Source organism: Accipiter gentilis, chromosome 13 (assembly GCF_929443795.1).
Source record: "Accipiter gentilis chromosome 13, bAccGen1.1, whole genome shotgun sequence".
NCBI lineage: Eukaryota > Metazoa > Chordata > Aves > Accipitriformes > Accipitridae > Astur > Astur gentilis.
In genome coordinates, this window is record NC_064892.1 from 12,266,498 (window position 1) to 12,338,586 (window position 72,089).

Below are 72,089 nucleotides of genomic sequence, written 5' to 3' on the forward strand. Positions count from 1 at the left end.
TTCACGTGACAGATTGCAAGCTTGAGGATATTGTAAATATTCAGTGATATGACTGACAAGGAATGTACTAAAAAGGGCATTATCAGCTGTAGAAAATGCCAACTGCTGGAGAAGAGGCAACCACACAAATCGGATGATGTCCTGACACATGACCCTTTCCAGCACAGTTTTTGTGCAATATGGAAAGTGTTCTCCAAACAGCTGGAGCTGAAAGCAGGCTTAGCAGAATGCACGTCCTAAAGAAACTGAGGAATGGAATATAGTCTTTGTTGCAGCAAGAGAACAATGTTTTTCCCTGTTCCTCAACTTTCATAATGTACTACATCTGTGGGGTTCTAAATTCATTTAGGAGTCAGTCTAGGAATTTGTGGAGATGTAACAGTAATTACAGAGAATTATTTTTTTTCTGGGTACATAACTTTTGGTATAGAATTTGGTTGCCCAGATGGATTAAATAATGGTCTAGTTATAAAAAATCATTTCTATCTCATCTGGTATGATATAACTGAGACAAAAGAATAAGATTGCATTATTCTACTGTTAAGTAGTTTTATTTTCTACTTTTAGTAATAAAATTGTGCTGTAAGACTATCTTAATCATGTGACTTAAACAGAGATTGTTTGGCACAAGAAAAAATAAAGGGAGTTTTATTAACAAAGAGAAAGGGGCAACGTGGGAGGGAGAAAACTAACACTGTAAATGTCATTCACTAAGGTCTGTCAAAGAGAAAAAGAAAAAAATCCTGGAAGATGAATGATGTCTGGAAAACTCAAAAAGCATTTTTCAAGCACAAGAGCAGCAATGTACAACTTCAGAAAGTTCTTTTTTTAGAAAATAAACAGAAAATTATTTCCCTTTCTTATGATTAACTACAGAAAACAGAATCTTTTTTTTGTATGGATGAAATATTCATAATGCATTTTTCCTGCAGTGAGTGAAACTGAATTCAAACCTCATTACAACACATACCATCCATACACATTAGTGATGTCATTTACATATAAGAATTCCAAGAAATATGATTTCTGGAAGTAAGATGGTGGTGATGTGTACAACTGTGCTTTGATATAGCCTGATACACACTGGACTGTATCTTGCAATGGCAAGTAATAAAATTGGCAGTCCTTGAGGAAAAATGCAATGTGTCAGTCTCAAGATGTCTGTCAGCCAATGAGCAATACGGAACTGTAGGTCTCACTTTCATTAGTCTGTTAACTCTTTGTCATGGTGCTTGTCGTGACCTTTCTGCTAAGGCTGGTAAAACTATAACACATTAGGACACATTCTCCTCAGATATCACAAACACTTTTTTGTTGTTTCTATTTATTTCCAATCCAGTTTTTAGACCCACACATGACATTGGAATAAAGCAGAAAGCTTTCATTTCTGGCCAGTGGAAATTAAAAATAAAATACATGTACATCAGGCTGTAGGCAAATGTGTTTGAATATCTTCACCTTGATCAATCCCTTTACAGAGGATTTTAATAAACTGTGTAATTCAGAATAATACATAATAATATATTTTTTTAATTAGGAGTAAATAATTATAAAATTCAAACTTCCTCCATAGGAAATGTAACCCATTACAATTGACAAACTTTAAAGAAGAGTCCAAGATAAGAAGAAAAGTCCAAAAATATACTAGTAACAACTTTAAATAAAAACATACTGATAAAAGTAACTAAAAGATTTGTTATTTTTTAAGGTTTAAACTGTAATTCTAGTGATCTTAATAACCAGATATGCTGTTCCTCCTGTTTGTGCTGCCAGCAGTAATAAGTGACCAAGGATTGTTTCTCCAAAGTAAAACATCCAGACCTCCAGCTTGTGTATGTCTATCATTATTTTGAAAGCTGTCTGAAACAGAAAGAGAAGTCTGTGAAAAGCAGAGAAAAGAATAGATTTTCCAACTTTGTATTTATATGAATACTAGGGTGGTTTGACTGGGTTATATTGAGACCATATTTTCTGAGGTATAATGGATGTAGGCTTGTTTTTTTTCAGAGATATGAGCCTCAAAATGTGCTTCAGGAGGTATATATTAGTTCATGCCTGTTCTGCACTGGAGGAGGTGCAGGATTCTTTCTGGATCTCAATAAGAAATGTACAAGAGCAAATAGCACAGTAAAATGGCTTTAATAATGAAATAGAAATAGGAAGAAAAATATAGATAGCAAGTAAATTTTACCTTACTTCAGATACTGGGAACTTGCTTTTGTGAAGCATTAGCTGGACCCCAGATGAATCCTCTCATAGCACACTGTGCCTATGCTATTTGTGGAGAGGTTCACCCTTGCCCTTATACCATGGCTCCTTACACCTGATGCAACAAACAAAATTATACATCTTGTTTTGACAGGTAGGTATGCTATCTCTTTCATAATTCCCACCAGAGCATATCTAGCTACACATAGCTAGAAACTGTATGAAGGAACAGCAATTATCTGGGGTATTCCAGCACATCCCCTTACATTGTTATATATAGGGGGTTACACTGTTGTCACTCACTATCATGCAGGCTTTTCAAGCCCTAAGTACAACCCCCAATAGAGCATACATGGCTTGTTCAAGATCACTTTACTCCTCAAATACAATCTCTTCCTCAAGACTTTCAATACAGTCTCATTGCTCACATTGATGGTTTTGCAATGAGATCAGGACTAGTAGGCTGATATTCAAAGTGTTAACTCCACTGTTTTTTTGAGATTTGTAGCTCTTTTTTCTCCAAGTAAAAAAAAGAATTCCATCTCTTAATTCTAGATTTAGAGAATGAACCAGTGGCCTAATGTAAATTTTTGGTTAGTGAAGTCAGCGATCCTATCAGAAACGTGGAACTGTCCTCCTTCATCTGTAAATCTGAAATGTCTGGGTGTCTGAAAGATTTACATTTCGAGCTTATTGGTCCTTTGCATACCCTGTCCACCCATACTACACAGCAACTTGGGAAATAAATTAAAAAAAAAAAAAAGAAAAAAAAAAAAAAAAAGAAGGTCTCAAATAAAGTAATCATTAATCCAATTAACAGGCCCACACACTAAGTTAAGCCATAATTGATTATCCATTAAAAAAGATTGGTTTTGTCCAAAAACCTTTCTTTTGTGCAGGAAAAAACTTAAGCTTTTGGAAAATCTTTTACTAAAAAAAAGGCACAGCTTTGATGCTCAGTTCTGTCCCCGTCTCTGTGCTTAATAGTTCAATAGCTATTCTTGTTCTTCTATGAACAATGAAATAATAAATGTGTCCCAATAATGAAATCCAGACTAACAAATTTCTCCTCACAAAAGTGTTAAGACTTCGTTAACTTCAGACAGCTTTGAAACATCTTCTTATTATTTGTGATTCTCTCTCTTATATAAGGAAAACTGGCTGAAGTTTGAGTCTCTCTTCTTTTTAAAAATTGTAGAAATGTTGGTAATCTAGCCCAACCTGCCACTCATATTGAAACTACTGTCCTCACAAGACCAGGTCAACTTTAACTTTGTCTATTTGTCTCCTGAAAAGCTTCAAGGATGAATATTCTGCAGCCTCTGTGGTCAACATCTTTAGATTTCGTCAACATCTTCAATTTTCATCAAATCTCCTAGTGCAAAAGTTTATACCTAATGTCCATACCTTCCAAGCTGAAATCTGTGGGTATTATCCATTGTTGCATCATCTGCTACTACCAAGAAGAGTTTGTTGACACTATCTTTTTCAAATAGTAGTAGGAAACTATTAGTTTATCCTGAGCCTCCAGTTCAACAAGTGAAAATGGTTCAACTTTCTCAAACCTGCTTCATATGTCAAGTATTCAAGGTCCCTGGTAATCTGCATGATCTGCTGATGTTATCCATCAAATGTAGTCCAATCTGCAGTTTGCCTTATTCCCAATTAGAGTGCCTTGCTGCTTTATAATAAGCGTGGCATTCAACGTAATCCTTGGTTCTTTCCAGCAGAGATGCTATTCAGCCAGTCACTATTTAGCCTGTAAAGATGCATAATAATAAATGAATAACTCTGCCATTGGTTTATATTCCTTCACTTGTCCTTACTGAACTTGTGAATTTTCTGCTGGCTCAGTCTTCAAGTTCATCAAGATCCTTCTGGATTTAATCTGTTAAAGTTGTTCATTGCTGCACTTGCACTGCTTCCTGTGAGGTTTGTCCTCCATTGGTTCAGGTGGTTCCTGCTATAGTACTTTCTATATCATGTGACTCAAATCATGAGTTACGACAGTTTAAAGGTATATACATTACAATCTCCACTCTTGCTCTCTTTGGACCAGGTTATAGGGTTTAATATTGCATTGAACTCCTCCCCTTGCCCCTGCTCCAGCATGGCCTTACCCATGAGCCACAGTCCCTTCAGGGGTGTACCTGCTTGCATCACAGACTTATCCACAGTCACAGATGTTTTGAGGCATACCAGCTGTGGCATGGGCTTATCCATGACCATAGTCTCTTCAGAGGTGCACCTCCTCCAGTGTGGACTTACCCATGGCCACAGATGCTTTGAGGTACACCTGCTCTGGCCTGGACTTATACACTCCCATAGATGCTTTAGGGTGTACCTGCTCCTATGTGGACTTATCTGCAGGTCATAGCCCTTTCAACCTGTGCTCACACTGGAGTTCCAGTCTGTCCAGTACACCAGCACAGGAAGAGCAGCAATGCCCTGGCCATCTGCTAGCCCATGCACCTGGCCATAGTTGTTATCAAAATGTTCACAGGCATAGCAGAGTAAGATAACGGGTGGTACAGCAAGCAACAAAAGCAAAATGCAGCCACTAACAAGCACTAGACTCTAATATAAAGTAAGGAAAGCAAGCCCCATGGCAAGTATAGGATTCTGCCAATGAGTAACTAAACAGCCATACAGCTATAAATTCCATCTAGCACACTCCAATCAAATCTGTCATTTTCTTGAACTCCTCAAAGCCCACGTTGGCCTCCAAAAAGGACTCTTGTGGGTTAACCTTGACAGGCAGCTAAAGCACCACACAGCAGCTTACGCACTTCCTCCAAAGCAGGATGGGGGAGAGAATTGGAAAGGTGAAAGCAAGAAAACTTATCAGCTTAGATAAAGACAATTTAATACATAAAGCAAAACTGCATGCACAAGCAAAGCAAAATAAGGTATTAATTGACTACTTCCCATTGGCAGGCAGGTGTTCAGCCACCTCCAGGAAAGCAGGGCTCCATCAAGCATAACAGTTACTTGAGAAGACAAATGCCATAACTTCCCTGCATTCCTCCTTCTTTCCCTAGATTTTATTGCTGAGCACAATGTCATATGGTCTGGAATATCCCTTTGGTCAGCTGGGGTCAGCTGTGCCAGCTGTGTCCCCTTCCAACTTCTTGTGCTCAGCCTGTTTTCTGGTGGTCCAGCATAAGAAACAGAGAAGACCTTGAGGCTGTTCAGCAGTAACCAAAACATGAGTGTGTTAACAACACTGTTTTCATCACAAATCCAAAACATAGCGCCATAAAAGTTACTGCAAAGAAAATTAACTCTGTCTCAACCAAAACCAGCGAAAGCATGTAAAACCTCCTTTTCCTGATGCCAGACTTTATTTGGTATATTTTCAAATTTACTAAAGGTTTATTCTGACTCTTACTATAGCCAGATTGTTATTAAGTGGTTGACTTTGATGTATCAGCCCACTTAAATGTCCATTCATCTGGTTCATACTTTCTCAGCTTAAATGACAATACTGTGGAAGCTTTACTGCACAATGTAGATTGAATCTGTCAGTGTCCCCAAATCCACATAGTCAATCATGTATCAGTTTAGTTAAGCACAGCTTGCCTTTGGTAAATCCTGCTTACCTTCTTTTGTGTGGTTGAAAATGGATTCCAAGAGCACATACCTTGTGACTTTGTAGATGAATCTAACTGTCTTATAGCTCCCCAGGTTCTCCTTCATGCCTTTCTTAAAGATAAACATAACGTTTGCCTTAAACTATTTGTCAGGGACCTCCCTACAGCATTTTTACAATCCTGTCAGCCAGCTCCTTAAGAACTTTTTTATTGCCTGTCATTCTTTCCACTTCTTCTATGTGCTGTTTTTGTCTTTTAATTGATGAAGAAGTTCCCTGCTTAGCTAAGAGGACCTTTGCAAAAACTTCTAGTTTTCCTTTACAACAGGATGATTTTATCCTGAGCTTTCAACAAATGTTCAAAATCAACCACCAATCAATTACTTGCCTTCCTAGGCACCTTTGGATCATGAATGCAATCACTTTTGCTTCAGTGTTGTCCTTTGTGCTTCGTTTACCACCACTTCTGCTTGTGAATAGCAGATCAAGAAGGCATTACCCCTGGCTGGTCCTTCTAGCAAACAAACGAGGATACTGCTACTAGCATGGTTTAGAAACCTCCTAGATACCCAACACTATGTTGCCCTCCAAGCAATTGTCAGACTATTTTTATTTGTTTGGGTTTTGTTTGTTTGTTTGTTTTTGTTTTTGTTTTTTTTTTTACAAGGCCTTGTCCACTATTTCCTCTTTGTCAGTCTGTCTGTAACAGACCCCGTCCATAATGTGTAGAATATAGCTTGACAGAATACTCTTAACAGACATACCCTCATTTTCATTTTGGAGTCAGTGAGAGAGGTCCCAAATAGAGAGGAATATTCTCTCTCCACTTCTTCCTTGCTTGTCCTTCTTACATGCCTGGGATATACTTTGTCTATAGTGAGCTCTAATCCTATGTATTATCCCACCATTCTCCAAGATTTTCAACCACAGTTGCACTAGAGGTACCCGTGTTTATTTTCTGCTGCATAGAGAATCAGTGTTTCTATTGCAAAAAAAAAACCCAAACCACACGCTTGTTGTATTCCATTACTTAAAAGAAAGTTGTTTTCATTATATTACAGTTACTATTGCTTACAGGAAAATCCAGTGACCCTCTCAGTGAATAGACAGGACACCATGATGAAAGAAAATCAGTCTATTTGCTACCCTTTAATAAAGACTGTGCAGGGATCCTCTGCGTATTCCTATGAAATAAATTTTGAGAGGCAAAGATGGACTGTATTGGGTTTCACGTATCTAATACTTAGTGAATTCATACATTTTCTTGTATGAGAACTGCAGTATAGGTTGTAACATAGCAAGCAAAGTATCCATTCTAAGATTTGGACACAAGGTGCATCTACATACAATATTCTGATTTGAAGGGGTGACGCTTAGCTTGCATTTTGAGGCAAACCATACCTTAGAATAAATATAGAAAATGAGTATTTCTAACATTGCTTTATAAACAAAACAATACTTGCATGCAATATCCTAAGCATCATACAAGATTTTCTGGGTTTTTTTCAAATTCTTTTAAACCTACTCAGGATCAGAATTAATTTACTTAAGTATTTAGCTATCTAGTATTTAATTGTTTAATCATAATCATTCACATTTTAAGAAAATAGTTCTACAAACATCTAATATTGAATAGTTAATATTTTTTCAGAGAAAATTTGCAATCATTTCAATGAAAGAAAGAAAGAAAAAAGATATTTCCATAGAAATAAATTCTAGTGGGTGAATGATTCACTGGAAACAAATAGAAAAAATGTATGCATACCCACAAAATAGAAATCATTATTTTGGTATTACTAATGTCTAAAACCAAAATTAAACTAAATTTTATCTAACAGTATTTGATAGCCATTTCTGTGGCTATTTATGTCAACAAGAGCAAGTCTATAAGAATGATTTTTTCTGTCTGCTACAAGTTTTAATGTGTCTCTTCATGTAATAATGCATAGGATAGTAACACACTGGCATATGAAATGAGGTAAAGTTGAACAATTTGGCAGAATTTAATAACACAATTTAATTGCTTGAATTCAAATCATAAATGAACATTACATTTCTGGATCTTTTGCTATTGGACACATTCCATATGTAGAGAATTTGCAACTGAAAAGAATATATGGTTCTTTGCTCAGAAGAGAAAGCATTTCTTAACTGTTCAAAATATTTCACAAGACCTTTCAGCAGCATGTCCAAAAGTCAGGTTTAATGTCTGTTAAATTTCTCCCTATTATCCTGATAGCCAAATACTGAGGTGTGTATTCTGGAAAAGTTTGTGTTTCGATCATGCTTTCTCTCATTTAAAATGAAATAAGTGCAATCAAGGAAGCTCCCTGCACAAAAGGGATCTGGAAGATAGTAAAGTAAACAATTTTTTTATGAACATTTTTTAAACAAACAACATTTACTTGAACAAGTATTACCATGCCTGATATCAATGTGGTTGTTTTAATAAGTATGTATTTCTGATTTTTGTGTACATGTCTGATGACCCACAGACAGGGCAATGGAATGCAGAGTCTCAACTAGGAGTCCATCTCTCACTTCAGACACTGAACCCTGTCAGCCCACTTAGCATTTCTGCACATTAGTTTCCCATCTGTAAAAGAGAAATAATAGCACATCTTTAGCTCCTAGGTCATTGAGCACATTCATGTTAAAATAGCTGATAACAGGCTTTTATGATATAGAATACAGCAACATTAGAAATTTAGATGGAATATATAATGTATTTGAAATCTAAGAAGTTCTTGAGGTTTAGGATTGTTGGAGGGCTAGTGGCTTTTTTTTTTTTTTTTTTAAGAAGGGGTGCAGTACAGCTTCTGACACTGATGAATGATGTTGAATGAGGTGTAATGTCACTTCCAGATGGAAAACTGCAATACAGTGTGAAGAAACCCTCCGAGGACAGTAACATGGCTTAATTTAAGTGCTCTTTGAATCCCCACCTGAATGAAGGTCCATTAAGAGAAATACTTCTTAAAAGAGCCTACAAAGATTCACCATAAAGCTACCTCAAAATCTATTTGTGGGTGAAAAAGAACATACCATTTATAAGGAGCTAAGAATTTACTGACAGCCCAATTAATATTTTAACAGCATAATCAAAATGGAGCAATTATTATTAATCCTGTCACAATAGCACTATCATTCATAGTCCTAACTAGTGTAGAAAAGTCGCATTAATAATACCCTCATATTATTATAAATGCTAATATCAATCACCTTTCTCTGCTGTTGTGCACTAAGGCCAGTTAGGCCAAGGCAAGCTCAGGGAAGCCCTGAGTGCCTGCACTGCCAGGTCAATACAAAGCTCATGTTTTTTTACTAGTAATGGCAGAGATCATATTTACTTGTCTATAACAAAATCTATATGGACCTAGTTTTTATACCAGTCCTTGCAAGCTTGTTTACTTCCTCATGTGTCTGGGCAATTACCTATCCAATTTTAATGTTCAGATGCCCTTTTTTGCAGATTTATCCAGCTCTCTTTCACCAGAATTTGCATCTGATTTTTTTATTTATTAATATTAAAGTCAAACCTAGATGAAAAAAAAGAGAGAGAAATCTAATTAATTTGAAAGAAAAGAAACTCAAGGGGAAGTTGAAAGACAGTAAAATTTAAACAATGCAAAGGAATACAAATAATTTTGTTCCGTAGACAATGAATGTTGACAGACCACGTAGTCTGCTTTCCCTTGTGCAAGTCAATAATATTATATTCCTTTACAAGAAACTCTCTGCTAGACTTTTTGTGACACAGACCATAATGAAAAAAGGGCCCAATATTATTTGAGGAAAGTGATTTGACTTAGGGAGACATAGTCTCTACATACATTGCTCCAACTTGCAAAGAAGAATTATTAAACAGCACACAATTGACCCTGGAAAAGAGGTGTCTTTTCACAATAAAATCTCTCTCTTTGCTAATGGTAATCTCTTCTATTTTCACTGACTGTAATTCTAAGGTAGTTTTTTTATGGAAACAAAAAAAGGCATTTAGGGAACCTGTTTATTTTATTATAGGTGAGTGGTAAGCAACTATATTGTCCGGTTTAGCCCTGTATCTGTCCTGTTTTAGAATATGAAGTTGAACTCATCTTCACACATGCTGTGAGAATACATTGTCCAGGAACAGACTCATCTGTTTTCTGAAACAGGTCTCTCGCTATATATGTATTCTTGTTGAACTTGTTCTACAGTTTATCAACCGCTTGAGTACCAGCTGGACAAAGACACAAAACCTGTTTCCCAGGACATGAATGAGGGCTGTAACAAATAGCTATAGAATTGGTGCTTTTCTTAGGCTTTTTCCAATGTACTGAAAAATTAATTAAATCACTGGAGCAGATCCAAGGCCACAGCACCAGAGTATTTTGCACTGCAACCTTAAAAGGACATTTTACTGGTTTATGGGAAGCCTTAATTCATTACAAATTGAAAATTAAATGAGGGGTTCTTCTTTGGCCTATATTCAGAGTAGACAAATGTACAAATCTTTGTATATAATGGTGTCTGAGGTTGGTTAGATGGAATCATATAATGTCTGTTGCTTTGTCACGTTTAGGAACTATTCATTGAAAGGATTCATTCCTAACTGATGAAGCAAATATGTATTTATGGCAAAGAAGACAATATCAAAAGATTTACTTGTGCTGCCAAAGAACTTAGCTCTCCACACCCAGATCACCTTATCTTTCGTACCATATGAGTATTAGTTTATTCCCAGACTATATTTTTAAGTTAAAGAACAGGTTTCCAGTGGAGAAAAACCAGCCTTCAATATGGTTCTTATGTCTGGGACTGTATCGTGCGTATACTCTTTTAATCTACACAGTCCTCCAGTGCTCTTCTAGTAATCCCAGCACCCTTATACAACACTCTTTGTCATATAAGCTATGACCTTAGTTTTCTACTATAAAAACACTTAGATTTGCTCAGTTCTATTATTTTAGGCATTTTATAGTGAAAGAAACATGTAAAACACCATAATCACATTTTTGAGCTATAGAACACCACATGGGGCTTAGAAAAAGGTTTGTAGCATGGGTATGTCCTGTCTCCTCCAGAAGAAGCTACTGACCCCTGGCTTGGGGGTGAAGAAATAGCCAGTAGAGTTTATGCGCCTAGCAGAGTAATTTAAGTTTGTGTGTCTAGTGTTTCTGCAATGATGAAAAAAAAAGAAGGAAAGAAGCAGGACCTATCAGCAGGCATTCAACTGAGGAAAGAAGTGCAGACATCCTTAAATGCAAAAGAGTGTTAGTGACACTGATTTCAGTATCTAATCTAAAATGATTAAATATTTGCAGAAATGTTTGCAGAACAAGCATTCTTTGTTGGATGGTCTGTTTATGTTTAGAGTGATTCCTATGTGATGTGACTGCCATTGTTAGCAAATCTGATCCTTCTTGTCTTTCAGAAATGACATCAAAGACTTTGAGGCCCTCCTAAACTGGTTTGAAAATGCAGCTTCTTTGTTATTAATTTATTACTTGCTACTTTTTTCCTCACTTTTTAAGGTCTCATTGATTTGAATTAAACTGTCCTCAGGCTCAGCTTGGCAAACTTTTTCTTTTTTTCTGTCTTTCCTTTTTGTTCTCTTTTTTTTTTGGCAGCATGTTTGTTTCAGCTGTTTTTTCCTAAGGTCTCATAGTTCCATATACAGTCCATTTCTATTAGTGATGGTGAAATGCTAACAGCAATGAAAGGACTGCTCAGTCTTTAAACATCATGAGCTCCTAGTGATTGAAATGACATCTGAACTTTTTAAATCTAAAATGAGTTTTAATGTACTTAGAATTTGTTTCTTTCTTACCTTTTGCTCTAAACACCAACTGCTCCTTCAGACAAAATATCCTCTCTCATTTTAATATGTCAGAAAAGACCAGGAAAATGCTGGATGTTGCAAATTTCTGTATTGTACTTCTTCCAGTGACAGGATCTTAAAGTACTAGATGCCATGATTTACCTTCTCATATTTCTTGTTCTTTTTTAGTCTACCAGGTGTTAGAGAAGGTCACCAAAAAGGCAGAGACACTACATGTTTCTAAACTTTTGTTACATTCTGCTTCTTTTTATTTTCCTTTAACACTTTGTTTTATTAAGATGTAGCATAGAATTTTTGGTATGAAACTATTTCTTTGGTAAATGAAACCATTATGTTTTTATAGCCAGCTTCAGGGTCTGGGTTTTTTGTTTGTTTGTTTGTTTGCTTGTTTATTCTTACATTACACAAATAGACATGACAATATTGATCTGTGTCTTTATGTTTTATATTTTACTAAGAGTGTTTAGGAAGTTCACAAAATCAGAGCTTATTAATGCAAGAAAATGATATCACTTTTGTAGTTACACTTCTCTGCACTATGCCATTTTTTTAAGATTATCAGCAGCTTATAACTGTTGCCTTTGAATTTGTTAGGAGGATATGAAGTGACTTGGACCACATGTTGAAGACTGAACTCCATCAGTACCCCTGCTGTATCTTTTCTGTTGGTAGAGAGATTAATTTTCCAGTATTGTGATTCTAAAAACCTTCACAAGTATTGAATTAATCTTTAAAAGACAGCCAGCCATGCAACACAGAGCTACAACTCCATCACAGAAGTAGGGCTTGAGTTTGCATGCTTGATTGCCAGAAACCTAAAATAGATTTTTTTGTTTTAATTGCAATCTTTCACGTATGCTAATACTTTTATGTAAGGGCTATTCCATAAATCACACTATTCAATGCAATATACTTATTCTCTTTATCTAACACAATAGCATTGTTCGTATTATATAACTATTAATTAGAAGACATAAATAAAAAATATTACCAGATACCAAATGACACAATCTTGCTAAGAGCTATAGATGTAAGAACTCTGTTTACACCCATAAACATTTGAGAAAGGGAGGTTTCAGTAAAGCAGCTAGAGACAAACTTTTCAAAAATTATTAGTCATCTTTTTAGTCCTTCAGTTTTCTAGAAAAAAAGCAAAAAAAAAAATAAAATTAAAAAGTAATCAATTTGATTAAATTGATTTAGAAAGATGAATTTAAAAATATGCTAACCTAAGGTTTTTATGAAGAGCAGTGTGCTGTGGTGTAACTGAGATGTCTAAATTAAAAGTATAGTTTCCCCAGACATCTTTCTTTTTGGCATAGACTGCACTTTTGAAGTGTCTATTTCTACCTGTTTGTGAAGATAAGTATTTAAAATTTAAACATCTAATTTTTAGATGGTTACAGCTAGCTGAGATGAATACTTCCCACTCTCTGTCAGTATCAGTAACTTTCTGATTACGGACTATCATGATACAATCCTCAGACAAACCAGCCCTCCTTTTCAGCATACTTCATCTATTGTGGAAAGCATAAAAAAATGGGTGAACCAGTAATATATAGAATCATAGAATCATAGAACAGCCCAGGTTGGAAGGGACCTCAACAGATCACCTGGTCCAACCTTTCATGGAGAGGGAAGCCTAAATGAGACTATCTAGGACCTAGTCTAACTGCATCTTGAAAACCTCTTTATGAAAGAGCACAGAATCAGATTAGAAATCAATGATAACTTGAATTCATAAATGTCATCTCATTAATGTCATAAACTGACAGAGCATTCTAACATGGATATTCGTAGATAATGGTGTGGAGCAAAGACTTCCTCCGCTTTGTGGTTCTCCCAGTCTGTCCACCCAATGGTCTTACTGTAGCTATGGCAGATGTGTGGACTTCATGGAGTATATAGGAAAACTCATGTGTAAACATATCATTAAGTACAGTAAAAATGGAAAGAGATTGAAATCAGTGGTACAGATTTGCTCTCACTCCTGAATTCATACTGTTAATTTTCTTGTAGAACTACAATTGCTTGATTTTCCTGTTCTGAAAAACAGCGATATTGAAGAAACCTTAAGCAATGCTCAAGTGTTGAAAGCTGTCTAAAATCTAGACATGGACTGCACAGAGATATCCCCTGTGCTTCAGGAGCTTGTCTTTGAAATAGATTAAATGTTCCAGCTACAAAGCCTATATTCCTTAGCACTTAAAGTATGGATTATCAGCATCCTTCTAAGCAGCAGAAATGATGTTTTCTTTGTGCAAATAGAATAGAAACCTGAATTTCAGATTATGGTTATCTAAATTTGGATATGTGCAAAGTTGTATTGAATGATTAAAGCACCAGGGAAGTTAAACAGAAGTGTATAAAAACTACTGATAAATAAGTATCAGTTCAACAAAACAATAAAGCTTATGGTAATTTAATTATGTATTTGACAGTAATGAAAACTTATACTCAAGAGGAAAGCACACGCAATGCAAATGTTAAAAAGTGATGTGATCTTTAAAAAGTAATGCAGGACTTGAAATGCAGGTCTTTCCTTTCTATCCATAGGATGAATAGCCTTATTTTTGATATTCAACTTCACTACTTAATTCAAGACATAGGTCTATCCTGTCTACTGTAACTACTACACTAAGTCATATTTCACTGGTACTTCAAGAGCACTTTCAGTGTCTTCTTTTTCCTAATCTGATTTTTTAAGTATTTCACTAGTAGAACAAACGTGCACTGCATCAGTAATTCAACAGGATCAGTGCTGAGGTTTACAAGGTTTTCTATTTTTATTATTCCTAAATCTTCCAGATGATGTCACAGTAGAAACACTTAGATGCTGAGAATTTTACACTACGTCCCTATTCTGGAGCCTAGTAGGAATTGAATTTTTTGTAAAACCCATCCTCTGTACTGTTCTGAAAATCTGATTCTAAGCACTGAACAATATGCCCTTAATAAAAAAGGAAATAAGGAAATTCATACTTCATTTCCACCTATGCAGACTGCAGCAACAATTAATCCAAAACCACACCAATGTAACAAATTATTTTCCATCTGAATAATCAGAAAGCTCTGAAAAAAATCCAGACTATTGTGCCTTTGCACTGTAATGGGTTTTATCCCAGCCATTTATTCAGTACTATAGCAAAAGCATTTTTTCCTACCTGTCAAAAAAAATATTTTGTCTTATTGTTTTAAAAAAACAAGTCAGTTTGGCACCAGCTAGTTTCTTTTTCCCATTACATTATTCTCCCATTGCTAGTGTTAATTAATATTTTTCAAAATATTACATTATGTGTCATCCTTTAAAATATGCAAATTAATGGAACACATCCACTCTTTCTGTAGTATTGCCAGACTTGCATAACCACTACTAATCTGCCTCATTTATTAATAATCATAAGAAACAGATCAGTTCTACTTCATGTCTCAGCTGCATGTGAGAACTGAGAACATTAAGAACATTCACAATGGGCATGTGCTGTAATCCATCTGCCAGAAGCTTATGCTGTCAGTGCTAGATGAGAGGGATGTGACACATTATATTAGCTGCCAACATTTTCCCAGCCACTCTGATACTGGAAAAACCCCCAGTGGATTGAGTTACCTGTTCCAGATACATTCATGCATCATTCATTCATGCAGCATCAAGAATAAATACATTTTGTATGATTTTACTTCCAGAGCTAAAAAGTAACTGGAAAGAAATAGTGTAGAAGTATAATTTTGATTTTTTTCTGTTTTGGTTTTTTTAGGGTGAACAAATGAACAGTACTGTTCTGACTTTTCATGATTTCCAATTGCTTGATGTGCTCCCATAGTTGAAATGACAGAGTTGAAAACTCATGCTTCTCTGCATCACCCAAACTAATATTCATTATCATTACAATGGATTTTTAAGATTAAATTTACACACTATGGGGAAAAGTTTTCCAAAGTGTTTTTTCTGTGCATAACTTTATTCCAGTGAAGTTGAAACTTTTTAATGTACCTTTTAGGTAAAGAGCTTGCAAAAAAACCCTACAGTATTAATACCCCTTAGATTTTATTCAGGTGTAAGTACAATACACAAAACACATACAGCTGTGTGTGAGTTTGCATATGTTTGTGTGTACATGTAAGTATGTATGTATGGATACAGCAATAGTATCTGAAAAGTATTTTTTTGCTATGGTAGCAATTGTCAAATGGGTAGCATGGGGTTTTTTTTGCCATTTGAACTTGCCATTAGTGTTATATTCAAGTCCAAAAATATTTACTGCTAAATCATAATTAATTTAATTTATTGACTTGAAAATGGACTGAATGTCATTCGAATGAATTGGAAAGTCATACAGAATACTTTAACATGCACTAAGTACAACAAACAAATTAAGCATTGCATTACATGTATTTGTGGGCATATAAAAATTCACAGGAAAAGTGTGCTTAACTTTCACCTTCTGGAGCAAAAAAAGATAGATCACGTAACAAAAAGAATATAATTCTTATGTAAGAGGAAATAGTTAATTCACAAATGGAAGATTTTTTTTTATTTTTTTTAGATAAGTAGCACATAGCCACTTACTTGGATTTCACTCTCTTTTTTGAATTTTCACACTACAGATTCCTTTTCCTTTATTATTTTGATTCTTTTTAAAAATGCTAGAAAAGTCTTTAGAATCCACTTGGATTCTGATTCCAAGGAAAATCTATATAAAACTTTCTATGCAGCTTCATAATCCTTCTGCAATTTGTCAGTGCAGAATCGTAAAGCCTTATCAGCCTTAAAAGTAAAGAAAGATGTAATTACTAGTGACATTTGACTTTTTTATTGATCTTTTACTAAGTCATACTGTTTCATACTGTGTGAAAAATGTTCATGTAAGGGTCAAAAACATAGATAAGATTGAAGCTAATATTTGTTGTCTCTTATTTTTTGCCCCTTCAGAACACATTTGGGGAGTGTGATGGCAATGCTTGTAATGTGACATACCCTGGTAGAAGAGTTAGATAATACACATCCCCAGCTTCCTTTCAGTAATGATACTGACTTTATGTATTTTTTCACTGTGAAATTGTCTGGCAATTGTGAACAGTGTGACAGAGTTACTTGTTTAAACAATAACATATTCCATATTTCACAGTTTAGCTAATTCACCTGCATTTGCTTTTGACGTGCAATAGGAGATCTCTATTGTTTAGCTCATAAGAGTGCAAAAAAATGTACACGTATCCATAAAACAATCAATTTCTTAAAGCCTGTGCATATAAAAGGTCAGAGCTATCATGGGGTCACAAGTACAAATCAAATAAGCTGTATCCTTCTTGGCACACACATACACAAATGTGATTATGTTGTTGTTAGTACAGTACCTGACATGTCTGATATTTTTGGCATCATTAAAATAAAATTAATATTTTTATATAAATATTTTTATTCATCTTTTTGAGAGAGTATTTCATCACATTTCTTTTGGACTGCATTGTTCCCAGAAGAATTTTAGTTTTAAAGATTTTGTTGGGGGGGTGTGTGGCCATTGGCCTTTTTATCCTAGTCCCTAGCTATAAAATGACTTCTTGTTTTGAAAAGCTCCAAAGCAGTGTGTCAGCCACATTCATTAGTTTATTTTTAAAATTTTCTGCACTTATAAATAAGTATGCTACAACAGGGCCATTATGACCTGTGCTGAATAACTGAAATAATGAATCTCCTTTACTTCTTTTATCCCTCTTGTTCTTTCCCCCTCCCTCACCCCCCATAAATGTCTGAAAAGCAGTATCATTATCTCGTGGTTTTGTTCTTAATATTTGTATTGTTAAGTGTTAAAAAAATGAGCTTGTTCACCAAAACAAATAGCTAACATCATGACCAATAACATCTCACTGCTTCTTTGTATTCCAAATGAGACTTCTTGCATCAGGCTCTAGTATTTTTTTTCATACTTAGCTTGTGAAATGTCTGGGGTAAGTTTATCTTTTTTGTTCAGTGTTTGTACTGCTCAAGGGAGAGTTAGACTGTGACAAGGGCCCCTAGGCAGTACAGTTATATAAAAGGTAATTCAGGAAAGGGAGCATATTTCAATGTGACACATCTAAGAAAATGCAAATTCTACAAAATAATAAAGAAGACATCACTACATATAAATCATGAACTTTCCAGAGACAAATGCAATTCAGTGCAGGTCAAATATGAGTATTGCAAATTAAGGATGTAGACAGAACTTTGTGTTAGCATAAATGAGTCTCACACCTTTCTATTAGAAGAGTATATATATATGAATATTGGTGAAATTTTTATTTTGCCTAAATGATAATTGAGGGGGGTTGACCCCAGGTGGAAGACAAGTCCCCACCCAGTTGCTTGCTTACTCCCCCCACTTTTATTGCTGGGCATGACGTTATATGCTGTAGGATATCCCTTTGGTCAGTTGGGGTCAGCTGTCCCAGCTGTGTCCCCTCCCAAATTCTTGCCCACCCCCAGCCTACTTGTTGAGGGGCAGAGTGAGGCCTTAATGTAGTGCAAGTACTGTTCTGCAATAGCTAAAACTTTGGTGTGCTATCATCAACACTGTTTCAGTCACAAATCTAAAACAGAGCCATATGAGCTGCTATGAAGAAAATTAACTCTATTGCAGCTTGATCCAGTACAATATTGAAGGACTCGAGATTTTTTTTCTTCTTTTTTTAAAATTTATAGTCATCAAAACACTATATTTAATGACTTTCTTAAATATAAAACAGCTTCTTGAGGAATGTTATTTCTTCTTGAGAAAGTAAAGTGTACACCACAATCTCCTGCCCCTCTTCTAATTGCACTGAAGAGTCTAAAAATGAAGTATATGTTTTATGGTCACAGTAACAATTTTTTACACTTTATCTAGTATTTTCTTGTTGTTCATTAATTCCATAGCTGAAGTGAAAATATAGGGGGAAATTATCTTCAAATAGGAATATTGAGAAACCATGAACAATAATTACTGGGGTTTTTTTAATGCATGCCAAAATGTGACAGTTTTTCACAGATACTTAGTTAACAGATCTGCTCTTCTGTGAATCATATTATTTATTCTAAGTGTGCATTAGGGTTCAAACAATAATTATTCAGTGAGAAAACACTTGCAGATAAATCGCAAGCTCTGGTACAACTCTACTATGTTATGGTATTCCTGGAAAGGTAAGGAAATAAAGCAAAGGAATAAAAAGCAAATTACATCCAATTACATATTTCCTCTTCTTAGAATGTAAAGAACAGGAAATTTTATCCAAACCCACATACATCTGTGTATATTTCACTCAGAAGACTTCTGTATATTTTGTTTCAGAAGATGCCAAATTTATGTTGCCACTCACATACATGAAAACCCACCTTTGTTTTAGAAATCACTAGATATGATGAGAGATGTTTTGAGATATCAACATAATGTATGTATATGCTGAAACATCCAGCAAGCAGAGAAGTATTTAATTGAAAACCCAAGTTAGTCTCTTACAAAGATACTTAATACCAGGCTAACAAGCCATCTGGGTGTAAGAAATGCCTCAATTAAACCTACAAAATAGTAAATAATACAGGGAACGATAGGTAGAGAACATGTGGTGAGAGATCTTTGAAGAGAAGCTTTAGTTACACTTCAGTTGAGCCTAACAATTATACAGCAAATGATTCCTGGCCTTTGTTAAAGAAAATAGGCTAGACTCCTTTATTTATCCAAGAATGTAAATAGAGAAGTCCATTGGACAGATGGAAATGCTGCAGCATTTGAAAAGCTGGAAAACTCTATAGGGCTTCTAGTGATATACCTGATAATATTAATAGGGCTGGCACTGACATACAAAATAGCCTGAGTGAAAGAAATTCTAACTGTTCTTGGTACCTTAGACAACAACAAGTTTGAAAGTGTTTGCAGATATGCCCAGTACTAAGAACACAATAATTTAGAAAGAAATCCATACACCAGTTTTGTGTCTGTACGACATAGCCAATGCAGCAGGTATATAAGAGTAGCATGGGACAGCTTACTGTTTGTAAAGCTGCACTTTTAGTGTGTTACGGTTATAAGGTGTCAGAGAATATCCATCAGTATCACTTAATGTGTTACTGGAGCTGATACCCTTTTTTTTTCTTTTAACTTCATGAATTTTTCAGAAGTAAGCTTTTTACTCTTCGGATAATTACCAGTTCAAAACCTCACAGTTAAAACTAAGTAAAAAGATGTATTTTGCTTTGAGGTGTACCACAACGTCTCCATTTTACTTGGAGACTAGACATTGATGCAAGCTCACCCAAATTTCTGACCAGGCTCATTTAGAATTTTTAGAAAATCTGGAAAGCCTTTCATTTGGTAGTGACCCTATTTATTACACATGCTTACTCTTTAAAACAGATAAGCCCTTTTAAGTTTCATCACAAAAATTTCCTTTAGTTGTAAAAGTAAACTAAGGATTTATTTTTAATTACGTAGAAGTAATGCACTAATTAGAGCAGAAATTACATTGTCTGCTTGCACTTTTGTCTTCACTGTAGCTATTTGTTTTCCTCTGTCTTTATCAATATTGTCTGTTTTCAAATCTGTGGCACATTAGGTTCTTGAATCTGAAGTGCTGTTGGTTATCCTCCTGTTTCACACACTGCCACACTCCTGAAGTTTTGCAGTACAAATGGAAAAATGCATGAATAGTTCCTAAATAGTTTCTAATAGTTTCTAAAAAAAGGAAACAGAAGTAACAATAACATATAATATTGCATTTGTACAATGGTTCAAAGGGAAACTTTGAAATTACATTCGATTATGACATAAAAGTTATAAAATATTTTGTTTTTCAAGGTACTCTTAATAAAAAAAAAAAAAAAAAAAAAAAAAAAAACCAAAAAAACAAAAAACCAAACCCAAAACTCAAACATTTTTTTAGTATTTACATTTGAACTGAGATTCCTCTGCAACTTAAACTGTCCATGATAGCTGTCTGTGCTTTCTCTACTTTTAAAAGAGATAATCAGCCCCAGAATGGAATTGTTCCTATTTTAAGAAAGATATCTAACATATCCATTTTAATGTAGGAAAAAATACATAAATTAGGCCTTTAGAGCTTGGCAGAAAAAAGATAGCAGGGAGACATTGAACAGGGAACAGAGGTTTTAATCATTTTATTAGGAAAATGTTTATAAGACATTAAATGAAGTTATTGAGCAGTATATTTAAGAACCCACAGAATACCTAGTTAAGCTATGGTACACTTCATCTTATTTGATAATGGAAGAAAAATCCATGAAATCTCTAACAAATACAAAGAGAAACATAAAAAATCTGAGTCCAGAAATCCCCTAACAATGGAATTTTGTCAGATGAGGAAGGTATTAGGGGGAACTGTTAGAAGTAGTTATTAGTTATTCTAACAATTAGTTATTTAGTTACTTATATATGTGCTTATATTTACTAGTGTACATGTGTGTATGTGTGTGTATACACAGTTAGTCAATTATTACTCTGATAATTAGTTACTCTAATAGACTCTAGTAATGTTAGAGATGTGATATTTGGCTGGGTGTGTAGCCTGACATTGTGCAGCTGCACCAGGATCATTGCCTAGATGGCTAACTTGGACAGTAACTTTTTAATGGCTAAAGTTAAGTTGGAAGAATTACACCACTAAATGGCTAATTGAGAAGCATGAAAGAGAAAATTAAAAGTGGGTTTTTTTTAATTCATAGCACCAAAGTGGAATCTTGATTATGACTTATCTGGAAGCTGGAAGAAGAACCAGAGAACCAGTTCTGATTTAGATTTAGTTCTTAGTCATTTTCAGAATTAGAAAAATACATTGCTTAATATGATAAGGTAAAAAATTCCAAGAAAATCATACTCTTTGGGTGGCTGCACTGTAAAGTGGAATGAATCACATGACATCTCCTATTTATGACATGGTCCGAAATGCTAGGAATCAGTAATATTAATGTTATTGGAAGCTGCTAATGATGTAGTATATAGTTTCTGCCTCAGACTTTCAATTTTGTAGTGCACAAATAGTGCCCTAAAAGGTTTCATTTTAACTGTATGAATTAAACTGAAATGGTAGTTGTAGTCACTCTGATCTCCCAATAAATTTAAGGAGATATGATAGGCACTTGTATCAAGCAACTCATCCTAAGAGCTCAGTTTTTCTGGAGGGCCATATGTCTTCCCTTTGCCTCACTATAGAGACAGTTAAAGAAAATTTCTTGGGCAAAATTTGACTTTATCGCAGAAGAATTAGTTTGGAAAACCACTTCATACTGTCCAAAACACTCCAGAATTTTAATTTAGTCATCAGTTACATCTGAGCATAAGAAATATACATATTGATGTATCTAAGTCTCTTTTATAATTAGCTCAGCTGAATTATATTCTTTTACTTTCCTAAAATGACAATGACTAGAATAATTTTAATTGAAGTCTTTGATCAGGAAGAAAAGTGAATATTAGAATTATGGAACCGAAATTTAATCCACATTTCTTTGAAAGTCACAGCCTAGAGAACTAGCTTCAGTTTCATTGCTATGAACTTGAGGTTTTTCAATTATGTTAACATTCTCATTGTGAATCTGTATTTTTGTTCCTTAGAAACATAGTTTTGTTATAATTAACCTGTGCTTTTATTTCTTTCTTGTATAGTAATGCCAAAGGCATATTCCATTTGTCATAAACTGTTTCAAAACTTTCCATTTATTTCCTTTTCTTGAGGGATACATAGGTTTTTTTACATGTTAAAAAAACTGTTTCATAGTCTGCAGTGTTTGCAAATGGCTGTGTACTTCATAAAAAGCCATATACTGAATTGTCTACAAGATAAAATAGTGCCTTTTTAATATTTAAAATCTCCAAGAGTAGTATTCCAAGGAAACTAGATATTAATCACATTCCCATAATAATCTTATTTAAGTGTTCAGCAGCATGCAGTAAAAATCAGTCACTAACAACATCTACATCTGAATTTAGGATACATAGCTATGTTTTATTGACAATTGTTAATAAAGATATTATCCATAATCATGACAAACAACAAAACCAGTTGATGCACTATGTCTTAATATTTTAAATATCTCAACCACTAGCATAGTAAAAAATATCCTAACAAATTTTGACTATGTCTAAGGGAACTGAAAACAGTAATACAATAACTTCATTAAAATGAACAGGTGAAATGCTAGGATAAAAGTGATAGAATCCAGAAGAAGAAAAATAAATATTATAGATTTTGCAACAAAGAGTAAGAGATACTTCACAGTTCAAAACATTACTTTTCATCCCTTTTGACCTTTCATATTTGACTAGGACCTGCTTCCACTTATGAACATGGAATCAGATTAATTTCTGCCTTTGACAAAACACATTTGTAATCTACAGATTATATGATCCAGTTTAGGAACCATGGTAGTCTGCAGTCTGTCTCACTTGAAAACCTCATTTGCACCTATATTTTCAGTATCTAGTAAACTAGTTCTAAAGTAAGCTCCCTGTATGTTAAGTTGAATAAGCTAAACATTTTTGTGTCTGGCACAGAACAAACCTGTCTTTTGCGGGTGCCTAAACCTACATACTCTCAGTCAACACGGAGGTAGGATTCAGGTGGAACATCCTGCCTGGTCTCCAGCTCCTCCACTCCAAATTAGTGTGTGTCTCCCATAAGTCTTCTGTCCAATCTGCAGTCCTAAGCAGATGTCTTGGTATTCTAGGTCATCTAAAGTAATTAAAAAAAAAAAAAAAAAAAAAAAAAAGGCAAAAAGCACATTTTTATCAAAATGAACCCATGGGAGCTGGTTCTTTGAGATGTAGATATCTACATTATACGGACTAGACTCAATTGCCCATACATAGGTGCTTAATGACGTTAGAGGTATCTAGCCTATCTGAGAAATCTTGGTGCCATGAGGCTAGCAGAATCCCTTGGGATAGTTTGGATATATGTGTATGTGAATTGCATATAAGTGAAATCTGTCCCATTCTAGAGATCTGGCTGGAGATGACACTAAGTACCATGGGGCATTTCAAATACTAGTAGTTGATGGGCAGGCAACTAAATTGAAGCCTGATAGAGTGTGTCTATACCTGGGTATTAAAGATCCCATTATAATTAATGGAAATCTAAGCCTCAATTCAGCTGCCAACTGTTCACACCCAGTGCCAACTGTCAGATCCTGAAGTATTTGAGTTACCTACATTGAGCTAGCACATATGCCACAGATCTTAAAGATGGTCTTCTGGAGCAGAAACTGACAGAATATCCCAGATGTGGAAACCTTTTGTGTTCTGGGATAAGTGAGTCTCACTCTGAGTGAGAGTACCTCTTCAGCTGAGGTGCTCTTTAGGGTTCATTCACTGTAACTAGATCGCCATCCATGGTAATGGGAGGTCACATTCCTGCCTCACATGTCATCAGCGGTATGTAGATCCCTAAATAAAAATGTCTTGATCTCTATCACATCTAAAATTAAGTGATGAATGGAAATGTTCGTTCACCAAACTGCGTATACAGAGTGGGACCTAAGACACTTCCCAGTTCCAGGTATGCATCAATTGAATAATCTCTGATTTCTACAGGAAAGAAAAACAAATACTCAAGCAGACTATGAATTTGAGTGCTCACAACAGGTTCTCCTTTCCGAACAAACTGGAACTGAGGGCTGAAATTCTGTTTATGTGCAGCTGAAGTATCTGAAATTGGAAGTAACCGGTATTGCCATGTTCTACCTCATGGCTGAAAGATATTACTAACAAAACTAGCTTGAGTGAAAGAAATTCTAATTGCTCTTGGTACCTTAGACAACAACTCCTCATATTGATTGGGTGGTCTGTAACAAATTCCCACCACACTATCACCACTGCTGGCCTCTTGTCTGATCCTGACCAAAAAGCTTTCAACTTGCCTGTCATCCATCCCATACAACAACTCTGTACATTTGACCTGATTCTTCAGATAGAGGGCAACCCACTGACCCTCATCTTTCCTGCCTGTCTTTCCTGAAGAGCCTGTATTCATCCATTGCAGCACTCCAGCCATGTAAGCCATTCCACCATGTCTTAGTTGTTCCAACAGCATTACAGCATGTGACCATATGAGTTGCTCTAGTTACTCCTGTTTGTTTCTCAGGCAGTGGGCATTCGAGCATGTACATTTGAGACTGATGTCCTTTTGCCCCAATTTGCTATTCCTGAAGTCTTTTGCAACTGTCTTTATGTACCCGTTGCTTTCACCCTCATCAACCATTTCCTCACTTAACTGTGTGTTTTTATCTCCCTCCCTCATTATTGCCAGTATAAAGCTCTTCTCACCAGCTTTACCAACCTGTTGGCAGACATGCTTTTGCTGTATTTGGTCAGGCACAGTCCATCTCTTCCTGCTAGTCATCAATCCTCAAAAAGCTCTGATTGGACTCCAGTGCCCTTGACCCTTGCATCTGGAGCCAAATAATCACTCTTGATATGCTTGAGGTCACTGCAGAGGGATCATTGGTGCCTCCTACACATATAAGCAGCAAGGAGGCTTAGTCCAAGAGCTGGACCAGTGTCAGCGGTCTCTCTACAGCATTCCTAATCCAAGACCCTGGCAAGCAGCAATGCCTCCCCAGGCAGCAGGTCAGGTTGGCAGACAGGGACTTCCGTTTCCCACAGTCAGGAATGTCCCATAACTACCACCCACTGCTTCCTCCTGATGCAGATGCGTAATTCAGGCTTGGCCCAGTGCAGTGTCTACCCAGGAAGAGCTTTATCCTCCATGTGTGATACCAAGGCACTAAACCTATTCTGCACTTTCAGGTTTGGGTGGAGAAGGAGCTGTCGTCCTGCTGCCAGAAGTCACATGCTCCCAGCTTTCACCATCACAGGAGTCTCCATTTTCCACCTGAATGAGCACACTCTCTGTGCAGTGGGCTTTTGTTTCTGCAGGGTCTCTGTAAGGATCCTGTCAATCTCTCTTTCACTTTTTCTGATGCTGCACAGTCTGCTCACCTCCTTCGGCAGCTTCTTTACTAGGTGACACAGCTTCTCAGCCAGAGCACGGATGCAGTCACGGGCACCATCTTCACTTGCTTCAGTGTCAGTGGGAGACCCCTGGACTCCCTGCAGCCCAGGTTTTGTCTGAGAGGAAGACTCTGATGTGCTGGGGTACTTGCATTTGTTGGGGCTTGGGTTTCATGCCCTGTGGCACATCACCACGTGTTGAGCAGTCCCATGCTGTTCTCAATAGTTGCTGGCTCCCTTCCACATGCCCTTCTGCACAAACTGGTGTGCAAACTATTGCACCTGTGAGCTGCTTCTGTTTGCTGTGCTCATGTTTGATGGTCACCCTCACTTCAGTCTGCAGGGATATTGGCCAAGAGTGTGCTGGGGATAGAGATTTTGCTTTGGCTAGGTTTATCACACTACCAACAACAAAATGACATGGCAGAGAAAAAAGCACTCAAAAATTACTGCAGAGAAAGAGATTTTTAATTTTTTTACATGCATTTTAGCTAGAGAACACTGTAAACATGCTGGCACAGCTCAACATATTTTCTTTTATGTCTAGCTGTACTGGCTCTTTAGCCCTGTGTCCCTTGTTGTTTAACGCCTGGGTTTGAGGTTTTCAAATTTCCCCTTTGGGACCATCAAAGGCTTGCCAACCCTCAAAGAAATCTTTCTGGAGAGCTGGCTGCAGGGTGAGACACCAGGGAGTGCCCTACAGAGTCATTTCTGTGCTTGGAAATGCTGAATCACAGAATCGCTCTAGGTGGGAAGGGACTTCTGCAGATCGTCCAGTCCAAGCCCCTCTGCTCAGAGCAGAGTCAGCCACTGAAGGTTGCTCAAGGTCCTGTCCTGTTGAGTTTCAAAGGATAGAGACTCCACAGCCTCTCGGGGCAACTCATTCCACTCTTTGACCACCCTCACAGTAAAAATATTCTTATGCTTAAATGCAGTTTCATCTATTTCTATTTACCTCCATTGCCCCTTGCTCTATTACCTGTCAGAAGAGTCTGGCTACAACTCCTTTACTGAACCTCATTGAGTGTTTGTGCAGATTGATAGGATGCCCCTGAGCCTCCTCTTCTCCAGGATGAACACTCCCAGCTCTCTCAGCCTCTCCTCACTTGGCTAGTGCTCCAAGCCATCAATCATCTTAGTGGAACAGCTCTAGGATGTCCCTGTCTCTCTTGTGCTGAGGAGCCTGGACCTGGACCCAGTACTTCAGATGTGGCCTCACCAGGGGGAATAATCACCTCCCTCCCTCCCAGGAGGGGAAGAATTGCCCACCTTAACGTGCTGAAAAATGCTTTTCCTAATGCAGGCCGGGAGGCTCTTAGCTTTCTTTGCCACAAGGGCACTGCTCCATGATTTCACCACAATCAGATTGGGCAAAGGAGTCAGTTCCTCAGAGAGCTCTGGAAGGTGTTAAGCCTGTTTTCAGTGTTTGCTGGCAAGGAATATAGGAGTATGGGGCTATGGGAGGGAGATGGAGAAGGAAGAGAGCACCCAGAACCTGGTGTCTGGTGTCCCTGCATGCCACAGCACGGTGAGGGACCGCTCAGCAGAAACTCCTTACCTGAGAATGTGGGCATAGGGCCCCTTTCAATCCCCTAGGTGTGCCAAACGTGCCACGTGAGACAGAGAGGAGGGGTGTATTGCACAACATGTTGCCAAGTCATGTGGGTGGATGCGTAGAAATGCCCGCAGGATATGTGGCTTGCAGTGGGGATGTGAGCACAGCATTTTAAGGCAGAGTGAATTCCTAGCCTAGGCACAAACTGTGCCATGCCGGCTGGTCTTAGTGCCAGACATTTAGTGTACTCGTATAAATGTGGCTATAGAAACAAAATTCAGGTGATCGCTCTACATGGTTATCTTTATTGTCTCCAAATTAGTTGTATCTTTCTTCAAAGAGTGAAGTTCCTGACATAAATTTCAAGGTCTAGTCCACAGAAACTGATTTTTCTAAAAAGATGGAACAACCACAATGTATTTTAACTTCCAAGAGGAGTTTCAGATTGGAAAGTCAGAAATTTAGATAAGGGTAGTACAATACTGAATTAGGTGATCTGTTTTATCCTATGGTACCAGATAAAGGACATTGTTTTTAGGTAAAGAAGAAATTCACAATGGTTTTTAAGAAATACTACCCTGCAGAGAGTGGTCCAAAAGTGGAATATCTAAGAACCAAAGAGAATAAATGTTTTTAGGTAATCAATGACTACATCAGCTTTAACTGATGGGTACTGAAGGGTACCAGTAAGCTGGAAAAACTTGAGTTTGCTTATAGTCAGCCATGCTAGCTAAATGCCAGAAGGGAATTCCTGACTGAACATACTAATTTCTTCCAAGATTTGCAGTAATTTATTTCATATAGAAACACTTTTTTTTTTGTTTCCACATAAACAAGCAATGAATGACTGTTCTTTTATGTTTTGAACTTTCAGTCCATATGGATTGGTGTGGACAAATTACTTGGCAAATTATCCCATTGCCTACATCTAATTCGACATTGCTGTTTACTGTACTATTCTTTCCGCTTTTGAAAATACAAAATAAATCTCAAGTCAAAACCATGCAATACTCTTACAAGATGTAAATGAGCTGTTGTGATTTATTGGAAATTACTTTCACAAATACAATCTTCATTGGGCATCCCATATGCAGGTGTTTAGGAGGTGCATGCATCTGGCTGTGTGTCTTTGGTTTATATGTTGAATGCGTACTTTTCCATGACAGATTTCAGACAGCTAGTTCCTACGTATGTATAAGCAGGAGCATTCTGAGTAAGAAAAAAGGCTGGGCAGTTTATATGGCTAAGTACAGTGTACATAAATATGTATTTGTATGCATTAATAAAATACAGTTTATATTTAAAGTCCCAAGGAAAAGAGTTGTGGAACAACATTTCTTTTTAACTAGTCTGAATGTATAACTAACTTGGTAATATATACATTAATTTCACCTGCTGACCTTGTTCATAGTGATGACAACCCTTATCAAGCATCACACTTGCCTACTATGTTAGAAAACTTCCTTCTGAAGAATGCTCTAGGTGGTCAATAATTGGACCGATCACACTTTTTTTTTTAAGTGAGGGAAAGAAGCTAAAGCACCTTTGGTGGGGTGCCTCTTCATATTGGCTTGTCCACTTACTAATATGTCTTCAAAGTGCCTTTTAGCACGGCTGGAGGTGTAGTCCATGTTAACAGGAATTCTCTGTTTTTTGAAATGTGGGACAACCTATCTGACACAATAGAACAGAACGCTTTTCATTTTTTTTTTTTTTTGAAAGCAGGTTTCAGGAGCTGGGATGAAGACTGTGGAGATGGAAAATACTTTGATTTAGCTGGTCACCTATTTTTTGACATTTCTTATAAAGCAGCTATTATGCATTAACAATAGCATTTACAGATCCACAAAACAAAATTATTTAATAACTTCTTATGTTTGACAATTGTTTGCAAGGATATAAAAAATCCTGGCATCTTTGATAAGACGTTAACTGCTTGTTGAGCTAAATATTTCACATTCATAGTCTAGAAGAGAAAAAAGTAAAAGTCCCTCCCAAAGCAAGCAAACTTCTTTGGCACATTTAAAAAAATTCAGATACAATAATTTTTGAAGTATTATTTCTTCATAATTAAGAATATATTAATGTAACAAAATAAAATATTCACTAATTTGAAACACTTAAATAAAGGCTTACCATGAATAATTAATATTTTCTTCATGCATTTCTAACCAATTTATTAATAGTAAGATAACATGAACTGGAATTTATTTCTCATAAATTCGGCCATCTAAAAGTTATGTTTCTAGTCTGGTAGATGTGTAGGTTGTCTCTATAGTGACTTCAAAAACGTATACAGGTGGAATTATTTGCCTTTATGAGATACTTACCTCTCTTTAGACAATTAGACTGGAGTAGATGTTAAATTTTTCCATGACTAAAGCTAAGTGAGACAAAACTTTTCATTGCATTGTTTTCTCCCCCCCCCAGATCTTGATTCCCTCACAGAACAAGATAGTGTTCTAAAAAGAAATCACAATTTCACAGGGAAGGAATTATTCATAAGTAGGGCTGCTGTCTTACTTATTGAAGAAGTTGGAATTTGAGTAGCAAATATGGTAGGTGACTACAAGAAGAGAAAAAAGTGCTTACAATTTCAGTTTTGACAAGTGAACTAGCAGTTCTGCTTGATGTTAAGCAAATTCCAGGAATCAACATATGTACAACCTAGAAAACCTATTCCTCCCACCTTAATAAACACTGCCATTTGATCAGCTCTCCAGATTCCACTGCTTGTTTTACTCGAGGGCTCATTTCTCCTGCCAGTACAGGCACCGCATATTATGAGAAACTTGCCTATGGGCCTGGCATATATTTGGTGCTGGCGACACAACATGTATTCTGTGTGTGGTTCAGGAGACTTACTTCACAGCTGGTGCAATCTTGTCCCAGGGATGGAAAATTTCTGCAGCTGGAACACAGCAGCGGCACTCTAATGGCATTTTCCAGTTTAGGGTAGCCAAGAGGGATCCAGTTCATGTTTCCTGAGACTGGTGCAAAATGACCTAACACATAGATGGTATAGCAAAGTGGGAGATCTTTTCAGAAACTTGTGGCTCATCAGAATTCGAATTCCCAAATGGACGTCAATACATGGTCATGTCCTGCATGGTCAGTCTGGAGGCATAGGACTGGAAAATGCTGAAGATTAATGATTGCAAATAACCATATACAGTTCTATTAGCATATCAAAATAGTTTCAAGTTGGCTGCTCACAACTGTTTGACGTTGTTAACTTTAATTTCTCTGTTCTTTACATCTCAAGAGAGAAATCAGGTATAGTAGTGACCCTTGGACTTACCAGGGATCACTGAATTCTACTTTAATAATTTCTAAACAACTTTTAATGTTTAATTGCAATATGAAAAATTATGTACTTTGATCTCTTACATCTTGGTCATGAGACCAAATGTGGACAAATTCTTTCCATGCCATTTGAAATTGAACTATAAAAAAAGAATAATTTTAAAAATCCTGCATAAGGGCTTCTGATACTGTTGAAGCAGATTTGCATTTGTTGAGTTGAGCTATGTATATGTAGATGTTATATTTCACTAAATGAAATATAATCATTATCCAGGTATAGAGGCAGCACAGTGATTTGAATTTCCTTTTTGTTTAAAGTTTTTGGTTTTGTAACTGACAAACACATACCAGTGTTACTACATAAGCAGCTGACAGACTTTCAATTCATGTTTTATGGTCATTCGACACTGTTTCTATATCTTTTAGCGAACGTGTGTGTGTGTGTATATATATATATATAGGCTGCATTACTTGCTTACAAATGTAGATACAGATGTTCAAACACAAAATTTAAAAACATCTGTTATTATTTTGGTTGATTAGGCTATATGCAGGCATTTTGTAACCAGATTACAAAGATAATTAAAGAATAATTTTCTTTTCAACTATAATTAGCCTGTATTTCAAGTTAATCATGATACATCTTGCAGAATGTTTACATTGTCAGAAACATGCACTGGTAAGCTTCAGATCTAGAAACACAGCTAATAAACCTATGAAAAAAGGTATGACATGTTTCCGTGTTGTTGGGGTTTTTTTGTTTGGTTTTTTTTTTACTTTTTTTTTCTCTGTGAATAAGGGTAGATACTTTCCTCTGGAGGTAAGTGAACAGTTAAAAAGCTTTGAACTCAGTGTTTTCAAGGCTTGTAATAGGATTTCCAAAAATATTCAGATTTAATATGTGCAAAGCAGGCTTATCAGGCAAATTCTCTGCTACCCCTGGCAAGAATTCTTTGGGTTTTTTGCGTAAATTTTGTAAACTGGTTCTAGACTCAAAAACGGTCAACCACGTGACATTTTTTGACTGTACAGCAAATTACTGTGCAAGGATCCTGTTGTCGCTCAACATAAAAATGCTATTAATTCAATAAAGTTTCCCAAGTTTCTGTAGATACACTTGAGATCAGAAAAAAAAATTGGAGTTTGCATCTCCAGGAAGGGGTTTCAGATGAATGTTTATGTTTCTAAAGCACATAGCCCATTTCCTCAGTGCAAAATTTTCCTGATGCTTCTCTCAACTAATTATTCTGCCTGGTTTGCTTGTGCAAAGATAAAGAAAAGGAAATTGTCAGGTTTATATATTTCCCATAAACATGCAGAATGCCAATAAAGTGAAAATCTGTGGTTTGTCAATGTGATACAAAAAGATGGCTGGCTGTTACCATGATTTTGAAGTTAAACAGACCAACTGAATGCAGATTATCCATACTACTCTGCAGCAAGTTACAGAAGAAAGCAGGCATGGCATATGCATGCACAGACACAGCTCCAAAAAAAGCAAAAACTGAAGCAGAATGAGAGCTGATGTCTTTTCTAAACAAGAGGTTATTGTGGTTAACTTGACTATTACCTAATTTAAACCATGAGTCATAGAAGAGACCTGGCCTTTACATGCTTCTTGCTGTTGTCATGGGATCACTCATGACTGGCTGTGTGACACCAAAAAGCGGTATCAGCAGGAAGAGTTTCTCACTGGCATCCTATTGCTCCTTGTTCCTTCTGTCATGACGCATGTGCTCTATGGCAGCACTGCAGAGGAACCAACACATTCAAGAAGAAAAGACTCTGATTTTCCAAAGCCTGTAAGTTTTTACAAATTCTGTAACCCTTATTATCATGGAGCAGAGACATGAGTTTTCCCACTAATTTGAACAAGGTTATATAGAGAATAAGGTCTTTCTCTCTCAAGCGGAGGAGGAAGAACCAGTTGTCTGGTCAAGGGAACCAAGCAGAATCTTCTCCTGATAAAGTCTGCAGTCCTGCTCTTCATATGTTGGGTTTGGAGTTTTTTTTCACGTTATTAAATAACAAAAACTTTTGACTTATTCCATAAGGATGAATAGCAAGGCTAGAGACAAAGATTAAGGCACTCTTTTCCCACATGGAGCAGCTTTCAACAAATGCTAGACTTGCCAGATTTATTATTAACATACTTCCATCTGTATTAAAACTAAAAAGTAAACTAGAGATGAGGAAAAATCTACTGCTGGTTTGCAGTTTTTTCTCCTACAAATGGATAATAGTACCATTCCACTCTTCAGCTGTGATTACTGTCAGAGGTCTTGTAACACTGATAATACTCCCCCTACTTGTATTTCTACCCCTGTTTTAGAAAGAAAAAAGGAAGCATTAGGGTATAAAATGACTCAGATAAGGTCACCCAGGAGGTTAGTAGCAGATGTGAGGCTGTCATCTGGTGTACTCTACAAGCATCTACATTAGAGTTTTAGTTCAGATGAAATATGGTCCAATGCATGTGACAAGATAAGAACTCATCATAAGTGAGCCTTCAAAACCTGTATAGTGTTGAAACTACATCTTTGGCAACAACCATTTCTCTCTGCACATTCACTCCTATTGCACTGCAGAACATGCTAGTATATACGTTGGCTCTATGCACTGAGCCACTCCAAATAAAATCACAAAGCCTCCCATGTAAACAAATATAATTATATGTATATAAACACCTCCTCGTGACACACTGTATATGCTACATACTGGTTTTGGTATATGCTGCTAGTTATTTGGAATAATAGATATTTGGAATAATACATAATCAAGTGTAATCTTACCTTTTTAGCCAGGATTGCCTTTGATAAAGATCTAGGAAAACTTTCTCTCTGCCCTCCCTCTGTTAATGGAGAAACATCCACTTCCACAGAATGATTTCTAAAATTTTAAAAGCTATCTCATGAATTTGATTCCATCTTCTTATATCCAAGGTACATTCAGAGACCTTTCCAGTGATCAAAATATATCTATAAAAGAAGAGAGAAAAATGTTAAAACTAAGCGCAATAGCTGCCCTACCTATCAACCTTTTTTTTTTTTTTTTTTTTTTTTAATGTTTTGTCTGTGACTTGAAAGGCTTTGAGCCATTTGCATAAAGATATTTCAGGTTTCACATTATTGCACCCTAAGCAACTGTTACTCAAGCTAAGCAAATTTGAAATTTGAAAATAGGCTATACTATTAATAATCAGGCTACACTGAATATTAATTAATGTCTAACATAGAGATTGACTTTGACAAAAGTCTGCATATACATTCATTATTAAGTTGTAGAAGATCCATTAATTAAAAAGAAATAAGAATAACATACTTGAAAAGCACTTAAGTATCCAGAGTAAATTTAAAAGTTATTTGGGGGGGGGGGGGGGGGGGGGGGGGGCAGAATCCTTCTAAGTTGAGTTTTGTAAACTTTGAAAAAGACATATGATCCTAAATTAACTTTTGAAAAAAACTAATATTTTTGAAAAAAAGTTCATAACATTGAAGTGTTTTATTCAATATCTTATAAAATTATATTCCCTGGGAAAATAATATGATTGTCATTTGAAAGTTTTAAATATTTGTAAATGAGTGCTGAAAGTTACAGTAAAAAATACTTCAGATAAAAATCACATAAGTACAAGTGATGAGATTTATCAGATCACCTTTGAAAAAATCCATTATGAAACTAAACTTTCATGAAAACAACAGTTACTGAGATCCATACAGAGTTAAAAACATGTCAATACCAACAGTGATCAGCATACAGTCAAGTCAAAAGCAGCAACAGCAGCAAATATTCAGGAAAAAAAAATGTGCTAGTGGCGTTACTATTATTTATAGCCAGCCATAAATACGGGCTTCACAGTGCCATCTACACACAAAAGATTTGTCAAAAAGCTTGACTAATTCACTAAAAGATACAAATGAGTGTTAGGAGAACAGAGCTATGTCATTTCCTCTTCCTTTACCATTTCATCCTTCTGAGAAGGTTATCCTCATCAAAAGACTGCAAAAAGATTAAATGCCATCCCTCTTAGTATTTGAGACATATGTGACACATTTTCTCTTTAGAAAGAAAACAGGCAGACCATTTCAATGAGATAGAGATTCCCTGAGGGACAGGATCTATTAAAATAGTTGACAAAATAAACGATTTGATCACCAGAAGCAAAGGGAGTCATACACATTGCGTGCAATATGTGCTATTTTTCCTACGCACAGAGTCATGCTGGCAGGAGGTGGTGACAGCCCAGCCTTACCAGTACTGGTATGTTATAGACAAAAGGAAGGTTATGAGTCTGGGCAAAGTGCACACAGCTGAATTTCATGGCTTTCAGTTACTCTTGTCTGTTCCTTCTAGTAAGGCTGGATCAGGCACTGCAGCATGAAATTTCTTGTCCGGAAAGGCAAATGTCATACACAGTCAGAAATGTATTTTTATTAAGGATAACTAAAAGTTTACTTCTTAATAATTTGTTTAAATAACATATGAGATATCAAAAGAGATGGAGTTCTTAAATTTTTGAAGTACTTGTGATTGCCTTTTGTGCTCACCAGGGTAGGTATACATTTCTTTTTAGGAGATATATCTAAAATAAGAATACAATAGATTTGTAAAGATCAGTCTCCATAAACATAAATTTAAATGTATATTAAGCAGAAAGGTAGCTGAAGATCTACATTCAGGCATGTAAATTATGTACAGAAGCAGAGATCAACAGGAAAACAGAGCCTGAGCTGTTTACACTTTTAAAGATTTGCATGCTACTATAAACATGTTCCTGCCCTCCGGAGCTTTTACCTATTACCCTATTTCAGCCCTGCATCCTCAGCTATGGAGTTTATGCCACTGTAATTTTATGACCAAAGTGTTACACTGCTGTCCAAAATAAGACCGCTAACCCTTTAACTAAGGCTTTTAATTGGATGCCTACAGAGGTAATCTAAGGCAGGGCACAGTACATGAAAAACCAGTCTATGAGAGCAGGTGCCTAGGTTTTTATATTGCTGACAAGCCGTTTTGGCCATTAGCCAACACAAAAATCCTGCCCGTTTAATTTTCCTCTCTGACTGATGGACCATAATTTAAAGATTCAGTTCTGCACCTACCAAGATCAGTGAAATGACTACCTGTAATTTCAGAGGCCAGTGAATCAGGACCTAAATTCCCTCCTGCTCCCCTGGGACAAAGCGCCATATGGCAAGCTGACTGCTCTTGCTCACAGTCCTACCTTGGAGAAAGAAAAAAAAAGACGCTATGTGATCAGACATGGGTACCCTGCACCTGCTCCTTCCTTTCTCAGCATCACTTCAGAGCTGAAGCTGCTTTCACAGTTGCTGAGTCTAGGAAGCGGGAGTGAGAGAGGGAAATAAGGGCTAGCTGCATCTCTGTAGTGTCATCACAATAATACACATTTTACTCAGAGATAGAGAAGGAAAAATGTATGCTCAGCTAGGATTTCCTGAAAAATGTCAGTTCGTTTGGTTTTGCCTTGCTATTGTACCTGAAATTATTTATTTTTGATGTCTTTCTGTTAGCTTAAAGCAATAGTTCAGAATTTGTGCTATTTCTAACGCTGAGTTATTAGATATTTTTTAATTCTGCAGCTACATTTCTACATTTTTTAATTCTGAAGTTGCGAGTATTTTCTTGCTTTGAAAAATAACGTCATGACTGACAGTACAGTTCTTTTAATGTTTATGAGTCCATAAAAATATTTCACTCTTTATTATACGTGATGACTTCATTTCTTCTTTATATACAAGGTGACAATATTGATTAAGCTTAATTTAATGAAAAGACCAGAGTTATAACATTTAAATGAATTCTAGCTCTTTAAGATTTATTGTGTGTAGAACACTGCAAATCAGTCCTATAGTATTATTTTCTGAATTATATTACTTAAATGCCACCAATTCAATATTGTAAGGCAAGATACTGTTATCTGTTGTATCTTGTTGAACTTGATTGATACAATATAGGATTAGATCAGCGTAATAAAAATAGTAATTAAAAAATCTAGGCCAGCATATGTTTCAGATTCATTATGTAGTTAAAAGAACACTTTGCCAAATGTTATAGGTACTCAGATAACTTTAGTGTTGAACTACTTTTTATACTAGGAGGTTGTTATCCCACTCTTTACCCTGATGCTGCTCATCTCTTCTCTTCTCTTGTGAATGGATGAATTGTATTTCCAGTGGTATAATGTGCTTTCTTTGAAGATTCAGTAACAGGATTGCTGTTATGATATAATTTCCCAATTATTTTCCTATTGTGCCATTTTTCATGGCCTTAGATCACTTGTCTTTCTTTGGATTGCCTTCATGCTCTTCATACTTAATGATCTTGTTGAGAGGTACTGAACTGACATTCAGGAGACAGTTTATTTCTAGGCATCGACACATTTCTCTGGAAGCTTTGCCAGTCATTTAGTGCAAGTTTCAACTCCCCACATGATAAGTGAATAAAAAACTTTCTTTTATTCCTCTTTTTCTCTTCTGTTTTTCATTTTTTTCTATTTAAGCTGCAAAATCTCCAATGTAGAAATCATTTGTAACCATAGATTTAAGATATACCATAAGAGCAATATACCATGGATCTTAGTTTAGACCAGAGTTTCTGTACAAGATGTAACTTCCAGGTACAATATTCCAATGAAAAAATACTCCATCCTAAAGTACACTGATATATCCATGTAGAATTATCTGTGTTGTAGTTCATGGGCTCAGGACTTTTTTTTTTCTTTACCATTAACATGAATGGTTTACATCTTAAAGGCTCAGACTTGGGGTTTTTGCACATTTAATACTAAAGATTTTCTAAGCTATGTCTAAACCTGCTACTGAAAATAAACATTTAGTGAGCTAATCATAACATTCTGTGTTTTAGAAAGTTTAGATACTTGTATTTACTTCAGAAACTTATTACTTTCCTAAGTAAAAACTGAAACCCAAAGCAGTTTCAGCTTGCAAATTTACCAAAAAAACCCCACCACAGAGCTATACCATAACAAAAGGCTTAATCCTGAAGATGTGCAACAACATAAATTTAAGAAAGTGACACCAAACTCCAAGGGCGAGAAAATTTTGTGAAAATACTGAAGGGTAAATAGTTCTATTTAAGTATATCCACAGTTATGGGAGATACAGAACCTGCCTGTGGCAGCTTTCAGAAGGAATTGTGTTTCAGGCAAGTACAATCCTCCTTTAAGCTTTGAGATGAGAATAGGAACATGCAACTTGTCTACAACTTTGTTCCTGCCTTCATTTTGTTTTTTCTTCAAAGACCCTCCCACCCAAAGCAATGAAAGGACTCTCCTAGCTTACCTGTACTGTCCATCTGAGATGCAAAATTCCTTGAAATTTGTGTCAGACAACATATGAACCAAGCACATAAAAATTTATCTTTGATGTCTTTAATCCAAAAATTTCGGGGGGGGGCGGGGAGGGGGGAGAAAAGAAAGAAGTTAAGTCAGTGGTAAGACACCAAACTTTGCTGACTCTTCTGCCATAGTTTTGAATAAAAATGATAAGCCCGTCCTCATCTGAAGCATTCTTTATAAGTGGAAGTATATATTTTATAATACTCTCAGTTAAAGTGAATAGAATTTAAGGGAAATTTATTTACTTTTGCATATTACCATACCAGTCTTCAGTTTTATTTGTAAGCTCCCAGATATTAGCATCTTAGAAATCTCAGAAATGCCACAATTCCAAGTCAATTAAATTTGCAATGGATTCCTACAGTAATTAATCTTTTCAATTGTCAAGTCTTAGATTGTTTCTTTTTTAATAATTTGCTTAATTTTTTTGTTGAAAAGTTGGGAAGATAAATACTTTATGAAACTTTTTATTAGGCTATTCAAAATTCAACTTAGCACTTGAAGCACCTTATGTGTCTTTTGTCCAATTGACATATCAATGTGACTCTAACATATCCTTTCTTTCTCCATCAGAGTATCTGTAGTGAAATTTAGGTCAGCTGTAACAAAAAGTTTCTGCTTTCCTGAGCCATAGGATCTGTTCCTTCTATTGCGAATAATGTCATGCTCCCATGAGCTGCAGAAAGAAAACCTGTCCTTTCTTTTTTTTTTGTTGGGTTTTTATTGTCTGTTTGGTTCTATATAACTGTATTTTATTTTATTTTTCCCAAAACTTTAACAAACCTAAACAGAGATATGCAAACTCTTGGTGCAATTATACATAGTACTCCTTCTCTCCTTTCTCTGAATGGGAAAACTCCTCTGCTAGGGCCTCTGAAATAAGAGTCAAAATCAAGTCCATTATTTGTTTTACTAATATTACTTATAACATACATTTGAAGAACTGAAAAAAAAAAAATTATTTCTACTCATTTACTCACTTCATCAAAAAAGATTAAAATTAGATCTTTATGTGTGCAGTTTGTTATATGGATAACAGATAGACTTATGCAGTGAACATATGTGGATCCTAACATATTCAGTACCCCCAGCAATTTCTTATAAACAACACAGAAAGAAAAGAAATTCTGAATGAAAATATTTTTGAACTGAACTATTTTAATAAAATAGCAAATATCAGAATAATACTAGTTATTTTAATGTAATATATGTATATATAATTTTACTATTTTTAATAAAAGGAACTTGATAAGTAGACTGCCCAGCATGTATTAATTTGTTTCTGTACTGTCCTTATATTGATATGATTTGTTAACGTTAACACCCAAGTTAGGAGATCAGAGTTTATGAGCCATAGAAAAAGGCTTAGTTGGGACCTGAGGACAGAATGAAGGTTGAAAAAATGCATATGTATGCAGCTGCAGGTTATAGCTGGTAAGAATCTTCATTTATTGGGTTTTGCATCCTCAGAATGAGTTATAATCGTTAGCAACTGAATTTCTGAATGCAATCATGAGATGAGTAAGAAAGCATAACCTCTTTTTAGGGAAAAAAAAAAGTAGTTATGAAAGGCCTCTACATTCTGGTTAATTATGCTGGTAAAGGATTTCACACTAAGCTTTATGCAAATTTATGTTAAGGCACAATAAAAAGTCCCTTTGCCTAGAGTCATGTTTTCTCAATTCTCACTTTCTCATTCTATAGAAATTTGATTTTCTGTTTAAAAATTCATATATGTGCAACATGTAGACAAATCTCAGTGACTATCTGAATTAAAAGTGATAATATTGTCTTTTAAGGCCCTAGGGATACAAATAAAACCATCATACTTTTTGGTAATACTTTGTAACATCCCATTTTTATCTTCCAGATATCTGGTGTTAGTGCTTCTAAGTATAAAAGTTCCTGATGTTTCCAAAAAACCTAATTAACTGATGGGCATAATTCACTTTAGCCCCAAAACTATCTATGTTTATTTATGTTACCTGCAGAATTAATAACCCCTCCTTCTCACTACTTAAAATAAATTGTAACGGATATAAAACACCATGAACATTAACACAGCTAATTTTAAAGCACTTCCATGTTTTCTGCATGAATAAAAATTTTGTAGTTTAAGACCTTGCTGCAGAGGAGCTCACATTTTAATCCCACAAGGAAGCAACTCAGCCTCCAGCATTTGGAGAATCTACTTTGGAATCACCCCTTAGTATGCTTTAGCAATCAAGTGAAAGAAAGACAATTCTGTTTCCTAAAAATAAAAAATTAATATCTTATTAAGGATAAAGGTATGTGTCACTTCTGGAACAATATCACAGTGTTTAATCACACACAGTCAACTCTGTTGTTCAGTTAGTAAGGTCTGTCATACGTATCAGTCACAGAACAACGAGCTTACAGTTCAGCATCCTTGATGAAGCTATTTAGAAAGGAATATCCAATTTCTAATAAGTTTATTTATTAACATTTTTGTTTCAAAGATCTTCCTTTTCTGCCTCATGCCTTTACTGACACGGCAATTAACCAACATTTCTGTAGTTAGGGAGGCCCTCATAGTTAAACCATTAAAGACAACAGCTAGATTATGCTTCCTCTTGATTTGATGAGTCTTTTAGAAATATATGGAAGGACAGACCTCACCTTCCTTTTTCAGAGTACATTTTGTACCACATGTCAAAACAGTAGAATATATAATTTTTGTGAATACACATATAAGTCAATCTTTAAAATACTGGTATGGAGCATTTCTTAAATTATGTCCTTGAAGCTTTTATTTCTATACCATCTTAGTTTTTCTGCTCTTTGTTCTAGACATCTGCCATGTCATAATCATACTAATTATTTAACTTTATGTTCAACTTCTTTTTGTATGCCTACAGGTGCGAAAAAGTGGCACCTAAGACACAAAATAGGGGATTTTTAATAAAAAGTTTTGAAAGTTGTGAAAGTTCTGAAATCTGTATCAGGTGATGTGCAATTAAAATGCAAACGGAGATGAACTCATGCACTCTTAGAAATACCCTGTTGTGGAGAGAATGCCTCCACTGCCGTATTTCAGTGCGGAGATAATTAAATTTTATGCAAATTCATAGACTGGGTAGTTAGGGCATTGTTCCAAAAAACAAGAGCTGTGGGCCCAGGAAAAGTACTTAGATTCCAGGGTTACCCACCTCACAAAAATTGTATGAATTTCTAATCTATTTTGAAAACCCCCCCCAAACAAAACAACCAAAAACCAAACAAAAAAGACATTATAACTCTAAATTTTCAATGAAAAAAACACACTGCTTACCTTCAGGCATTTCTGAGACTTTTAGTCTGACTTTTAAGTTCCCTATTGTCACTAGGTTCTTAGAAGGTTGTGAAACCTTGTACAACGGGTCTGAGATGTTTGGGGGATTTAAATAGCTAAATTCCACCTCTGTCGCAGTTCAGGTTCTTTGTGCCTGTGCTTTACTTACTATTTGATAGAAATGCATTTATTTAAAAAAGATTTGATAACCTGTTAATAATGGATAATGGTGTTTCTCATTTCCTGGATCCCTCAGTTGACTCACTGGTATGAGCTATGTAACTGCTGAATACTTAGAGCTGTAACTGAAAAATCAATGGAAGCTAAGATTTGAAGGAATGAGGTGCTACACAGACTTAATACAAAATGCTATGTGCTCCATAAACCATCAGAGCATGTAATTATAATTGGTCATTCAAAGCTGGCAGACAGTTTGACCTTAAATATTGGTGCTTCAGTTCTTCCTTTATAGAAAGGGGATGGCATTATTTTTCTTATAAGAGTGCTGTGAATATAAACTAGTTAATGCTTGTAAATGCACTGTTTTGGTGGTGCATTAGTCCATGATTCTCTCTTCACAGCAGTGTTCACATAGTGTGAGCTGAATAAATTGTGAGATTTCAAATTGAACAATGAGTAGAATAACAATCTGTAGTCAAAGGTGAACATTAGATCACCATTTGTTCTCCAACTAGATAGCAAAAGAAAAGTATAAACAGGTCATTAAAGTCCATACCACAATGCACATGCACAAGCAATTCTGTCAGCACTGTAGGTTTTAAATGACTGACAAACCATAACAATATTAAGGTTGGTATATGATGGGAAAAGTTTCACAAAACATATGGGTTTGAAAGGTTTTGCTGAAAAGGAATTAAAACTATGGTTGGAATGCAGTTTGTGGTTAGGGATCTAACTTTAAGTAAATGCTTACATGTTACTGTCTACATGAGTTGTTAGATATTTAAATTCCCACCATAGTCAAGAGTCAAGAGGCTTAATTCATCTACCTAAGCATGCAGATAGTTGAGACATCTAACATACACAACTGCTGCAAATCTGACACAGAGCGTGTTGGACACCTTATTGGTGTGGCACTAGGATGACAGAAACGGTACCCTAAGGCATCTCTAAGGGTGTGAGATAGCTGTGAGTGGGCTGCAGTTAAAAAAACACCTCTAGTTGATACAATCTCTGGAATTGATTCCAGCTTCCCAAGCTGTCTAAGTTAAAAAGCAAGAGTTGCTCAGCTAGGCTTGAGCATCAGCATGAAATAAATCTTCCATGCTGCTTAAATTTAGCATACTCCTTTGTAGAGTCTTGGCCTGTGTACACTCCCTAAGACAATGTCCTGGTGTCAGGAACATAACATGGACCGTGGGTTCTTCTAGACAGTTGGTATGGATAAGGGCCATCCTGTTTGGGTAAATGAAGAGTAGGAATTGGATTGTCCTGAGCTACACCATGTCAGTTAGCTCTAGTCTCTTGTATTTTTTAGTTCAGATATAAAGTGGTGTGTTCTATTCACAATATCTTAGTGATTCTTCAGTGAGGACACTTTTTGAAGCACCTAGCTATTTCCATGATCAGTAGAAGTAAAGAACCTGGAGATGAACTTTAGATTCCCTTCTCCACTTTCAAAACTTAAACATAAAAGCTCCTCCTAGTCCTTTGTTACAATTGAAAAGGGGTAAGTGAGCAAATACAATCTCAATAAAGGTATATTTTGTAATGTACTGTTATTGCCAGGTGAATTCATGCTAATGCTATTCATAGTCACTTAGCAAATATTTACCTAACAAAAATTCTTCAGATTCCTCAGTGGCTAATAATTCACAAGACCAAGTGCACTGTACAAAACCTGTTTGTAATATGAAAAGAGGAGAGAGAGTCTATTGACTCTTTCTACTTAAATAACATCAAAATTTCTTCCAAACTTCTGTCTGAACGTGGTACTATAATGATTTAAATTCTTAGGGATAAGCATGAAGAAAATGTGCAAGTGGCTAAAAGAGCTTAGTTCTCATGAAGAATTTGTGCCTTTCTTATGTATAAAGTTACTTGAAACTTGACAGAATTCTAGTGTTTCTATCTCACAATACATAGTGTTATTGAGAAGGATAACTAAAGGGAGACCAAATGAGAACAGGAGTATTTTAAATGTTTGTTCTATTTAAGGTGACCAGTTCAAGGCTAATGTGTGTGTGTGATGTTAAAAGTTAGAAGTTGAATACCATCAAATGATCTATGTGGAATTCACTACAGTTTAACATTTATTTTTCATCTCCCTGTGGTGAGGAATGGGCTGTATCTATCACAGGAAGAATTAAAGCATGTAGCCCGCAAGGAATGCATGTTGCCCAGAAGCATTGAACTGTTGTGGTTTAACCCTGGTAGGCAGCCAAGCCCCACTTGGCAGAGGGATGGGGAAGAGAATCAAAAGGGTAAAAGTGAGAAAACTCATGGGTTGAGATAAAGACAGTTTAATAGGTAAAGCAAAAGCTATGTGTGCAAGCAAATCAAAACAAGGAATTCATTCACTTCTTCCCATCGGCAGGCAGGTGTTCAGCCATCTCCAGGAAAGCAGCGCTCCGTCACGTGTAATGGTGACTTGGGAAGACAAATGCCATCACTCCAAACATCCTTCCCCTTCCTCTTTCTTCCCCTGAGTTTTTTTGCTGAGCATGATGTCCTATGGTCTGGAATATCCCTTGGGTCAGTTGGGGTCAGCTGTCTTGGCTGTGTCCCCTCCCAACCTCTTGTGCCCCCCCAGCCTCCTCACTGGTGGGGTGGGGTGAGAAGCAGAAAAGGCCTTGGCTCTGTGTAAGCCCTGCTCAGCAGTAACAAAAACATCCCTGTGTTATCAACACTGTTTTCACCATAAATCCAAAACAGCACCATACTAGCTACTGTGAAGAAAATTAACTCTATCCTAGCCGCCAAAACTAGTACAGTAAATAACTGATTTTTCATTTCTGGTAGCTCAACTGGACAGTGAAAGAAAAATATTTTGCAAAAGGTTATGTTCTCTTTCTTCTCTTGATCTGTTCCCTAAAACAATAGAGGGCGGAAAATCCAGAGAGAAGAACTGTAGAAGAAATAGAAGCTGTTTTTTCTGCACCAGTCACAGAACTGAGGTCAGAAAGGTAGTAGGGAGAGTGATCTTTTCCTTATGCATTAACTCACTGTCTTCAATAACTACTCATAATGCAGCTGACCTGTTCAGTTCTCTCTTCTATAAGACTGTCTTACCACTCAGAGGTTTTAGATTGCTTTTTTTCCACTAGAGCTTTTCCACATCATGAAATTTTTTTAATACATTATCAGAATTGCTGTCATCAGTCTTCACTACTGAAGGAATGTTCAAAGGTTTATCTTTGTAGTATAATTTAATCAGAAAAGCCTGTGCCATTTTAAGATTTCCCATCTGATCTTAATGTGTTTATGTTTCTGACATATTGCAGCCTAATTACGGCTTCAGTTGCATGCATTCCCCACCAATTTATTGCACTGTAACTTATGCAGTGTATATGGACAAAAGAAATACACCTTATACTCAAAGCCAAAAATTAATGCTTAAGCTAACTGAAATCTCAACAGTCTAATTATCTTTAACCCAGATCTAATTATTAGAGAAAATTAAGTAAAGCAAATAAAGTTGAAAAAAAGAAACCAAACCCCAATCCCCAAACTAGCCACAACCAAACAAAAAACCCTTATTGACAAATTGGTTAGAATTGTTGTGTTCACATTTCTTGTATTGCCTCCTTCTTTCTGTTATGCTCACCCACTGCCTCTGTGAGTCCTAAGGCTGACGTCCTCAGTCAGTGTGAGGGTGTGTTACACTGAGTTATCAGCTTTATGAGTCCTTTCCCAGGAGACTATGATGTTATAAGGGAGTGCTTCTTGACCATAGGTCCACTTGGGTTTATTTCTAAACATTTTCTAACACTCCCTATACCTTGATTTTAATTCATTGCTCCACAATTCCTCGCTGTATCTTTATTTACTGTATATGTTGGTTTCTACTTACTTTGGATACTTGTTCTTTTGTTCAATGTTACAGCTAAGAAAAGGGGCTTTACCCAACTTCCAAGGTTACGTTTCTTTAATGACAAACAATTGCCCATTATTGGCTTGTTTATAGTCCTGGGACCTCTGGTATCATGCCCACACTTTCAAGGTCTTAGCTGTCATACCAAGTCTGCACTTCTGTAACTTACTTGTTAATTTTAGGGCTATGGAGAGCTTATTTTACACAGAATAACTGCTTGTATTACTATATGTTAGTTATAAACCTATAAAAAAAATCGCAGCAATGGGACATCATCACGCAAACAAAGCTGTACTAGAACAAGTTCAGTAATAATCAGCTGATCATTGGGCAATTGCTGTTGCAGCCAAACATGCTAAAACAAAGCTCCAGCCAAGACCAGAGCAAGCCCAGACACAGAAAACTTACCCAGGCTTAGTCCTGAGGGGTCACAGAGTTAGCAAAAAGACTGTGTCCTGTTAGTAGCACTGACAGTATCATATCTACTGGCCTAGAGGGTCACAGCTCCCTGTGTCCAGGCTTGTTATTCTAGCCCTTTTTCATGTCTCATTTGGTAGTGACAAAAAGCAGAAGATACTTTCAGGATGTTCACTCTGATTTGATTGTTTCCAGCCACCTTGTTGTTTTTACATATCTCGACTGCAGATTGTTTTTTAGATATCTTTATGGCTTCCTTGTTAATGTGAGTTTTTTCCAGTTCACATTTCACTTAAATTCAGTGCTGAGACAAGATAAGGTATGATGAGGATTTTTGAAGCATCCTGCCCACCTGTTCTAATACAGTTGTAGTTAGTCCTTTTACCAAACTTCCTTCTGGTCAGCCTATTTTACTTTTACAAATTTCCACAAAGATCCTTTATAACCTGGTACATAGTTTTGATTATTTCTAATAAAAAGGTTAGTTTTGGTTTGTTAATAATGATTCTCCTTTTATTTTTCTGGTTTTAATGATTTCTCTGATTTGGAAATTATCTTTATTTTTTACTGTTTCTCCTTATTATTTTACTGCCTACAGTTTTACTGGAATTTAGGGATTCTTCTTTCAGTGTGGGTTTTTTTATTTTTTCTCACTACCTCATTTCTTGGCTTCTCCAGTTCTTAATCCATGTCAGTATCCAACTGTGAAAGATACAGGTTGACTCACACTGCCAGTCAGCAATCACTGTCTTTTCTTCAAGTCCACACTATGTCTCACCTCCTTCTACTTCCAACAGGGACTGAAATCTGTTCCTCAGTTTAAACTTTAACATCTCACTATATACTGTTGTTTTCATTCATTTTCATGTTGGTATCTTTGCTGTTTTCTGTGTTAAGTTCAGTCTTTGTCAGTCTTAGTTTCAGTATAGCAATGCCAAGACTTTGTAACTCCTGATACAAGTTGCTGAGCATGCCTTTGCAATTTGGATAGACGACCCGATTTTAAAATTGATACAGATATAATTAGTGTGTGCTGGATTTATTGCTGTCATCATTTTTTATTCTATTTTGCCATCTGGCACTCTCTGTGTTTCTTTGTATAAGGAAAGCATACTCAAAAACTAGGTCAACACCATCAATAACTATTCTGTGAATCATTGCTCATTGTTTTAGATATCGATTCCTCTCAGAGGTTAGATATCGTTGGTCATACTGTGGATGAAAGAGTGATGGAACTGGTGTTTGCCCTTTTCTTATGCCCCTGATGGAACATCCTGCTGTAGAACTGACATCTTCAAGTATCTGCTCCATGTGAATTACAAATAAGAACAGACAAAATTCCACCAAGGTCTACCTCTGGCAACATCTAACAACAAATGCCCAGGAAAGAGTAGAATAACAAAGTGAACTCAGAGTAACACTGTTGAAGAATATTTTTCTAGGTCCCAACAGTCTGAAAAATTAGAAACTCTTAAATCAGAACTCATCTTTGTGTCTATCCTTCTGAGGATATCCTATAAAGAATAAAGAAATACTATCAAGACAATATTAACATAATTTTGGTTAACATAGTCTGTTGGAATATTCTGCTGAGCTTGCAGATGTAACTGTTCTCTCAGTCTATCTGTGCTCTTCAGACGATTTATCATTCCTACACATATACCCACTTAAGGTTCTTCTCCCTATCCCAGTGTTGTGGTTTAACTCCAGCCAGCAACCATGCCCCACACAGCTGCTCCCTCACCTCTCCCTGGTGGGGTGGGGGAGAGAATCAGAAGAGTAAAAGTGAGAAGACTCGGGTTGAGATAAAGACAGTTTAAGAGGTAAAGCAAAAGCTACGCACACAAGCAAGGCAAACCAGGGAATTCATTCACCACTTCCCATGGCCAGGCAGGTGTTCAGCCATCTCCAGGAAAGCAGGGCTCCGTCATGCCTAATGGTGACTTGGGAAGACAAACGCCATCACTCCAAATGCCAACCCTGCCTTCTTCTTCCCTCAGCTTTACATGCTGAGCATGACGTCATATGGTCTGGGATATCCCTTGGGTCAGTTGGGGTCAGCTGTCCCCTCTGTGTCCCCTCCCAACTTCTTGTGCCCCCCCAGCTACCCATTGGTTGAGTGGGGTGAGAACCAGAAAAGGCCTTGACTCTGTGTAAGCCCTGCTCAGCAGTAATGAAAACATCTCAGTATTAACAACACTGTTTCGGTCACAAATCCAAAACATAGCCCATACCAGCTACTATGAAGAAAGTTAACTCTATCCCAGCCAAACCCAGCACACCCAGGTATCTTGACATTTTATTTATAATTTTCAGTAAAGGGTAAATGACTCAAATATTCATTAAAATAAACATGCATAATAGTGCTTGTGTTTGTATTCAGAAGGGCCTGTAGAACTACAGGATAAAAAGGGGTATTTTCGTCAGTAATCATGCTCCAGGAAATAGACTAGCTATGTTTGTGGTGATACTAAAAAACAGCTGATTTTATAATCGATAATAGACAAATATAAATCCCTCTCTACAAATATAATAGATAAGAGACATGATAAATACTGTATTAGCAGTACTGTTGCAGAAAAGAATGAACAAAATGTAATTGCTAGACAAGTAAAGCTTTCACAAGTAAAATCGGGTTTTGCCATTATCCTGAATATTGTTGTCCACAGTATTCTGCCAAATAAGGTATCTCTTGACATTACCTCTTATTTGTAATCAAGTCCTTTGGGTGACTTCCAAGTGCATTTGTGCATACAACTGTCACCAGTAATCAAAACAATTGCTTGCAGAAGAAACTGTTTTTTCACATTGGAGCTGAAACTTCTCACATAGTCTAAAATAGCAACTGACTGAAGTGTCACATTACTATATTCAAATAAATGGAAGGACAGAAAAACTCAGTAGCTGCATGTTAGCTGATATTTAGAGAAACTGAAGAATACCACAAGGGCTTATTTACAGTAACCCGTAATTATATCAAAGGCATTTTTTAAATCCCAGCAACCAACGTGTCGTGAATACAAATAAAAGGTAGTTTGCTAATCATGATCTGCAATGTATTTATATGCCTCTGGACACAAAAGATTTTAAATTAAAAATGAAAGTGAGAAGGCAGATATACAGTGGAATCAGTGACCAATGGTTGAGAGCTCTGTATGCATTTGAGGCTTGGTACTCCCAGCTCTCAATAGTAGATAGCAGTCAAATACTTCTGCTGTTTCTAAAATTCATTTTAGTTTCCCATCAGTTGCCCGCTCAAGATCTCTAACATCCAAGCCTCTTGGACCAAGAAATATTTTCCCTATTTACTGCCCTGATCCCATACTGCCTGTTCTTATCCTTCCCCCATAAACTGTGTAATATGTTAAGACTGATCGCAGGAAGTGAAAGCCCTGGGTAGCAGCCAACTTTATAACCACAGCAACAGCTATAAGGGTGCCTGACTTCATAAAGGAAGCTGTTGAACTTGCATGCAATTCAGCAAAACAATTCCAGTGGCAAAGCTGTATTCTAAAGCAAGAAATTTAATCTACCAGAAAAGGTCCAGTATTAACTATTATTTGTTTCTGACATCACCAGTGCTGTCATAGGCACCAGTCAGAAACCCATCATTTCAGATTAGCAGTGGAAAGAGTCAGACCAGATGGTGCCAGAACTGCTGGCCATGCATCTGAATCCCCTGTGAGGTTGTCATAAAAGGATACAGAAATCTGATTCATATCTCAGTTGGCCTGTCTTAGGTTGTGATGAGTTAACCCCACTGAGCTGCTGACATGCAGAAAAAAAGACTAAGTACTTAGGAGAACTCACAACATGAGTAAACAAGGGTGGCACATATGTAGATGTCCATATCTGACTAATTTTAAAACAGATCTGTAGAATAATTAGGACAAATTAAGTTTAAAAAAGTCCCTTATTATTCTATTAATTATAAAGAAAGTCAGGCCAACCAGATCCAGTGTAGATGTCTACAAAATAGTTAACATTAGGTGAGATGAATGCCACTTCAGGTGTCTGAAATTATGAAAGTGGTTCAAAACATGCAGTTCTACAACCACAGGGAAGCAGAAAATAAAATTTCAGTCTGGCAAGTTTTTCACTGTGCTGTCCTCCTATTTTTCACTAAGGAAGCCAGATCATTAGTAACATCATCCCTGAATTAATGACACTGCTCACACAGGCAGGTATATGACAAAGATTTACAAGAATCTCTTTCAAGAAACCTTCATCTAACTATAAAGCTTATGGGCATGTAATGTATACTTATAGTGATGTTGCCAATGTCATTCACATAAACTTCCTAAAGCACTTATGTAGATTATTAGATGCATTTTTCCTCCTAGCCTGACAGGACTCAAACACAAATGTGTCATTTCTGGGGAAAATATTTTGGGAGAAAATGTGGAATAAGGAGCTGGGTAAAAGTTGACCTCCTTACCCTTTATGCCCCTTAGTAGCAAATAATTCAGAATACAGAGGACCAGAGAAAGAGCATGAGTCTGTATGGCAATTATTACCAGACTGATCTGAAGGGAGTACCCTGACTTCTGATTCCTGTTTTCAGGACTATTTATGCTTTTTACATTAAGGAATAACTGTCTTAAAAAGCCAAATACCTCCCCATCCCTGTCACCACCAAACTAAACCAAAAAATAAAACAGAATTGATAAGCACAGAATGAAACTATTTTCAGTATGGGCATTAACGCACTTACAGATGCATGTTATAATTCTTAATTAAGACATGCTTAAGAGATTCTGCAATCCAGTTCTCAAGCTTTTTGTCAAGGCTTCTAATTTCTGGGCTATTACATGATAGGTAGGGAGTAACAGCTTGTAAGCAGTTCTTTCAAAGAAAAAACGTGTGAAAGTGCAAAAGAATATTCTGCACTCTTGAACTTAAAGAGGTGAAGATACAATCTTGCAAATCTGATTTAGGTGCTAGATCTGCAGGAAGACACTGGGATGCAGACATTTTTTTGAGCCCGTATCTTCTAATAACTAACTTTAAACAACTTTTTGACCATCTCAGATAGTAAAACCTCCCCCAGCACTAAGAATAGCAAACATTAGGTTTATATTTTACTTGGAGGAATAGGCATTAAAACATCAGTAACATCTTTGTAGGGTCCCATCTGCTGTTGATATCACATGTAGAAACAACTGGGCCTGCGTTACCCAGTTTAAAAGATAAGTGACTACAGCTTATAACACAGATCACAAGCAGCACATTTGAAACATATCCAGAAGAGTTTGGGGCCCATCTGCAAAAAGCTCTGCAGGAATATCCCGAGTGCTTTTAGGATCTAGCAGCAAACTGCACCCTACATAGGGTCATATATGTGTGTTTTATATAGGCACCTATATGTGTGTGCAATTTTGTGTGTGTTAAAGGAGGCAACTTCCTTCTGGGTTTGAACTAACTAGATTGGGCCTTTGAGCTTGAAAAAAATAGTGTGATCTTCTTGATTTTTATTGTAGTTTTTTATGTGGGGGTGGGTTGGAGTGTTTTTTTGGTTCTTTTTTATTTTCTTCTAGGTGGTTTTAATGGTTATATTCAGATGGCGTTTATTACAGTAGTACAGTCTTTCGAGCCAGAAAATCAGGTATCACCATGCCTTGACATTCAGGCTGTGTTCACTCAGCCATAAGTACATGTAAAAATGTGTTTATAAAGATATGCTAATTATTACCTGGAAATCCCCAAGTGTCCAAGAAAAACAAGTTGTTATAAATACCAATTTTATTAAATCTTCATTCAAACTATCGCCCAAATTAAAAAAAAAAAAAAAAAAAAAAAAAAAAAGAGAGAAGAAGAAAAAAGGCATGTTTTAGAATAGGCAAAAGCCTTATAGTGACAGAATAGACAGAAATATGGCTTTTATGTACATTTTCCAAATTATTTTCACTCTGACCTGGGAAAACCTCCAAATAATATGGTTTTGTTCTAATCAGCGAACACCAAATAGATATGACAAGTAACAACAAAGCCACCTATGAACACAGAAATTACACAAAAATAGTCTCAATATAAATGAAAAATGTAGTAGAATTTCCATAGTCTGAAAGATAGATAAGCTTCATCTGGAGGATACCACATAATTTCCAGGAGTTATGGTTACCATATGCCTAAGTAATTCTGATCTATAAAACACATGAGGGGTTTTTATTTTTTTCTAATATGAAACTAATGAAAAAGTAAGAACACAAAGAATAGAAATTCTCTTTACTAGCAAATGTATGAATCTTAACAATGAGGCAGCTTCATCATATGATTAGAATAAATATTATGGTAAACATTTTGAACTGAAAATGGTGGTGGTGGGGGGGTCCTCTGAAACCAATTGTCTCCTAGAAAATTCAGTCTCTGATCACTTCAGCCATTAAAACTTTTTAATACAGATGTTTCTTTAGTATGAATTTTTATAGTAATAATATATACAAAGATCATGATTATGTTATGCCTTCTTCATGGGTAACAAAAAAGATTCCAGAAATGCTAGATTCAAGTATTTAAAATTGGCTTTTCCTTTAAACAACAGGAGGAATTTTTTCAGGAAGATGTTTTCAGATACACAAGAATTTGTAAGTGGAACTGCACTTAATATAAAGAGAATTTGAAATTTTTCTAACTCTCTTCAATGCAGGTAACAGAATGCGTTGCAGATGAAAACCAGCTTGTCAAGTCATCAAAAGCTTTATGAATTTCACAGGATCCAACAAAGTATTTTTTCTGTCCTGCATCGGTTGCGCACAAAACCCTGCATGACTCCGCATCCCTATAACAAAAATGCAGAAATGAGCTGTATTGTACCATATTGTTTAGTTACATTCTGAAGAGTTAAAAAAAAAGAAAAAAATAAAGAGCAAAGTCAACAGTGCTCTCAAATGCTGGGATTATGAGCTCCTGTGCCTTGCCCCCACCAATGTACTGCTTTCAGGTGTAAACCAGCAATTCTGAGTGTTACGCTTTTGTGCCACGTGAGCATTGCAGCATCACTCTAAGCTGAGCAAACTTGGTGCCTCTGCACAGCGTACAGTGTAAAGCTGCCTTCTGAGCATTTTAGACTAGCAGTGCTCTCCTGCTATTGATGAATTCTTAAACATTTTTAACTGCCTTGTCAAGTCAATCTCAGGTATCAGAGGTAAAATTCAGTTGTTTCTGATTTCCATATCCAGCAGCAGAACTACAAGGAGGAATCCAGATTCAGACGTAGACACTTAAATAGCCGTGTCTCAAATGTAGGTGTTTATAGATGAGCTAAGTGTCTATGATCATACTCAACAGATAACTAGTGCTCAATTCAGGTTTTCACTCCTACACACTTACCGCAGCCTAAGAGTAGGATGCCATAGGATATCCAAGGCATCCGCACAAGGCTGGTAAATACAAAATTGGCTTGTGACAAACTTGAGTGCTTCTACAATGGCAGCTGGAGTCCAGGAAGAATGCCTCACAGTGTTGGTAGAGGTAGTAGGTATGTATGTCTAACTGATTGCTGTCTCCAGTCAGCTGATAAAATATAAACCATATGTTTTAGAGTGAGTAGGAAGCCTCTCCAGACTCTATACTCAATTAAATTGTCTAGACATTTAAATTTTGTGCCATTTGTGATGCCAAATGTTATTATTTGAGATAAGCAATAGGTTATTTCAAAAGAGAAACATGGAGCTGGCAGATATGACAGAGAAAAGACTTGTAACCTGCCAGATCCAGTAGATGGAATGTCTAAGGGAATCTAAAATTGTACTAGACATTTATGGGTGGGCAAATGAATCTTGCTCTAGCCAAGATAGTTAATGTAGAACTTGATTCAGGTGTTTGCATGTATGGCATGTGATGGCAATTTAGATGCCCAAAGACATAATGCCTACAGTTGATGTTCTGCAATGGCATAGATCTACCATAAGTCATACATGTCAACTCTGTGCAGATGTCTCAGAAGTCATGTGACATCTCAAACAGTGCTAAATTAAATGTCACATGGATTCATCAATATGTAGGTGTCTACAATATGGACCTTAATCCTACCACTTCAATGAGTATGAATTTATTTTCACTCACTCTTTCCAAAATTGACTTTGAAATTAATGTTGCAGGCATAAGCTGATTAAACAGCCACACAATATTGAAGCTGAGGGTCTCCATATATCTTTACAGCAAAGAAAAATTAGCAAAAAGCAAACATATTTACTGTCTACTGACCTTTTAACCAAGACACTCTGTTACAAGAACTTTAGCAAATACACTTGCTTTCTAGACAATTGTGTTTCTGCTTCAAGATCAAGGCTTAAAGCCCTGTAAAGGGATACTGCAGAAGATACAGATAAAAGCATTTTCAGATCAAAGATCATTGTAGCCTAAATTTGAACTTGCAAAGACAAATTTTTCATCCCTCTAGTCTTTCAAAATTATTAACGTTTACAAATATTTCCTATTTCTATTTTCTTTACTATTGTTCATTACAGCTGAACTTAATGGGGATGTCACAACTAAGAAAGTTGAAGCTGAAATGTTGAGAATGTGACAGATGGGGATGACAAGAGAAAAAATTATTTCCTCTAAGACAGAAGCTTGGCCATTGAGCAAAATGTGCTGGTACTATTTTGTGCTTTTCCACTTAATATCAATGATAAAAATATATGATGTGTTTAAGTGGCAGACACTAAGTGTCCCCTCATCCAGAAAATAATAATAATAAAACTTCCTGCAGTGAGAGCAGAGAACAATCACTCCTAAAATTATCATACAGAATCAAAAGCAAGGATAGACCAAAATAAAATGGCCTTATATTTAGATTGTATTGCACTCAACAGCTATAATGGTAAACTAAACAGTAGAGAGGAAGGTTTCTGATTCTGACTTCTTTCACTGTTTTAGATGTAACTACAAAGTGGCAGAAGAGAAGACACCTTTGCAATGCCTACATGACAACGCAGTGGAAAACCCTGCAGGTTTCTATGAGTCTAATACCTGTTTTCTCACATAGCCAGTGAGTAAGAGTAGATGATCGTATAGATTCATTTTGCTTCCCTTTAAAGGGTCATGAGACAGGAGCTCCTAAGAGACGAATCATACAAGAGGTTCAATAACTATTCAATCATGTATAAATCAATAATATTTTGCAAACACTGGAGAAAGATAGGCACAGTAATAGGAGAATCTGGGGAAAAAATGCAAGTCTTTATTTAAAGTAGTCTGCCACAAATAGCAGAAGATGTTCAAATTTTGGTCAGAAATCAGGTGCAAGCCATTTTTGGACTATTTTTCCCCCCTTGAATACTGCTCAACCATGGCAAATCAAGCACAAAGTTAGGTACCTAGAATATATATGATTCTGTGGTTAGTTTGCTTCAAGGAATCTGATTGAAGCTAAGCAAAGAGCCCCAGGCAGCTTCAGTCTTACTTAGCTTCTGTCAAAACCAGTGCTGTTCCCTCAAGCCCCCTTTAAATGGATATATATTATTAATTCATACTTTTTTTCCACCTTAACTTGATATTTATGACACTTCTGACATCTAAGACAGTAAAAAAAAGGAAGGAACCTTAGTATCATCCACAATTTCAGACATAAACGCACAACTCCCAGGTATCTTACAGATTCATTTTCCTCTTTTTTTTTTTTTTTTCAGATTCCACATCCTTCTCAATCATTGAAAGATCAAAGATTTCCATTGTTTCAGAAGAAAACAAACCAAGACTACTGAGAAAAATGACTTGTTACCCATAACGCCAATAAGACCTTGTAATGAACAGGTAAAGTAGGAAACATTACAGTTTTGCATTCCTCCAAGTATTTTGCTAGACACCAGTTCTGTCATTTGCAAAGATCTCTCCCCAGCATCAAACATTTTTTCTTTACCTTTTTTTTTTTCCCAACTGTGCAGGTAAGTAGCTCCATATAAAGCCCAAATAATATAAAACATTTGCAAAAATAAGTGTTAGAACTAACCAAGTGATATGGGAACTTTTGACTTCACTTGATTTATGTCTACTTCTGTCTACAGCAGATTTTTCTAGGACAAAGACAAATCAAGACGATTTAAGAAATATGAGTGATCAATTATTGATGACTTTGATCCTCTTTTATTCATCAATAAAACATCACTTAACTCCTTTCCTGATCTATTTATCCCCTTACTTTTGCACTTAAACTTCCTTGTTTCCTTTCTTCATCTAAGACCAGCTTATCTGTCCTTTCATAATTACTTCTCACTTTTGAGCTGGGAAAATTATCTGCTTTTATGGTCTTTGAAATAACTCCACAAACCTTATAATGATACTTTAAAATTCTTGTGACTGCTTTATTTTTTAATTCTCAGATATTTTTGTTCCTTTCTTCCTCTTCGTTTGGAATTTGTATGGAAGAAATTATATCCCATGAACTTGTATATACATTGACTCCAGGGAAAATCAACAACAAATTCCTGTTCATAGGAATGGAACTAGGACTTCATCCAAGGTGTGGAGTACTTTTTAGTCACTAAAACTGGTCAAGTTTCCTGTGGAGATATTAAGAAATATGGTTGCTAGATTATTCAACTAATAGAATGACTCATATCACTGTCTGTTTCCAGGGACAGGTATATAAAGCCTGCCTTCCTCCAACTGTTGCATTATAAGCAACAGCTTGGAGGTTTTTGTTGTGCTCAATTTCACAAACAGTAAAACCTATATAGAAATGGAACCTACTTCATGTCACCTAAGGTTACCTAACAGCTTACAGCTTAATAAACTTCTGATAGATTTTTGCTGAGTTTTGGCATATCCCCTGGCTGTATGCATTATTTAAATTACATGTGTCTAGTTTTGCGGGTTCTTTTTCTCATTTACCAATCATTTAAGTTGACAACAATAAAGAGGGTTGAACTTGTTTTGTTTTGTTTTTTTCTCTGTATTCTATAAAGTGTGGAAAAAATTTAAGTGTTAACTACTTGGATTTGGAATTGAACCCCCACTTGGCCTTCAGCTGCTAATCTAAAAGAGGACAGATCTTTCTAAATTCTGTATAAGATACAGAATATCTTATCAACCTTATCAGGCTATCAGCTGAATGTTGCATCAGGCCTATACAGAGAACTTGGTTACCACAGAATATTGCCAAAGGCACTGGGCCTGTGTATTATGGTAGTTGAATGGAACTGATTTTATTTTTTTTTTAAGTTTTTTTTTACTGGCTTAAATTTTCCCAGGTATTTGCAGTGGGTGATCTCTTTGGATTCCAGCAAAGTCGTGGGGTGTTTTTTTTCTGTTGAACTCAAAACCCATACAACTTAGTCTGCACATATAAATGAAGGTCTTCAGCCCACCTAGAATTTTGGTTCAACTCTTGTGTTCCTTTTCCCACTCAATGAATAATGGTGTTCAAAATCAGATTTAGCATTCCTGATCATGCTCTATAGAGGTAAAAAACAAGCAGAGATGAGTCTTACATAAGAATGTTTTTTGATTATGCTTTGATTCAGGTGAAATCAGTTTCAGATGCCAAACTGAATTATATAAGTTTTTGCCTAGTGGCTGCTGCCAGTGAGTTAGAAGGAACTCCCTGCTTTTGTAAGCTTCTGAAAAACAATCCAGAGACTTGAAGAGGAATTAAATTGAAGAACAATAGCATTTTGTTGTAGAGAATCTTACAAAACTTTATGAATAAAAAAAAATCAAGGTATATATAAGTTTGAACCATAAAAACTCTGCTTGTTCAAACATGAGGTTGCATGTGAAAATTAAAAAAAAAAAAAAAATTTTTTTTTTTTTTAAATATATATTATACATGCTGTGATACTTCTATCCAGGTATACTTTGCATTACAAATATTAACTACAAATTCTCTATGTAAATTTATGTAAAACTGTGTGACTCTTAATAACAACATAACTGTGCATGAATTATGGAACATTTCATGTGGACTTGCTGCATACGTTCAGGAGGCAAATCCTTTCCTCTTTATTTGCAACAGTTTTTAGATTAACATGTAGTTTCTGTTCATGTCATAGGATATTATTTTTATTCGTAGTCATATTAGCGCAAGCAGTTGCCCACACTGAAGTATATAAAACCAATTGAAATACTTTACAGACATGACACAAGATCTCTAGTCTATTCAAGTTCACACAGAGGCCATGTGAAATACCTTAAGCCATCTTAAATGTCAATAGATGTTGGCCTGTGGGCATCGGAATTTCATCTTTAGTTCAATACAAAGATAGCATAGCAGGAAAGTACAAACAAAAATCCCATATCACGAGATAGGATTGAAATCATGGATTCAGACACATAAATTTACAGCAGGTATTCAATCCCAGAAAAAAATATAAATGATAGATAGATAGATAGATAGATAGATAGATGTCTATGCGTCAGTGAGGTGCCTAAATTACTTGTATACCCAGTGGCAAGCTGTTCAGTACAATTTAAGGAGTCTAGAGAGCCATTCAGCTCACTCTTAAGAAACCTAGGGCTACATTCAGCAGCCTGTATATAGGTGTTATTATGACTGAGATGTCTGACACATCTGTATGGTATGGCCAGATACAATACAAGATTTACAGGGGACCCATGTCCTTATGGAGAAGCAACTCTGAGTCATATAAAATAACCAAGGGCATCTCAAATATTTACAGATGCTTATATTTAGGTAGCTGAATTCAGTCCCGAGTATTTATATACCTCCTTAATATACTGTATACCCTGGTCCTGAATGCAAACAGCGTATGAAGAAAGAAAAAGACAGCTATGTTTCTGACCTCTCTGTTTACCAACCAGCTGTACACTTTGGGACTCTGGAAAATAATTTTCACCTCCAGGCAGAAACCTGCAGGATACTGACCCAGGCCAGTGAAGATCCGCAACACTTCTTCCTTTGGGCTGGGCTGTGTCTAAATGACATGCTAAATCTTCTCTAAGCTTCAAAATTATGTTTGTAAAGCAAATTGTGTTTTTCAGCTACATAGCTACCAATTTCTTGTGTATTACAGGCCAGATTGATAAAGTAGCATGGTGTTATGCTTCCATCTGTTCTCAACTTTCTTCAATGTTGCAATCTATGCTACAAAAGAAATATGTTTAATGCTGTGTTAAATGGATAATACATTTAAAATGTGGCATAATTGTATACCATGACACTGAAAATATAGTCATATGTTTTGAATAATGACATGTGTCTTGTTTAAAAAAAAATGGTTGCATTTATTGTACAAAATGTGGCATTGAAATATGCCAAATTTTAGAAGCATTAAGGCTGCTTCTTCCTTTGATACATAGTAGAAAATTACTTTTTATTTGGAAGATCATGCTTTTCTTTCCTGTTTACTTCCGATGTTCCTCTTCTTTAAAGTGAGTGGAGCTGTCGACAGCTGAGCTTGACAACAATGTATTTCTATTTGTCAGCCAATAGAGGGACCACTTAAACCTGGCCCTCCTGCAAGATAACAGGATGAAGTGTTCCTGCCGGTACACCTGGACAATCAATGCTTTCTTTCCTGTGCTTTGTTACTGTAAACTATTATGGATGACCTACTTTCTTTATCCTCTCCAATAATGTAGAAGAGTATCAGATCCAACTAAGCTGCCAACGTGGTCTGTAATTTCCAGTTTAGAAAGTAGCTGTATCCCAAAGGAAAGGTAGTGCATCAGATTACCATCTCAAGCTGCATTATGCTAGATAACCAAGGCTAAAGAAAGCTTTATAAAAGACTTGAAACCTGACAGCGGATTTCCAGTATGAGGTGTTATTTTCTAAGTTTTACATGAATTCTTCATCTTAAAAATGAAGTTGAAGTGCCATAATTTAAACTTCCTGAAGTGGACCTTTACAAGTTTAGCTAATAATACTTGCTCTGTGAAAAAAAAATTTCATTGAAATTAATTACTGGAAGTTTTTGTGCTAAAGAAGTTGAACAAAGTACATCAAAGGTCAGGTTTCCTTTCTTCATTCTGATAATCAGCCATTCAATTCCTACTCGATGTTGTCTAAAATAAAAAAAAAAAAATATTCTGACCTTCTTGCATTCCATTTGATGTCTCAAGTAATGTGCCACAGAAAGTGTTCCTTCTTTCACTTACACTGAAATGGATATTCAGAAAACTTCTGACTGACACGTGAGTTGGATGAACATTGGTGCAGAACTGGCCCAAGAATTCTAGGAAATTCTAGGAAAACATTCAGACATCCACAGGGAAAGCTGAGAATTTTCATACTACAAGAAAACTCAATTTTGTGTTAGTTGAGTTCAAATGACTGTGGAGAATCAATTAACTTGTCTGGATGCCAGAGGAGACTAAAAGAAGCAATTATGCTTGGGGGTATGCTGTAGGGAGACACAGATACTAATATGCCTTACAGCAGAGAATTACTACCTTCACATTTGACTGTAGGATGTAGTCCTGGATTCCTGAAAACTTGCTCCAATTGCTCCTGTTCAGTCTAGACTTTCAGTTTGGCCTCTAACTAAGAGCAATACAATAAAAAAGGCTAATTATTCTAAAACCTTGCAGAAGTCACTAATTACTACATAATTTCTCTTTTCTAATCCTTATATCATCATTATTCATACTCAGTTTTGGTTATTATGTTGCAGCTCCTTAAGCTGTTTATCCCTTGCCTGGTATTTTCCCTTTGTTCACCCTTAGAAATCAAGTCAGAAATATGCTGGACATTCTTAATTTGGCAGACCTTGTAGAAATCCTTTTAACTCTAGATGCTTAGTAAGAAGGAATATGGGTACTTTTACTGTTGTTATACCAGGGTGCAGGTTTGTAAAGTTATTTATTGGACATCTAATAATAAATCAGATGGAAATACATATATTCTTAGGGTTAAGAGTTATTTTAATCATGTAAAAAGTCAGAAGAAAAAACACTTCATTGTCAGTCCACTTGTCCATTGTTCAAGGGGCTAGCATCAGTTCATTCCTATACTTCCTCTCCATATTTAAATATTCACTTTAACTTATCTTGGGAAGCCTAGCACTTCTAGTTCTTCATGGCAGTACTCAGTACTTACTTATGTGTAAGGACAGAATAATGTACAGGTAATCCTTTTTCCAACTTCTTCTTACCTCTGTTCCTCACATAATCCCTAATGATCAGCCAGAACGTAACTATAAGAAAAGTTTCTACAAGATTAACTGTTGCTTTAAGTGTATAAAGTGAAAGTAGTGACTAACCAAAGAATGCAAAAGGGCCTGTTACATAACTTAATGTTTTTACATAAAAGCCAGTTATTCATCAGTTATATTATCTGTAAGAGAAAGAAATATGTCTTCATTTCTGCTCTCATGTATATGTTATTATTTCTTCGAGAACTATTACTGTTAGCTAAGACTGACTACAGAAACACATGAAAGTTCCTGGGCTTATTGTCTGAATGCAGAGATAAAAAAGCCTCTGCAGATCATTCAGTATGAATGAACACATTTAAATTTAATATAATGCGTGGCTGAGAATTTTCTTCACAGAGATAATTCACTATGTTATGCATATTAGTGCCAAAGAGGTCATTGGTTCTTATTCTGTTCAAAATATAATTCTGGAAGGAATACCACTTTTACAGAAATTCTATAACAATGGTACTGAAGAAGTAATTCCTTGAAAGCGATGTTGAATTAGGTCATCAGCATAGCCTGCTGTGTTGTCTATTTTGCCTTCTCCCAGAAGACTAAAATATCCCATGTGAGGATTTTATAATTTGCAAAGAAGGACAGAAAGAGGAAGATACTATTTAGCAAAATTTCATCTTAGCAGCCATGGAGTTCACTTATTAATGAATGTTTTAAAAAGTACATGACACTTAACAGGCTTTAATGAAGTTCTCGTCATACTACAGAAATTCACAGATACTGAAGTTTATACTAAAAATAACTGCATTATAACCATGATTCAGTGGACATCAAAGTTTCAAGCATTTTTTTCAGATTTTAACAGTAAGGCATTATGCCTTATCTGCATAGCTGTTGTAGAAACATATTCTTTTGTAGCTGCACTCAAGCTCATGTTGTGTATCTCTTATATTAGCACAAAAGGAAAAAAGTCAGTTATCTAATGGCCAGAAAAGTCAAATAAATATTCTTTGAAACAATTTATACACAAATATTTCTTACATACTGAATCATCTTCTGAAATCACCTTTAAAAATTAATTCATTTGTGCTTTATTCTGAAAGTGCTGACAGGGACATGTTAGAGAAAGAACTTTCACTTTGTCAGGAAACATTTTATTTACAGTTTGCTTCCATCTTCTTGTGTCTTGTCATATAACAAGACTGATGTAGATGATGTTGGAATGCACCCACAATAAATAGTTCTAGAGGAAATGCACATTCTGTGCACTCCCTTTGGCATTTAAAAGGCTTCAGAAGTTTGATGTATACTTTGTTCACTCCTCCATTGAAAACAATGAATCAGATCTTCAAATGGTGTTAATCAATCTACGTCAAATTCTAACCAGCTGAGGACCTGGTTCATTTCAGATATGAACATGAATTACTACATAAACCATTTGCTGATGGAAAAGGTTGAGATGATTAATTTTATTTCATCTTAAATCTTACATTTTTGGGTTGACTTTCTGAAGGAGTATATATAGTACATCTCCAATAAAGCAGATCATTCCAGAGGAAAAAAATCAAATGGTGAAAGTGAAGACATAGCAATTTACAGGATTTCTTTTTTTTCTTTTTTCTTTTTTTCTTTTTTTTTTTTTTTTTTTTGTGGAAAGAAGAATAATATGTCAACAAATATGAAACAAGTAAGTTAATAAAATCCACGAAAACAAGGCTAAATTTGTGTAATTTACTGAATTTACTGAATTTTGTATACAGCAGAGTGTTGCAATCACAGTTAGGTGATGACATCTCAAACAGGAATGTTGAATCTGCCTTCCTGGCCAACAAGTTCCCTACATTTATGATAGGACATATTAAGCTTCCAGTATCTGTTATAGTTTTCAACCAAGAGCAACTCTGTTCAGATTTATAGTTTCTGATTGTCTACATGAATATAAATGGCCAAAATATATTAGTGATCTGATGTTAGACCCATACCTAAGGCTAGTGATACTGCACAGTTCTTTTTTTATTAGTGCAGTGCCATTTAGACTAAATCTGAATATTTGATAGAGTATTTGGGTTTACCACACAACTTGAAAGTATAGATTTAATTGACATACACTGGATACATTAAGAGTAATGACTACATAACTAATCAGTCTGGGGAGGACTCACTGATAGGAATCATCCTTCTTAAAAGTCTCCAGTATAGATATTTATGGCTGAAGTAGACACTCTAGTCTCCCTTTATAGACCATGGAGGAGAAACGAGCATTTTTAGGGTGCAATTAATTTGATAAAATACAGAAGTCCAGTAATGATGATATGAATTGCACCCTAAAAATGATTTATTTTCATTATCTTTAAAAGGAGATTAGCGTGAACTGCAAATATCTCCATGCATAAATGTCACCCTCTGTGTTAGCTCAAGGAAATTTACTTATTAAATCCAAACTTTCAGATTTTTAATTCTTTAATTTGTCAGGATTATAAATCTTGTGAAATTTAAATCATCTAGAAAAATAAAAGTACAAATTCCAAATTAAATATCAGTCAGCAAGATATAGGCTTTTTCTCTGCTATATAGATGTGGGACAATTAAAAAAAAGCCTTCATGTTTGTGAATAGTTTCTCTCAAATTCTTACCCCAGAAAATTTCCTTGAGCCCAAAATATTAGGTTTTTCATTATTATTGTTTTTTGTTTGGTACCAAAGAAGTCAGAGTGTTGGAGAGTCTAGTCAGAATAGGATATGGTCTGACAATGTACATAAGACTATTTAACTTTTTCTTTCTTTACAAGAACTATGAGATATTAAGTCAAAATATATTACACAGATAAGCAAATTTTTTAATTAGTCTTTTAATTTAAAAAAAAAATTAGAAAAATTAAATTACTATAAACCTTTGTCCTGGTCATCCTATAATACTGAAGCTGAATAACATATCTTTTCTCCAGAATTTTAAAATATTCAATTCATCTTCAGACTCTGTTGTTACTCACTACTTATTTATTCTATTTCTTAGAAAATATTTCTATTAGAAAGTTTCTTAACATTTTGAGTTTTCTTATGGATTGACTACTTTCCACTTACACTTCATTAAATCATGCATAGTAGTAGAATCAATTGGTCTAGGACTTTGTGAAATGAAGCTTGAGGTACATGGATTGAAAATAATCACTATAAATATCTTGGGCGCTGTAGAACCCTCATAAAATTTAGAACCTTTGACATGAAATATTTCTGTTATTTTCTGAGAGTTCCCCATTCTGATGTCTCTTTCAGACTCTTCTTCCCCTGAATAAATTTTAAAAGAAACTATATAATACCTTCTTGACAGTGCCTTTAGAAAGTAAATAACGGGAATGATGCTGTAAGGAAGAGATTTGCATTAAAGTTCTGGGTCTTCATTAAGGATACTTCATGGTTTTCTTCAGCATAATCCCCAGAATTTACTTGCAATATAGGATTGATACGCAATTATACTGATGAATGTTTATTATTTGGGGATTTCAGCCTTGGGACATGCAGCAAAATCATGTACATCAACGGACATTACTTTTTCTCCCTCAGCAAGAACTAGAGGATGTCAGAGTATCAGGAGGGGAGGAAGGAAAGAAGGAAGGAAGGAAGGAAGGAAGGAAGGAAGGAAGAAAGGAAGGAAGGAAGGAAGAAAGGAAGGAAGGAAAGAAGGAAGGAAGGAAGGAAGGAAGGAAGAAAGGAAGGAAGGAAGGAAGGAAGGGGGAGCAGAAAGAAAGAAAAGGGTCATCTTCATACAACCTGTAATTTAACTGTGGTGTTTCTAGTCAGAGGAGCTGGCAGCGGTATTGTAGATTCAAGAAAAGCTTAGAAAAATAAATGGAAGGAAAATTAATCACAGAATATTAAGCACAAACACTATATTTAGCTATATAAAATAGCGCTAGAGACTGCTTCTTAGCCACAGGTCAACTCACACAGACTGGCTTGTAGATACACTTTTACTCTCAAAAGCATATTAGCCATGTCCATGCCATACAAAGTTTGGCACTTGGGTCTCCATTATACCCCAGTAAGTTTAGTTGGAAGGTGCAATATGATTAAGAGAAAAATTCCCAAACCAGTTCAAACCTTGTAATTTGTTGGCAACAGGCCAGTTAGTGACATTTTGATGAAAAGGAATTGTCTTCTGCTAATACAGACAAAGAAATGTGTTGTGCTCCTTATGGGACCTAGAAAGGGAAAAGAGAAGAAAGTGGACAAAGCAAAGGTCATATTATGTGTATTTTCTCATGACCATAGATATCTGATTTCAACACTTCAGGGTTGCTTTGGGATTTCTCTAACACCTGGGAACATTTTTTATGTCAAAGAGCTTAAGAATGTCTACTATCTTCTTCTTTGCAATCTACTTACTCTAACTCAGTCTGGCAATTTAGGCATTTTAAAAGTATGTCTCTGTACTTCAGTGGAAATAGGAATTTTCTTTAATCCTCTGGTGACCTGTTTATGAAATTTTATTAGCTCAGTAAATATTTTTGGGGTGTTGGTTGTTGTGGTTTTTTTTTTTTTTACTTCCTTGCCCCTCTTCTGCCCCCCATATGTGTATTTATCTATCTGCACTGTCTGGATTTGTTCATGATTCAGAACAGAAACAGTGACATATGATAGGGAAAGAAAGTACTGTCAGACTTCCAAGTGTGCTGAAACTACTGTTGGAAATGCAAGTCTTACAAGAGACTTTTTTTGGAAATTACAGTTCAATTCATAAATTAAGAAGTCATTATATTTGGATGCATTTCAAAAAACATATCCATTTTTCTATGCATAGCTGAACCAAACTTAGAAACATTTTTCCTCCTTTTTCCGATTTTGATATAAATTGTTTTACATTATTTTCAGTACTCTGGAGATGCTGTAAAGCTCTCATGTGAAGCCCTCTTGAGAAATCTTGTGTTTTTAAAGTATCCATTATACAATGTACTATGCAAAATAGACTATGAAACAGATGCATTTTTTTATTTACTCTGTGCTCCGGGATCATAAAGTTACACTAAACTCTACAAAATAAAGAAAACTAAAAGGAAAAAAAATGAATGCAGCACTCTTCTATGGTTTGATTTAAGTCTGTGTATTTACTACAGAATTTTTTCTTTAATACTATGCAAAATTAGCATGCTTTAAAGGGTAAATGATGTGCAGATGAGGACCCAGATCTGATTTAAAAATGTATCAAAACAAATATCAAGAGGAACTGGATTTTCCCATATGTGCATACATGCTGTTTTAGTTTAGACTGACAAGGAATTTTCTGCCTCTCTGAGCTCCCATTTTCCATTCCCCTGCCATGGTACTGGTGAGTCCTGCAGCACTGCAGTTTTCCCTGGATTGTCATCTTATGAACTAGATGAAACTAATTACCCTGACAATCACCTGTAAGTACTATATAGAAGGTAAAAAGGTATTGTACAGAGACATAGGATTTTTCCTGGGTGTAGCCTTAAGTGACCTGAAAGGATCTGATGGGGCCATACTTCCATTGTCACACCTGACACAGGAACAGAACTCCATCTTATATGACATGATTGCAATGCTCACCTTCCTTCCCACCCTTGTCAAGGTTGCAGCCACTCTTTCTCACATGCATCAATCTGACTTACAGTACCTTTCCTTTGCATAAACAGTGACAAATCTAACTAGACCTGACCTGCGAGTACCGCATTCTTCTATGAAGGAGAACTCAATGATCTTTTTTTGTGATATCCATAGAACATGATGTACCTATTTGTCTTAATTTGCTGATTATTAGGGGCTTTGGGGAGGGGGGAGGCAGTGGGGTTGGTGGGGTTTTGTTTTGGGGTTTGTTTGGGGTTTTTTTCTCCTAGGAAAATAACTAAGCAGTTCCTGATGACATAGCAAAATGACAATGTGGCTTGTAATCTGAGACTGATAAACAATAAATATTCTCTCTATTATATAAGAAATGTAAGCAGCCAAACATTTCAAAACTTCAGCTGGATTTTACTATCTTAGCATACATTTTGTTTGTTTGTTCATTTGCTTGTTCTGTTTTGTTGATAAGCCAAACCTGGATGAGTGGGTGTTAAACTCTATTTTCATTTAGGGAAGGATGTTTACACTGTGAAAGAAACTCAACATAGTAAAACATTCAGTACTCACTTCTCTTAGCCCTATATTGGTATTTACAAAGGCATTGAGGAGCCTGTGAACTGCTGTTGGTGGTAACTAGTGAATCTGAGCCTGTGAGGCAAGAACAACCTGGTAATAGATTTAGATCCACTGTTTTGTTATTGATTTTTGTAATAATATAATGTCATATTTTCTTCAAGTTTGGTTTGGAAAGATAAAACATGACTTTAAACTTTGTTTTAAAAATCATAATATGCTGGCTATACTTTCTTCACCAGTATAATTCACTGTTCTGTGATAGAACTTTATTACAAGAACCAGAAGGGAATTTCTAATTTCCCTTTGATTGTGATGCAAAATCCAGGTTTGAACTTTATCGTGGCTTGCGAGCGTTCTGAACTATTGTCCTTAATCACACACCCATTAAAGATATAAAAAAAAAGATTTAAATTATTCATAGTGCTGATTTACTACCAACAGCCCACTCTGCTGTTAAGCAGGAAAAAAGTAAAATGAATGTTTTAATTTTCCTTCTGTTCTGGTGATTATTTGTTCATGTCATAGAAAATTTTGGAATACTACGAAGGCACTTGGAAATAAATGTAGCCCTTTTATAAATAGAGAGATGGAGCTGTGGTTCCTGAGCTCATATCTCTTGATGTGAGATCATGTGGTGCACTAGGTGATAGTATGAAAAGATAAGACAATGTAATCCATTTAAACGCTCTCGTAGAGCTGTAGAAATCCTTTGGTGTCCAAAAGTTTAGCTATTTTTCTCAGTTATATCAGTCAAACAAAATATATTACCTCTCCCTATGAGTCTTACCTCATTTAATCCCAAGTCAAGCAGAGCAAAGGTTTTTTCCACTTTGTTCAGCTAAAATAATGTTTGAAATAATGACTGATGGTACCTCCTAACATCCGATGCCAGGTACTGCTAATAAACTGCACAGATTTCAAGCTTTTATATTTATCATACTGAAAATACTCCCAGAAGAGTAAGTTCTGGCTATGTGGGGTTTTTTAAACTATCCATATCAACATCTAATCTTTGTCAGTATCTGTGTCTTTCTGACCTCATGCCATACATGCATACTTCGTTTCATAACCAGTAATTTTTTAAAGGAGATGATAAAAATGCCAGAAAAAATGTAGTGGTCCTACCACTACTTCCTCAGTTCCTCATAAGAATATCAGAACATAAGAAATGTCCTACTGGGTCAGACAGTCTGGATCAGTCTATCTAGCTAAATATGCTGTCTCAGTGACAATGAGGATGTTATTAAGGAAGAGAACATGAGCCAAGACAACTGCTTGGTCCATCCCCTTTGTATTTCTCCACTATCCAACATTCTTGTAATAGAGGCATTAGACGGTATATTGCTGCATAGTCCTTGTGGTAGGTTAACATTGTCTGGCTTCCAGGTGCCCATCAAGTTGCTCTTTCACTCTTCCTCCTCAGCGAGACAGGCAGAAAAAAATAAGATGAAAGAGCTCATGGGTCAACATAGAGACAGGGAGATCACTCACAAATTATAGTCATGGGAAAAAATTAATTTACTTAGGGAAGATTAATTTAATTTATTGCCAATTAAAAAGAGAGTAAGATAGTGAGAAATAAGAACAAAACTAAACCCACCTTCTTCCCCACCCCTGCCTTATTGCCAGGATCAACTTCACTCCTGAATCTTCTACCTCCTCACCACTCCCAAGTGGTTCAGGAGGATGAGGAGTGGAGTTGTGGTCAATTCATAATGCTTCATCTCCGCTGCTCCTTTCTCCTGAAACTGTTCCTCTGCTCCAGCATGGAGCCCCTCCCATGGGATAAATTCCTTCAAGAACTGCTCCCACAGGTTACAAGTCCTGCCAGAAAACATGCTCCTGTGTGGGATGTCCATGGGCTGCAGCTTCCTTTAGAGGACATCCACCTTCTGTGGCGTGGGGACCTCCATGGCCTGCAGGGTGGGTATCTGCTTTGGTGTGGTACTTTCCACAGACTGCAGGGGGACAGCCTACTTTGCCATGGTCTTCTCCATGGGCTGAAGGAGAATCTCTGCTCCAGCACCTGAAGCACATCCTCTCCCTCCTTCTTCATTGACCTTGGTGTCTGCAGTCTTTTTCCTCTCACATTTTTCTCACTCCTCTCTCACACAGTTGCAGACCAGTATTTTTTCCCCTCTCTTAAATATGTTATCATAGAGGTGCTGCCAGAGTTGCTGATTGGCTCAGCTTTGGCCAAAAGTGTGTCCATCTTGGAGCCAGCTGGAACTCTCTTTCTTAGACATAGGGGCAGTTCCTGATCTCTTCTCACAAACACCACCCCTGCAGCCCCACTGCTACCAAAACCTTGCTGCGTAAGCCCAATACAATCTTCTTGGAACCTGGTTTTGGAGCTGTCCTACAGGAAGATGACTAATCATTTTTTGGATGTATCTTTCTTTGTAGACCTTTTCTACCTCCACACGTTTATCTACAGTGTGTTTCTGACGTTCTCTAACTGCTGTTTAAAATTTAAATATCTTTATACATCTGAAACTGATGTCCTTCAAGTTTCACTGTCTCCTTAGTGAATAACTGTTCACATTCAGCTTAGCTACTGCTTTCATGATTTTATAAATCTTAGCCATATTCCTTCTCAGCCTGCTCTTCTCCAAGAGTTCCAGCTTTTTTAAACTCTCCTCTTAAGGCAGCTACTACATCCTGATCATCATTGCGTATCTTTCCTTCTCTGTACCTCCTCTACCTCCACCACAAAGTTCTTGAGATGGAGAGAGCAGAACTAAACACAGTTCTCGGGATGTTGGTATTTTATTTAGTAGCAAATAATGTTCTCTGTCTTCATCTTAATATCTTTTCTGTTCATCCTGAGCACCTCATTAGCTTTTCTGGCTGCTGCTGTACACTGAAAAGATTATTTCAGAAAATGGCTAGTTGTAACTCCAGTATATCTTTCCATACCTTACAACCAATAAGAATCAAGCCATCTCCTAGGTATGATGTACTCCTTATAAAGCAGAATATGGTTATATATATGCTCATCTTTTGGATAGCAACTACATGTAAGTATTGTTGAATAAAAACAAAGCAAAGGAACATTTCTGGAAACTAGTTCTCTTCAACTGATGCATTAAGCAGAAAGCTGGCTTTAGGCAGAACTATAAATCAAGGTAAAATTATTGCTAAAATATCAAAATGTCAAATAAATGTTCTTAATGGGCATTCTGAGTATGTTTATGAAAAAAGCAGGATGAAATATTAACAAAGAACTATGTTTAAAAGCACATGGTACTTGTACTGGGCCTTTTGCTCACACACAGATCTCCAAACTACCAAAAGTTGCTATAATGGTACATTTTACTTTATTATAAAAAACTAGAGGAAAAAGAGATCAAAGGCTACACAGAGAATATTATTTTTAAAAAGGTCTAGAGAAAGTCCTTAGACTTTTGGGTCCTAATGTAGACATCTACAGTAACAAGCTGATCTCTCTGACAATACTATGTAACATCTGCTTCAGAGTTTTAAACAATGTACATTTGGAAATAGCAATAAAGAAGGACATTTTGTAAACAGGAAAGGCAGTGCTATAAATACAATTCATACTTTTCTTTGACAAAAATCCTATAAATCAAAACCCAGACTTTTTATTTATATACAAATTCCTGAAATCTTTTTTTTTTCCATAGTAGTCATCTTCCAAATTAAGATAACAGTGGTAATTCATTAGCCATTGATATTCTTATATTCTGAAGCACATACATGAAATGCAATGCATTTTAATTCATTACTTCCTGGCTTTATAATCATGGAGGTCACACTTAAACTGATTGTATTACTTTCAGTAATTGTAATCCTCAAGCAAGTCAGAAGACTATCTCTAGGAGAAAGTGAAATTTGTTCTAGTTCTGTTACGCTTGTTTATGATGTTATAAATTAAATCCATCCCTGCATACATCCAAAACTTTTTTATATTTAGAAAATATTACCATTAATTAATACCTGTTTGAGTTAATACAATCCCAATAAGTTGGAGCAAACAAAAATGGTGCAATTTGGCTTTAATTTTCACATATTTGCAGAACTATTTTAAAGAACTAAAAATTTTTCAAAGTTTTTAGTGTATTTGGTTTTCATAAGAGGCAAAATTAGAAATCATTTAAGTTGTTAGTGGCTGTATTTTTTCCCTCTGTGGAAAAAAAAAAAAAAAAAAGCAACACATTATTGGAATGTTTTATGAGACAGCATATCCTGAGTCCTCAGAGTGGAAAAACAAAATGAACCTTCTGTAATATCACTGATAAACACTGTAACGACACATTATTCAAACTATCCAACTGAATTAGATGTGTTGACACCTAGAGACATTTCAGCTGCTTTTGTTACCAACAAACTGCTCTTCCTAGCCTTTTTAAAAAATATTTCTTAGTTATATAAATCTATACATAAAAAAACATGTAAAGCAGCAGTTTTGTCTTTGCTTTAAGAGTTTGGAGATCATGGCATTCAACTGGAATTCAAATTTAAGTGACTAAAAATGTAAGACCTCTACCCTTGAAGACAATACAATAATTCAATTAAGTTATCACTGAGCAAGTTGTTTTATGGTTCCAGTAACACTGATTCCAACCAATATTGCTAGTCATCACTGATGTAGCAATTATGAAATGTCATCTGCATGAAGATGCTGCTGCTTAGCTCCTCATCTTCTTTCAGTCAAATGTTAACCACACCATTTCATCTTGGTCAGCACTTAACTAACTAGGTCTACACTATTTTGATAGCTGCTTCAGAGAGGCCATAAGCACAGCATGCTCTGAAATACCCTGGGTTACCATCTGAAGGATTCTCTCTGGTAAAGTAGTAAGTGAACACAGCTAAACAGAGTATTGCATAATCTGAAGGGCATACATACTACAGCCATTTTGAGGGTGTGTTTCAAGTTTACTCTATGGAAGGCTGGTGAATCTGAAATTTATTGTGGCTTCACAACTTTTTCAATACATCGTTTAGGGAATGTCACTGAATTAGATCATGCATGAAAAGAAACTATTTGCTGCTACAAAGTTGAGTGTACTGGAGAAGGGGGAGCGCTTCAAGCAAAATCTTCTCCTGCAGCAATTGAGGGTTAAGTGAATCCAGTGCGGAGGGGGCCATCAAGCCTCATCAACAGTCCCATATGATCTATGAAGGATGATTCATCCATCTGTTAAGACTCAGTGTCAACTGTGATAATTTGTCCATTTGTGATTTTCAGGGTTATTATTCTCTTCTCTAAAAACAAAACAATGTACTAGAAAAGCAAAACACCAAAAATT